Source organism: Porites lutea, chromosome 4 (assembly GCF_958299795.1).
Source record: "Porites lutea chromosome 4, jaPorLute2.1, whole genome shotgun sequence".
Classification (NCBI taxonomy): Eukaryota; Metazoa; Cnidaria; class Anthozoa; order Scleractinia; family Poritidae; genus Porites; species Porites lutea.
The window spans coordinates 49,952,852-50,024,084 of NC_133204.1; the positions used below are offsets into that span (position 1 = coordinate 49,952,852).

General features: G+C 38.1%; 6 protein-coding genes across 7 annotated transcripts; 4 read left to right on the forward strand and 2 right to left on the reverse strand.

The window, feature by feature from the left end:
* Positions 1-4,148: 4,148 nt before the first annotated feature.
* On the forward strand, positions 4,149-11,114 carry LOC140936048 (carbohydrate sulfotransferase 3-like). Its single transcript, XM_073385625.1, has 2 exons — positions 4,149-4,530; positions 9,603-11,114. The coding sequence occupies exon 2, from the start codon at positions 9,620-9,622 to the stop codon at positions 10,688-10,690; it is 1,071 nt and encodes a 356-aa protein (XP_073241726.1). The 5' UTR covers positions 4,149-4,530; positions 9,603-9,619; the 3' UTR covers positions 10,691-11,114.
* A 7,943-nt stretch (positions 11,115-19,057) lies between these two features.
* On the forward strand, positions 19,058-19,996 carry LOC140934829 (carbohydrate sulfotransferase 3-like). Its single transcript, XM_073384388.1, has one exon. It carries the CDS (start codon positions 19,058-19,060, stop codon positions 19,994-19,996), a length of 939 nt encoding a protein of 312 aa, XP_073240489.1.
* A 6,588-nt stretch (positions 19,997-26,584) lies between these two features.
* Positions 26,585-43,491, reverse strand: LOC140933974 (inositol polyphosphate-5-phosphatase A-like). Of its 2 annotated transcripts, XM_073383661.1 has the most exons (19): positions 43,330-43,491; positions 42,915-42,956; positions 42,703-42,806; positions 42,460-42,550; positions 37,307-37,370; positions 37,052-37,083; positions 36,112-36,183; positions 34,507-34,559; positions 33,802-33,865; positions 33,545-33,600; positions 33,232-33,316; positions 31,840-31,935; positions 31,492-31,640; positions 31,122-31,172; positions 30,755-30,815; positions 30,283-30,345; positions 29,240-29,291; positions 28,673-28,713; positions 26,585-28,135 (listed from the first exon to the last, which is right to left on the reverse strand). In XM_073383661.1, exons 1-18 carry the CDS (start codon positions 43,390-43,392, stop codon positions 28,691-28,693), a joined length of 1,221 nt encoding a protein of 406 aa, XP_073239762.1. In that variant the 5' UTR covers positions 43,393-43,491; the 3' UTR covers positions 26,585-28,135; positions 28,673-28,690. The 2 variants fall into 2 exon arrangements, with proteins under 2 accessions (XP_073239762.1, XP_073239761.1); XM_073383660.1 differs by lacking the exon at positions 28,673-28,713 and having other exon boundaries at positions 43,330-43,490.
* A 193-nt stretch (positions 43,492-43,684) lies between these two features.
* LOC140933972 (major facilitator superfamily domain-containing protein 10-like) lies at positions 43,685-54,017 on the forward strand. The gene is made up of 12 exons (XM_073383659.1): positions 43,685-44,325; positions 45,595-45,691; positions 46,189-46,292; positions 48,011-48,169; positions 48,787-48,978; positions 49,312-49,411; positions 51,148-51,259; positions 51,767-51,822; positions 52,377-52,429; positions 52,735-52,825; positions 52,957-53,004; positions 53,395-54,017. Exons 1-12 carry the CDS (start codon positions 44,101-44,103, stop codon positions 53,589-53,591), a joined length of 1,434 nt encoding a protein of 477 aa, XP_073239760.1. The 5' UTR covers positions 43,685-44,100; the 3' UTR covers positions 53,592-54,017.
* Positions 54,018-55,913: 1,896 nt separating this feature from the next.
* On the forward strand, positions 55,914-60,260 carry LOC140933975 (uncharacterized). Its single transcript, XM_073383662.1, has 2 exons — positions 55,914-56,011; positions 58,073-60,260. The coding sequence occupies exon 2, from the start codon at positions 58,078-58,080 to the stop codon at positions 60,115-60,117; it is 2,040 nt and encodes a 679-aa protein (XP_073239763.1). The 5' UTR covers positions 55,914-56,011; positions 58,073-58,077; the 3' UTR covers positions 60,118-60,260.
* A 3,435-nt stretch (positions 60,261-63,695) lies between these two features.
* Positions 63,696-70,726, reverse strand: LOC140934830 (acid-sensing ion channel 3-like). The gene is made up of 6 exons (XM_073384390.1): positions 70,250-70,726; positions 69,568-69,727; positions 68,441-68,500; positions 67,086-67,290; positions 64,266-64,357; positions 63,696-63,805 (listed from the first exon to the last, which is right to left on the reverse strand). The coding sequence occupies exons 1-6, from the start codon at positions 70,724-70,726 to the stop codon at positions 63,696-63,698; spliced, it is 1,104 nt and encodes a 367-aa protein (XP_073240491.1).
* Between the last annotated feature and the right edge of the window lie 507 nt (positions 70,727-71,233).

Sequence of the window (71,233 nt, forward strand, 5' to 3'; positions counted from 1 at the left end):
TATTACTTTAATGTTTATGAGTTCGTGGAAGAATAAATTCACGCTTTTGTAGCAAAACTCGGTAACAGATGTTTCTGTTGGTTTCCGTCCGCCATGTTGGAGCTCATCCGGATGAGCACCAGCATGGCGTCTCCATACAAATCTCTATAAATTTAGTTGAACGAGCTAAAACGTTTCTTCGAATATCTCGTATACGAAATATTCCTTTGACCTGAATCTTGGCGAGGGTCTTTGTATATGTACCTCCTTTCATTTCCCAGATTCTGGACTTTATCTATTGAACGGTTTTGATTTTTATTATAATCTATTTTGAATGGCGTGACACTGAAAACCATGTTTTGTGCGATGTTTTCATCGCACAAAGACATGATATATAGAAATAGTGCTTTGCAAGACATATTCGTAAAATTACTGTTTCTCGAGTATAGGCTCTCCAAGAAGATACCCCTTATATGAGAAAGTGATGAGTGAGTACATTTCAACAAATAGTGGAATTCGTCACCAATTTCGGATCTGTCACAAAGGAGGGCAAAGCCTTAGGGGCACGCAACTAGAATATAGTTCAGAACCACTTAAACATAGAATTGTTTAACGTATTTAAGTATTTAAACGGTAGACATAGGCATATTTTTATCCCCTAAAAATTTTTCAACTGTTCGGATTTCCTAGCTGAAGTCTAGTGATCCGAAAATTATAGGGATCAAAACCGACTTAACTTGTCGAAAATTTCAGCCAGAAATAGGGCTCCCGAAAATTATAGGTGACCTTTTTAGGGTAAATATCCGTTAGTATAATCACTTAAATAATCACTTAATTTGGTAAAGTGTAAAGGTACCTTTTTAACAGTAGTAAATCGTGAATGCTTACCTATAAAATGCCGTTTCAGCGTCACGCAAATTAGTAGCCCTGAGCTCTATAAGTTAGCTGTCTAAAGTTTATTCTGCCTTTGCTAGTGGTACGTAGTCATGTTTATATTTGCTATTATTTTTCAAGCAATTTCTACTATAGCTTCTCTTATAGCGCCAATCGGTTGCATTAGTACGACTGCACGTTTCAAAATTTAATGGTCAAGTTTTTTCTGGTGGGTTGCATTATTCGCCAGTCTCAATTTTATTCTAAAACTCTTTCATTAGGCTGAGATCACCGTTAGAGAACTTCAAAGTTAAAAGGTCCTCTGCCTCTAATTCTGTTGCGTCGGCTCTCGTGTCACTACAACAGGAACTCGCGTAGCCCCCGCCGGTGTTTGACTCCTATAGAGCTCTGACAGGACTCGAGTCTTTGGTGGATTTAGCTCGGGACAAAGCGGATGCAAGGACCAAATATTTTAACACAATTCTCCGCCAGTGCCGTCCTCTCCCCGGCAATCCGCACTTTCAAAGCATTTTTGTATTGGTTAGGGATAAGGAGGACGTTGAAGTAGCAAAAGCGATTCAAAAGTCCCTTCGTTCTTCGGCGTCAGGCCTCATATCTCTCCGCCCGCTCAGTATTGCTCCCGCAGGTCCCCCGATTTCCGGGTGATCGTCCACGTTCCTCGCAGCCTACCTGTTTCAGTTGCCGCCAAAGGGGCCATATTGTTAGATTCTGCCCCAGGAACTGAAATGTTTACATGTTGGAGATTTACCGTTGTCAAAATAAATGTTTACCTGCTTGTCTTCTAGGGTGTTGTTATTTTATTTTGGTTTTTCACTCCCGCTATCAATCTGGTCGGTCTGGGACGGGTTCTCTAAACAATAACCGATACTCTGTCTGTGACGGGTTCCCTGGATCGGCCTGGTTGGTGGCTCCCCTTTTTTTCATTTATCTATTTACCTTCGTGGTAACTTTTTTCATTTTTCGCTCATTCTAGGCGTCATCCTCGCCGTTTGACCTTCGGTTAAAACATGCCCCAAAATCTGTTAAGTCTACTCCTATGTGGTGTAACTGGAAAGGGGAGCCCTCGAACTGGGCCGGCCCACTCCCCTCTCTCGATATGGTGGCCTCTGGGAAGGTCCATGCCTCGCCAAGTCTTCTCTGTTTTCGCAACCCCTCATTTTTTAACTCGGGTTTCATCCATCATAATCTATGTGGTCCAGGATTCTTCATGATTCCCCGGTCCGTTCAACATTCCTTCGTTACCTGATGTTGTCGTCGTTTCGCTGTTCTTGAAGATTCTTTTGATACTCAGTGTCTCAGTATTTTCTAACAATTCAAGTTTATTCACCATTCACGCGTCGAAATCGGGCTCGCCTCTTTTCACTTCTATGTTACGATCATTAACAGAATGATTCGCTGAAAAAGGAAAAAGGCTAAATATCCTGATGAGAAACTCGCTAAAGGATGAAAAACTCTTGGAAAAAACTACTTACACTAGCGTGAATTGTCTCCGGGTCTTCGGTTCCTAAATCTCAATTCTTCTCTAATGTCAACTGCTAGCTCAAAACTGAATTCAAACATAGCGCTCGAATGCAAAAGTACCCTCCAGGGAATTTAGGGGACGCGTTGTTATCGGCAACGGATTTAATTTATAACACCTGGAGTTTTGTGTGGATGCAAAAGAATTTTTCGTCAAATTTGAGGGTTTATTTCAAGGTCAAGCTTATAGCGGATTTGGATCGCCACTAGCTACATTCGCTCTCATGGCATCCCATGTTCTCAATATATAGACGACCGTCATTTTGGTGAACTTCAAATCCGGCGTACCGCTCCTTCTTGTTCGTGGTCTGGTTTTTAGTGTGCTCAAGCAGCCCTTTCTCCCCTTCATCTCTGCTGCACTTCTTTGCATACGCGGAAATTATTTCGCCCATATCTTAGTATTCCCGCGTGTGCCATAGAGGCGCCCCATAGCAATGAAAATTGTTCTACTATTCAGGACTACGTTCACCCAGACGATCAAACTCAACTTACTTATGAAATGACTCCTGGGTTCAAACCTTTCACAGTTCTATAAATTAAGCCGCCTTAAACATTTGCTCGATAGAAAGACACTGATCCTAGTCATTAATGCTTTTGTTTTCACTACTGAGGCTTTGTTCAGTAGTGTGGAGTATCACCTGAACGAAAAACAGACGTAAACTTCAGCTCATTCAGAATTTTGCCTGTAGGATTATTATTCTAGGGCTTCAGAACTTTGATCATATTTCAAAGGGCCTCAGGTCGCTTGGGTGGCTCAATGTGTGCGACAAACTCTTTCTTAACGACGTAGTTATGGTTCATAAATGTAGAAATGATTTAGCAACCCCTTATCTATCCACTTTATTTAATTCAAGATTCAGCGTCAGCAAAAGATCTACAAGAAATGACCCTTGCCTTGATCTACCAAAATGTAGATTGGCTACATGTCAGCGCTCCTTTGCTTTCCGTGGCTCAAACGGTTTTAACACGTTCCCTAGAGACTTCAAATCTATCAAGGATCCAAAGGCATTCAGGTGCAAGGTGTCCGCCCATCTCAATAAGAAGGATAAGGATTAGGCTCTCCAAATATGTAAATACATTGAATTTTTCCCCAATTTCTGTACATAAACATTCACTTTTTCTTATGATGGTTTTTCGCATTTTTTATTTTTAAAACTTTTTACTATTTTATCTACACTTTGTAAAACTATTTTATAGTTATATTTTTATCTCTATTGTAATTAGGGCATGCAATGGATTCCTAAAAAAGCGTATTTATAGCATGAGCAAGCACGTGATTACTGTGACATCAGACGGACCTTAAACTCAACACCATGGCCTTCGCGGCAGAAAACTCGTGTAATTCTCTGGTGTAAATAGCACAAAAAATAGCACTTTGAGGCATCTTTAGAAATATGTCAGACAGGTTATGGAATCCGCAGACAAATGTATTTTACGCTCGCACTATTGATGTGCTATTTTAAACATTTGAGCTTTAAAGTAAACATTGCATGTCAATATTGCTGTCTTTTCATGATTAATTCTCTGGTACGAAATCTATACTCACACTAATAGCTTTCCCGAGGGAAACAATATCAAAACATCGATATATTCTACGCTTTCTTGGCAAATCTTAAACCTCTAATTATGTAAGCTCGAACAGAAAGTAATGTATCATGATGTTTTTGGATCTTTTGGGATTGTACATGTCCCCCAGGATTTCTACATTCTATCAGGAATTTCAAAACTGATTTACAACGAGCTGCTTTGTTGCAATATTGGGTTGCATAACGCAGTGCGTTTATCGTAGTTGCAGCTTAATATCTAAATCCAACGAAGAAATTTTCGTTTTCGCCGACCCCAGCAACGCCGCAGCTACATTTCGTGCCTTATTTCACATTATTTAAAGCGCCTTTTATGTTTTACTCATATAGAATCCTAGGGTTGGCTGTAGCCGGACAAAAGAACTAGATATAGTCACTGTATAGAACTCCATTTCCTCCGTCTCTCGTAGCTGCGACGCAGGCTTACAGAAACCTTGCAGTCTGCTGCAGTCAACTGTGAAATGAAAAGAGGCCGCCAGCCCACCGATTTCTTTCCTCTGGAGCAGGAAAGGTACAATGTATGATGCTGTGGTATCCCTGGAGCATTGATAGTCTTGTGAGTAATGTTTTGCTCTATTTATTTGAAAAAATAACCAGATTACAATGGTTCTAGAATTAAAGCTAATCAGGTTATTTTTGACTGAGCAGGTTTCGGTGAGTCCCCGGTTATTCTTTTGCGCGTCAGTCTTCACAAACATTTTGATTCCAATCACCTTTTTCTCCTCCGTTGTTTGGTAAGTCTTACTTTCCAGAGAAGTCTTGATGCTTCGTGCGTACTGGTGTACTAAACCTTTTAGAGTCTTCCAATACAAACCGTGACCTTGAGTGACTGTGTGTGATAATCACGTCCGTTTCTATCAAACGCGAGTTGTTGCGGGTCACCAATAACTTAATATATAAACGCTACCTGCAAAATGCCTTTGACCGCATATCCAAACGTCTTTCTTGTGAAACAAAGTATTTGAAGTTACAGATTTTATGAATCTGGCCTCTCGACGACCCGTTGGTGTGAACGAGTTACCTTTTGATCAGGAGGATAAAGGGGACAGAGAAGGCATCCCCCATACACACCCTATTCCATAGGTAATTCGTCTCGAGTTATTTTTAGAATCTGGATAAAGTTACCTCGCGCGCTGCGTGGATGTTTCGTGGAGGTTTCGCATGACTAACTGCCGTGCAAAACATGTCGGGCGAAAGGCAATGAAATAATAAAGAGATCGAGAGCACTCCTGAATATTGAAGCGAAATGAGCCGGCGCTCACCTGGGAAAAGGGAATCGCTGGACTCTTTGACAACACGTGAAATCAGTTTAACTCGAAGTTGTCGTAACCTCAGTGCTTTAATAAAATGAGAAATTTCGCCGGTCTATTGAAACCGGTCGTTTGTACAATAAAACAAGGAGGGCCCCAAGTGTTATTTTTGTTGAATAATAAAAGACTAATAAAAGAATAAATATCAAACCAGAAATTGCTCTCTTCAAACTGCAAATTATAAATGTCATAAATGATCCTAGGAGAACTGAGTACTGCTGTACTTTTAGCTCTTTACAAGAGAGGAAGGGCCATTCTTTTTTAATTTCCGTTTCGCTGACACAGCTTTAGCAGAAATCACTCTTTAGTCGTTTTCGTCGACAAAAGGAATAGAAATATCGCTCTCCGCGTCTTCCGCCATTTTTTTCTGCGTGAATTCGTGAAGGACGCGTGGCTCTCAGCGTGGGTCATCCATGCGGAACACATTCCCGCTATGTGATTGGCTGTTGTCTAATCCCTCTTGGGATCTGTGGTCTTAAAAATAACTCGAGACGAATTACCTATGGAATAGGGTGTATATGGGGGATGCTCTAGTACCGTGATGGAACACCTTTATTTCGCCCACATTGTCTGGTAGGTGTTAGTGATTTTTAAGGAAGCATTTTAGAAAACGCTTTCATGGCAACCGTTACGAAAAAGAGAGGTAAACCAAACATTTTTGATCGCTGTCTCACATGTGATACATGTTTAGAGGCTTAAAAATAACATTATGATGAAGTGTTAGAATTTGGCATCAGTTTCCCGTACTTGTTGGCATAAAGAAAGGAAAGTTGGTTGGGAAAAAGTATATGTAAATTAGCAGCGTATGCTATGTATCCAGATCGTTGTTTGGTGGATAATTGTTTGTGCGTCTCCTCTTGTCTCTCAAAGAGGTAACTGAGGAGGCCAGCGCATAAAAATTAATTAAAATAAAAACTTTAAACACGTTGAGCCTAAAAATTGTTTTTTCTTCTCACCTCTTCTCACCGCCGGTGGCCCCCTTATCAATTATTTGCTTAGAAAAACTTGGACGTTTATGTGCTATCGATATGCGACCGCAAACTTGATCCAGTAACCCCAGCCAGGAACAGACATTTACTTTTTTTTCCTAACGTTCATTTAAAAACAAGACTCTGTAAAGGCTTTCACTTGGGCGTAAAACGTTTAACTCTGATTTCCTGATATAGAGTCAAACGTTATGTTCTCTACAAAATTAAATTTCTAATACATCTTTTCAAATATGTCACTCTCCCTTCATTTAACCTTAAAATGGTTTTAATGAACTTATTTCTTAACTAAGAACTTCACCTTTCAAATCCAGGGCAAGATTAGCTACGGCCTCGATTTAAGTGAACGCGCTACGGATCCTGAGGCCCGGGCGTCCAAACGAATCCAGATATTTTTAAGACCACATATTTTCTTTGCACGAATGGCCAGTCCACATGAAAGAGGTGTATCCTCTCACCGCCCAAACTACTGCCTCCATTTGAAACCGTTATTTTCAAATTCACTAAACGTTATTTCCGTATATTTAGGACATTCCTCTACACAATGATAAAGAAATTAACTGCGAAAAACGTGGACGAAGATCCTGCTGGTTGTCAACGTTGGATCTCTAGAAAAGAGTTCTAATCAGCTAAAATATTAAAAACCAAAAAAACGAGAAGTCCAAAGACTATTAGAAATTGATCATAACAACGTGTATTGCTTTTTAATAACAATATTTCGGCTGGCCATATCAGCTTTCTTCAGGTTTTCTTTCCTCTGCACACCCCAACCGACCATGACCAACCGCGTGACGCGAGGGTGCCGCCCTCGTCGACGCCTCGACCTCTCGTAAGAAAGTGAAGTCTCTCACGAAACTGATTCTTTCAGGAGGAGGCAAAAAAGATTGAGTACTTAGATCCTTGTTCGCATTCAAACTGGTAAAACTCGTCCAGAAATACCATCAGGCTCAGCTGAACGCTTTGATCAATAGTTTCGAAGAGAACAGAAAAAAAGAGCCGGGATATGCAATAGATGCGTGCTTCTTTCTACCTACTGCGTTACCGAAAAAGTAACTGAAATTATGCCCAACGTCCTTGTTAAAAGAACTCGAGTCTTCGTAACGGTCATTTTAAAAATATAGAGTACTCGTTGTTTTAAAACAAAACCGTGGTCAATACCGGTAAGCCGTTTCTCAATTTGGCCAACCCCGATATCTCAACGCCTTTTGTTGAAGGCAAAAAATGTAATAACTCGTAACAAATGTAATAAAGGTCACAAGTGTAATAATATTCGCTCACAAATGTAATAAATTTCACAAAAACATAAACATCTATTACAACGTCATCCTGTCAGTTAACATCACCTGTCAATCAAATTGTTTTGCTATCTGCCTTGTCCCCTGTCTCCTTTGTAATAGAGTGAAAATATTTTGTAAGGAAAAAAATGCCAAATGGACTGAAACATGATTGGGTTTTCGTATATCTTAGAACTTAACAGTTTATAGGACAAGGCCGAAAATCTATGTAGTGTAAAATAATGGCTCACTCGCCGTGCTCAATTCAAATTGGCAAATATGATTATGGTCTAAAATCTAAACTGAAAAAAAAGTGTTATATCTCTGAAATTTATTCGTAATTGTTCAATGAATTAATTCTTTGTAGTGTATTTTAATCAGAAAAGCCAAAGATTTTCGCAGGCATTCGGACCAAAGATTGAGGGCTACAAGAAATTTAACTTCATCATACGAATCTAATTTCATGGTCATTACAGGATGTGTTGCTACATACATGCATGTTCCATGGGTAAATACTTGACATCTGCTTTGTATAAAGAAGAAGTCTGCAATCCAAGCGAAGGAGGCACACAGAAGAAAGCGAATTATTTTTTATATTCTTGTTTTCCTCTTTGTTTTAGGTTTCTTCTTCTGTTTGTTTGTTTTTGTTTGGTTGTTTTTTCACTAATATTTTCAATTTGTATTAAAACTCTTCCTATTTGAATTTCAATTGTCGTGAAAAGTACCCGACTAAAAACGTTGTCTTCCAGGTATAATGCAGATTATAGGTATAAGGTTTGTAATTTTTGTCATCTTGACCATTAAAAACAAACGAATAGTTATTTTACTTTCGACTGATACCTTAAAATTCTGTTAGTTCCATAGATGAACAACGGTGAAAATTTTTTTGTAGCAACCGTGACTTAAAGTAAATTTACTCCAAAGTAAGCGAGTTGATGTTTTGATTCACAGCTCCTTTAATATGTTTTCGAACAAAAAAGTTGACTCAGAGGCAAGGCTTTGTAACAAACGGTATATTTTCTTGCTCATTCTAAGCGCACCTAATTTTAAAGGATGAAAAATAGTCAGTGCAGTTCTTTTAAACGGTGAAATTTGCGGACCCCGTGAACTACTCCCCTCTCCTAGCACGCGACCTGAATTCTGGCCCTTTTGACTAAATTGCGCTCATTTCGATATGAAACATATCTTTCCCCTGCACAAGTTAGGCTTCAAGTGTCATTCTAATCCGCTCAATGTTTCCCCTTACTTTGTAAAAAAGGAAAAGGAATGGCTGATACCAAAACAATCGTGCCTACATTTTTGCATTTCATTTTTTGCTTCGTCAAGACTTTTGTTACATTTGTGCCTTCAACAACCCTCCCAAAGTTCTATTATTCCACAATGTCTCTGTAAAATGTTATCTACATCGCTTCTAAAACAGCCGAGAGTTTTAAAAGACGCAGTACAAGCAAAATATTGCCTTATGGCGTTATTCATAGATACACATGTAGGTGTTCCCCCGCGGCCTTAAGGATAGAAAGGGGCACGCTGGGAGCCTCATTTCTAAATTCTCGCAATTCTGAAACTGAGGCGATAACCTGGAGTCGTGCAATGGCCAATTATATAAGTCGAGGGCTAAGACGATTATTTACCATTACAATCTAGTAGTCAAGATTTATTATTTTTAAACTGGTAATTTTCTTAACGTTCTACTTTTTTCTTTCCTGTTCTTGTCCCTAAATGTCTGTCCTGATAACTTAACGTGTTCACTATAAACTGAAAATGCATTTTTTATTTATGAACTTGTGTACTCAAATGTAGATTCCTATCCTTAATTTATGACCTTGCTGTCCAAAAGTGCTGCCTAAAAATCTCTTAATTATTTCGCATGAATTAAGAAGTTTCCACGCACTTTATTTATGGTTAGGCCCCTCCTTACTCCTCCCCTAAACGGTCCAAAACCCTCACCGTCCACTAATTAGGTTATATCTCCATCTTAGCTCAAGAATTTAATCTTTAGTTCCCGAATTGAATGTCATTCCTCGTCATTAACATTGAGGTGTATGTTTTTCTCTGCAGGTAAAACATAATCAGCCATGAGAAGAAACTTAATATTTGTCGTTATTTGTACTCTCATCTCACTGCTTCTATTGTATTTATACAACAAAGTTGGAAGGAAATCATTAACACCACTGTTGACTGACTTCTTTCAAGAGACCAATAGTACAATGGAGTGTGCAACACCGCTGCCACAAAAACCTTTTTCTACAAGGAAAAATCTCATCATAATAAGTCCAGGCCGCGGAGGCTCCTCTTTCCTTGGATCACTTTTTAATGAAAATCCTCATGTCATGTATTCCTTTGAACCTTTTTTTGCCATAACTGGAAAAATTTTCCATGTTGATTTGGTTAAAGGAGACAAAGAACCAAAGAATTACACACAAGCATTCCTCCGGGTAATTGATGGTTTCCTCAAGTGCGACTTCACGAACTTCTCTAAGACTATTATATCGGCACTTTTAAGGGACCGGTGGCATCTTCTCCATAGTAAGGCACTTTCGAACACAAATTTGGCGCGGTTTTCAAGAACCTTGCTTACCAGTTCTTGTGAAAATCACAACTACACTGTTATAAAGATTTTGTCTGCACGAGTACCCAACAAGACAATAGAAACTTTAAGGGGACTTTTCCAAGAACAAAGCCACTATGACGTCAAAGTCGTCCATTTAGTTCGGGATCCAAGAGCAGTGGTGAACTCCAGGGTAAATCTCAAATGGATGAAAGATCATTTGCATCCCAGCTTTAGTGATAATGTGCGAAGAATTTGTAATCCGATACTACAGAATATTCGCTTTGGATTGTTGTCTCCCCCTCCCTGGCTTAAGAACCGCTTTCTGATTATTCGTTATGAGGATCTTGTGGAAAATACGGTGAATATCACACGGGAACTATACAGGTTCGCAGGATTTGATTGGTCAGCGAGCATTGATAAATGGATAAGTAAACAGGCATACAATTCAAAACAAGGAACAGAATACTCTGTTTTCAGGAATGCTACAGCTGCCATTCATGGTTGGAAAAACGCACCAATGCCCTTTATAAAGGCTGTAGAGGATGAATGCAGAGATCTTATGGATTTCCTCGGCTATGAGAAACACACCTATTAGAGCGGGTGCTTAAAATTCAAATTCAAGAAAAATAAAAATGGTGATGATAATGAAAGAAAATAGTACCATGATGAAATACTATTTAAGAGATTTTACTTGAATAGTCACGCCAAAGATTACGTATGGTGACTCACGTTATCTCTACCAAATTTTCATAACTGGCTCTCACACTTAACCGTATTCGATCCGACGAGTCACAACCTAGTTAAGAGTCTAAGCCACAGTCGGCGTTAATTAACAGTAGGTTTTAAAATGTTTACAAACCTCGCTAAGAGGCCTGACATACTCACTAAGTAAGCTGCACTACCAGGTCCAGAAAAAAATAGTAATACTAATAGTAACTGTTATGTAGTGTATTACGTCAAACATCCGGGACTCATTAAAACATGCTCGTTTACCATGCGCTCTCCTTGTTGAGACGCTAATCCATGCATAACACAGTGTTTTGAAGCGGCATTTTCAGCCGAACATCACTCAAGCCCAAACAAATAGGCGCTGAAAATCAAGAAATTCACCCAAGGTATCACACAGATAGGCTGTGAAGACCTCATTACCGACGAATTGTCAAGACCAACAACCTGTTTAAGGACATTGTTCAGTGAGAGATTTAAGAATAGGACTGACTTATCAAGTTAGACTTTGTTTAGTTCTTTTTTTTCTCAGTACAAGTTCAAAGGAACATTTGAAGATTAAAGAACATTTGATTTGTTCTAGGAATCTTTCTTACCGAAAATTTGGTTAGTTTTCACAAGTTAATTACGCGTGTATCCTTTTTCTCAGAAGGAAGATGTTATGTAGTATATTATGACACACATCCGGGACTCATTAAAACATGCTCGTTTACCATGTGCTCGCCTTGTTGAGACGCTAATCCATAACAGTAACAATATATAATGACAATAAACGTCCACGTTAGTAGTATAGAAGGATCTGGTTACGCCATATTTTTGAAAGGGAATGAAATAGACCATATTTGAGTTGCCTCAAGCCTCTGTTTCAAAGCGAGGCTAAGCGCAGAGCCATGGATTAAATTAAAAATGATTCATTATAGCCTGAATTTCATTCGACTACTTCGAGTCGTTATTACTCCCTCAGTAACATCTGAATCGACCGGCCGTTAATGCCGTCCAGTGACGTCACTACTCCTTTGCTTTAATTCATGCAAAAAGTAAAACACGATTTCAAGTGGCAACCAAGAAATACATGTATCGTTTGGAAATGTTCAAATGATACAGAATTGCTTTACCCTTTCAGGGACCGTGCAGGGGGTGGGGCTCGGTAGGCTATACCCCACCCCACCACCAATTTTTTGGATTGTAAAAGAATTTGTTTTTCACTTTAGTTACCCAGATCTGTCACTTACCACACAAACAAGGTTTAGTAATCTGACAATACTGAACACCCACAAACAGAGAACAGACAAACTTTGTCTTGTAGCTGTTGCCAATGAGTTTGTAGCTCTTAATGACAATCGTAAAGGCAACTTTGGCGCATTCAGAGAATCCAACTTAAAAATGTCCGGGTGACACTCAACCTCTGCGTGTGTTGGGTTTAGCTTCAAAGTCTATTCATTTCAATTTTGCTCTAACGAGGGGGGCCTGGTGGTAACTTGTTGTTGTAGGTGAAGATGTAATAATTACAAATTTATATTACTATTGGCAGTTTTAGATGCATTTATAGCCATTTCAGAAGATTTAAGTTTGATACTATTAAAATCAGTATTGTTTAAATTCGAGCTTAAACTTTTTGATTCCTCCTTGTTTCGCGGTACGGCTTTGGACACTACAAGGCAGGGTAAGATCCTCGTTTTTCGTTCCTAATTATTTCGTATATCAAAGCCGGATGAAATTAGTGATACTTTACACAAATCAACATGGTATTGTACTCGTTGAAACATGGATTCCTTGTCTACAAAATATTTAGAGAAAAAAGGGATTAATCTAAGAATTATTTACTAGGAAATCTAACATCCTTTTGTCATCGGAAGAACGCGTAGAAAATTTCCTTCGAATATAGAGATCCAATAAAAATGTTGACTTTCTTATGAAAAAAAGTATTCGTAGTTACAGATTTTATTAATCCGGCCTCTCTACATCTCTGTGGAGCTATCTTTTGATCCTTGGCGTTGACCACCAGGTTTGCAGCCCTGAGGACGAGAACGGCTTAGAAAAAACCTATCAAGTGACTTAATTACAGATAAAGGATAAAATCCTCGCTAAAGGGTTCTGAGAAGAAATGCGACGTGTAACAAAGGATGTCAAAAATGTCAAAAATGTTGCCCTGTATGTCTAAGAATTATTTATTGACGCCTCGTTTTTGATTTTTATATCTTGGCTGATGTGATCCACCCTAATAAAAGCTATTTGTCATTATAATATCTGCTAACTTATTCAAATTCCGTGAATTAGCATTTTCTATTTTGAGATGATAGATACCATGATGGATGATGGAACGTTTTTCATCAACATCAGTTTACTAATGTGGTGACTTGTTCTTACCTAATATCAATTAAGATCAGTGATGGAACATTTGCTAACCAGTCGATATCAGTTTTCTACTATGGTGTGAATTGTTCTTACCTGATATGGAACCTTTTCTATTTGATATCAATTCAACATGTGCCAGTAGAATAGCAAGCGCTATAATTACCACCTATAATTTTAACTTACCCCTTTTATTGGTTATTTGTTGGAGGTCGTGTACGTGTGCGGGAGAAGAGAACGATAACCTGTCTTTAGTCGTTTTTTTTTATCTTTCCCTCCTCTTACACACCTCGCTGTTCGCGCTCGCGCCCCAAATAACGCCTGTTGTGCATCGTTTTCAGGCCATGGCGTTATCGGCAATTCGGCTCCACAAAATAATGAGATTCTTCCGCAAAACTGGCCCAGCCAGTGTGCCCTATACTATTGAAATTTAATGACAGAAGAAGGCTAATAAAAGAATATCAGTAAAACTCTGTCTTATCTGAGGACAAATTATATGTTGTGAGTACGGCTAGGAGCATTATTATCTTGTATGATGCCACATATGACAAAAGTGCTACGTGGATGACATTAAGCTTCAATTATCTTTTTGTTTATATGACCCTGCCTAATGCTATAGAAGGTTTTATTCTGATGTGGTTTTCGTCTTTTTCTAGATAGGTTTTGATTCTCTTCAGCAAAAGGGAGAGTTTTTGGTTAAGGTGTAACGATTGATTAACAGAGAATTATACGTTTCATCAAACCATTTTGCGAGGACAAAGGTGTAACTAAACGTGGCAGATAAGACTGCTCCCATTGACAAATTTAAAGTTAAATAATTTGCTTTGTATACAGTGAGCTATTTCGTAGGTAGTTGATTTTTTAATGTTATTTATATGTACATAAATATTTGAGCTGTGCAATTAGGTTTTATTTATAGTTTATAATCATTACTACATGTCAGTCTAAATGAAATGAAATGTTTTCACTTCACAGGTTCTGCCCTGGTGCCAGGGCAACCCTATCAGCCTTGTAAACACGTCGCGTTAATTACACTAAGGTGAAATATGCGAGTGCTAGGCAGGAAAACCGTTTTGCTTGGATAACCTTCCCCCATTATACACAAACCCTTGGTTCTGAAAGAAAAAATCGTAATATGACAAGGGTGCCGAGTATTTCGATTTTATTAATACATATATAAAACGAATAATTGACCAAGACTTTCTTATCGTGCTTATGTTAAAGTTTATTGTGGTTATGGAAACAACAAAGTTAACTTGTCAGTGTTTGTGAATTCGTCGGTAGCCAATGACAAAGCTTCCTATCAAATCATAGACGTTTTCTCTTTGAAAGTCATTGATAGCGTTTCTGCATAGAACACCCGCTTTTTTATATCTTTGATCTCGTCTGCTGAAAATTTTGTACTTTGAGGAGCTTGGATAATCAACTTCATCCCAGGTTAGTTGCAAATCTAATGTTGAATAAATAGCTAATTTATCAGAACTGAGCAAACTCTAGCAAGACCATCCGTTTTGATGAAAGATAAGAGAAGTTTATAAGAATTCACCTTTATACTAAACTTGCTGCGACATTTCAATTGAGCAGGTCATGAATTAAAAATAGTTACATTTTAAGAAAGCTAAATCAGTTCAGTTTAAAGTGCTGAAACTGGAACAACCCAAAGCTTGACTGATCTGAAATACAAGGGACCTTTTACACTTGGAAGTGAAAATGTAAGTTCGTAATTGTACACAATCTTACATTTATCTGCCATTGTCCCCCTTATGTGAAACGTCGGTGACTTTCAAATTTTGCGACAAGTAAGTCTAACAACTGACATCGCTACCTCAAGCCTGGGTAAATCGTTTCCATTCATTCCGCCGAGGAAAAAATCAGTTCCTCTTACGTTAAAAAAAGAGTTCTATTCTGAAACTTATGAAAGAGCGTAAGAAATAGAAGGGAAAACATTCACTACTTTCGGTTCCAATTTAGTTCTACACTCGTACAATGAAACATAAACTACAGTCCATCTCTGTAAGCCGAGTTTTCCATCTCCGTTTTTAAGATGATCAACTAAGTCGTTTGCAAAATGAATCCGTCACGGGGTTGTCTCCTTCAGGAATGAGATACGGTTTTCACTGTGACCAGGGGCCCGTTTCTCGAAAGTCCCGATAATTAACGGGCCCTTAAAGCTGTTGTTGTTTACATGTAAGATAAAGGTTTCAATAGTTTTGCATTTAACATGATGAAACTATCAGTTAATGAAACAAAATGGAGTAGTTTGCTAGCCAGAACCCGCGCTCTTATTCTTTATATTTCGATTTGAAAATTTAATTTCGGGCCCGAAACGTTACCGGGGCTTTCGAGAAACGGGCCCCAGGACTTTGACGCGCAAGTCATTTATTAGGGGGAGGAGAGGGGATGGCAGGGGAGGGGATCTGAAACTTTGTTTTGTGATAAAAATTTGTGATAAAAAGTCACGACGTTTCGACCCTTCCGAGGTCATTTTCAAGTGCGAGTAAAATTTAAAAAAAATTGCATCAATATATTAGGAACGGTTAAAAATAGTTTAAAAAAGGTAAGAATGCAGCGAACAATAAAATGCGATTTTCGCTAAATTTTTATTACAAAATGTATATTCAAGAAACTTCTCATCAATATTTTGTTTCTATGTCGTTTTTCTTTTTACTAAAGGAAACTATAAGTACAAAATGGAAAATCAAATTTATAATCAATAAATCAATCATGTATTTTGACACGCTACGTTAGAGAGCTTAAAAACTCGTTCAAAATACGAACGTGTATAAACAAAATCTATAATAATTACAGCTATATTATAACATTATTCAATTTTAAAAACAATTCAATAAATATATATACAATATAATATAAGCTAGAACCTACTAAAAACGTGACTGGAAAACTATAAGACACGTTCTAAAAAGCTACAATCATGCACTATAAAACACGTTCTAAAAATCTGCAATCGTGCAATTTACTTTTTTATACTATTACATGAGAAATTTCTGCAATTTGATTGGCTTAGAGCGGCGGTATTTCAGCTTGATTTGAAATACCTACATTTGAAAATTACAAACCTTTTGCGGGTAGTAGTATAAACAAATAATAGCATGATTTGTACGTGATATTTGGCATAAATACCACTCGTGATGTTTCAAATTGTCTCAGATTTCACTCGCCGAACGGCTCGTACGTATAACAATTTCGAAATATCACTCGTGGTTTTTATAGCAAATATCACTAAAAATCATGCTATTACCTATACGAAATCATTAGCATCACCTGAAAGACGTACTTGAGAGGGCAAACTGTTCCATATGTTCAAAATGATGTTATAGCAAACTAACATAACAAACTAGAACCAAAGTGTATACCAATCCTTGTACATTTGAAAGATAAACCATTGCTCTGTATTAGCGTCCTCTAATTCACTGCCGGGTAGAAGTGTTACCACTACTATTTTCACAGATTGAGGGCAATAATATACTCTGAGATAACTTCACAAGATTGATTAGTTAATTTTTCTTTCCACCATTTCTTTTAGCGGACAGTAGTTTGGAGATTGTATCAAAATTAAATTATCCTCTTTTCATCTACTCTTAGTTCCACTCTTCTGTGCCTCTGTTTCATTTTTTCATGTGTCCACGAAACATATCTTTACATTTATGTCTGCATACTTTAAATGTTGGATGTTTTTGATAAGATTTTTTTACTGAGCGCTACTGGGTGCCAGGTCCTGCTAGGTCGAGACTTTTCATGGGCGGTTTCTGGTTTCGGTCAAGTCTTTATAGTGACATGCACTTGCAAAAAGCCTCTAGACCAGAGCGTTATGCACGGTTAAATCTGTTTAGTCCAAATTTTGGACACGACTGATGATTGGCTTCTAATGACCATACACCAATGGGACTTGGAATCTAACAGACGCTACAATTGGTTGACAAAAATGGTATCCAGGGTACTGTGGTCCTTTCCTTATCAAAATCTGATTGGCTTTCCTTTCCTCAGTTTAAGCTTACCGGACTTGGTATACATGCTGCTCAGGAGATCTTTGATATCTTGCTCTTCCCAACTTCCTCTTTTACTTTAAATGGATTTTGTATATTTTCTATTAGTCACGAATCATTTGATCTGCTCGTGTGAGAACATATTGCTTTTCAAAAAACTTTCCCGCTGTACCAGCTTTCTTGTTGCTTGATATGACATCAACAGTTAAGAACAGTTTCGAAACAAGTTGATGGCTTTCATATTGGCGTCCTCCCTCGCTGTGAGATAGCTTTACGAATTTACGAACATTTTTACATCTCAAATTTTTACATGACATTGGTGGGAGGCGAGAGCTCTCACCACTAGCTGCACCACCCTTGCTACGACAATGCTTGTTGCTCGTACTTAGCTTAAGCTAGAGGGGACGGGCCCCAGAGAAGAGATTCTCTCTTCCCTGAAGGGCGTCTCTGAATTGACGACAACCTTCACTCTTTTAGAGAAAATTTAATTCAAGAGGGGTTCACTTTTGGGAAGGATAACCACGGACCTTCTTACAAAAGTGGGCCTCCTGCTCATTTGAGTTGAGTAAGCCCCCAGTTTCTTCAATTACAATATTAAGGTTTATCAACCTTTACACAGAATACCAAACCTGAGTCTTTCTACTTTTTGTTTTCAATATGATATTTTATCTTAATGAAAAGTAAAAGCTGTCTCGCTTTTCATGATATTCCTGTTGTTTTGGAGGTCTTTTTGTGATGTAATTTATATACATTCCTAAAATTGGTTGATTCCACTTGTTTTTTTTCTGTGTCAGTCCACAGTCTGTGTTTTATACTGACCGTGCAGGCGTTATCAATTTTTAATCAACCATACCATAGCATTCCCACAATACTTCGTAAGTGATCCTCTGTGCGAGATGCACCAAAACATTCCAAAAATAATAATAAATAATGATAAATTTCTACCTTTTTGCTTACTTTTCATAGATACTAGACCGTTTTGATTTTCAGATTGTTTCGCTTGTTACTAAGAATCTTTTTATTAAGAGCGCAAGACGCTTGACCAACAACGCGTGACTCACCCACGTGATTTAGCCAGCCTTGCCAAACATGATATCGGATAAAAAGGCGACGCTCTCTTGCAGAACCAGCCCTCTACCTATGAGCGAAAACTACACAGAAAGTAAAGCGAAAACTAAAAGCTAATCATCGGACTGACAAGAAGCTTTCTTCTTGTCGTCCTCCATTGCCCCTTATCTCACCTTCAGTTTACTCTGATACTGGATTTGACAATGTCTATAGCCCTAAAAGAAATAGCAGCTGTGTTTTTAGAGGTCACTGTAAATTCATGAAAATACCAGGAGGTTTCTGAGAACTTCATGTCTCCAGGCTGCGCACAATAAAATAATTATTTATCATAAATAGGTGGAATATGATCGTCCGAGTGAGTGTAGTCCTGAATAGGACTGTTGTTGTCAGTGACTGACGTTTCGACAACGTGCGCACTAGTCATCTTCAGAGTCAAAGTGAGTTGTAACGCGTCAGTTGATGGTATTGAATTCTGGTTATTGACCTGATTGGTCAATTTCGTCGCCATGTCACTGGTCGTCTGTCAGTTAAGCCGTGATCAAAAGAGAGTTTTAGCTTATATATGCACCACGACCCCAGATTATAATCTTTTAAGTTACTAAATTCAATATCTTTACTTGTTATAAACATTCAGATGTATTTTTTCCTTTGCAGTTAAAACAAAAGTTCCTTAATCAGCTATGAAGAGCAGCTTTATATCTCTCCTCATGTGCACTCGTATCTCGCTGCTTCTGGTCTCTTTCTACAACAAGGTTGGAACGAAATCATTAACACCACTGTTGACTATTTTCTTTCAAAGGACCAATAGTACAATGGAACGTGCAACACCGCTGCCACAAAAACCTTTTTCTACAAGGAAAAATCTCATCATAATAAGTCCAGGCCGCGGAGGCTCCTCTTTCCTTGGATCACTTTTTAATGAAAATCCTCATGTCATGTATTCCTTTGAACCTTTTTTTGCCATAACTGAAAAAATTTTCCATGTTGATTTGGTTAAAGGAGACAAAGAACCAAAGAATTACACACAAGCATTCCTCCGGGTAATTGATGGTTTCCTCAAGTGCGACTTCACGAACTTCTCTAAGACTATTATATCGGCACTTTTAAGGTACCGGTGGCATCTTCTCCATAGTAAGGCACTTTCGAACACAAATTTGGCGCGGTTTTCAAGAACCTTGCTTACCAGTTCTTGTGAAAATCACAACTACACTGTTATAAAGATTTTGTCTTCACGAGTACCCAACAAGACAATAGAAACTTTCAAGGAACTTTTCCAAGAACAAAGCCACTATGACGTCAAATTAGTCCATTTAGTTCGAGATCCAAGAGCAGTGGTGAACTCCAGGAGAAATCTCAAATGGATGAAAGATCATTTGCATCCCAGCTTTAGTGATAATGTTCGAAGGATATGTAATCCGATACTACAGAATATTCGCTTTGGATTGTTGTCTCCCCCTCCCTGGCTTAAGAACCGCTTTAAAATTATTCGTTACGAGGATCTCGTGGGAAATACGGTAATTATCGCACGGGAACTGTACAGGTTCGCAGGATTTGATTGGTCAACGAGCATTGATGAATGGATAAGTCAACTAGCAAACAATTCAAAACAAGGAACAGAATACTCTGTTTTCAGGAATGCTACAGCCGCTATTCATGGTTGGAAAAACGCGCCAAAGCCCTTTATAAAGGCCGTAGAGGATGAATGCAGAGATCTAATGGATTTCCTCGGCTATGAGAAATACACCTATTAGAGCGGGATTCGAGAAAAATAAAAAATATATATATCTTAGGATAATTTCAAAGTACTTTTAAAGAAGCTTTATTTGAATGGTCATACCAAAAGATTTTGTATGGTTACTCAAATTAACTCTACCAATTTTTCATAATTTGTTCTCAAACTCATTAATAATTCATTAAGAAAATACAAAGGAAATTAATGTTTAATGAGTGTTTGGAAATCGGATGAAACACTGCTTAGTATTTGCATCCTTAATTTCTCCTTCAAAAATGATTTTGTTTGAGAAGAAATATCAAACATTCGACACAGCGTTTCATCACCAGATGAAACACCTCGAAGTTCGTCAAAAATACTCCGCTGCGCGTCGTATTTTCAACTCTCTTCTCGGTGTTTCATCTGGTGATGAAACACTGCATCTCATGTTTGATATATTACCTCTCACACTCAACCGCATTCGATCCGACGAGTCGTGGAGACTTTACTCATTACAAAACCTAAAGTAAGTGTTAACTAACAGTAGGTTGCAAAATGTTTACAGTAGTACTCCACTTAAGGGACACTTGTACAATACAAGCACCTGTCTATTACGAACAGTTCTGTTGGTTCCAAAGTCCACACAGTCCCGGCTCGGTTTTTATAAAACCAACAACTCTGTAATGAAGATACTTGGCTCTGTCACTTTGGTGACCGCAAAGGAGTGTTGACTGTATTAGTCATTCAACTGATATCATAAGCTTCACTGAGAACTCATAGAGACTGTGTGTATTTTCTATTCTTGAGGAACTAAGCTGCACGAGGTTTGACGTAAAGAGCGTGGCGAAGTTGGGGCTGGGAGCGAGTCACTTGAACACACTCTCCTTGCGGCTCATGCAATTTTCGCCCTAACTTTTTTTTTGTTTCCCAAAAAATGTTTCATCAGATTCCCAAAGAAAAAATTTAAAGTACAGCAAAACATTTGATTAGAAGAGTTGAACTTTTCATGCACGTTAGTAGTATAGTAGGGACCGGTTTTTCGTTTTCTGGAAGGAAATCTCATTAATTTGAAGGAGAATACATTAGCGTCAATGATGTCATGGTCGTTAGTGTTTGTCTTTAACTTGTAAAGAAAAGGTACGGTTATCTGCTGTATTTGTGCATGTGGGTGGTTTGACCGGTTCGACAGGTTGTTGTTTTAAGGTTGGCGAATGTCTTGGTTTTTTATTGGTTGGCTGAAAGCTAAAAAAAGTATTATGATCATTGGTTGATTAATGTTATCGGAGGAATAATGGCTAATTTACCTTCGTATTTATTTACTCACTAACGTATTTACGGTAACGTCATTCTGTATATAAAAGATTTACCAGCTTGTTCAGATGCCTAGCATTTTATTTGATGATGATTCTGGCATATTCCTGGTACAGAAGGACCCGAACATCCAAAACTAAGCTAATAAGCTTCAGACATAGACGAAAAGTCTTGCTTGAAATCAACCCTTTACTACTTAGACAACAATATTGTCGAACCAGCGGATACTATGAAATTTCTAGTAGTTTAAATTAACCAATACGTCACGTAGAAAGCACTTTTTTAAAATGTTGTTTGTGAAAAGATTGCCAGTCTTATTGGTTAAATGTATAAAGTTGGTTTTGTCGCTCCGGACTAAGGAGCCTAAGCCACGAACTAACACTTATCACAAAACCGTTTACAGGTCGTACGTACGCTTGGCGACCTTCTGATTCAGGAATTAGCTTGCGAAGTTCGGACATGCACAGAAAGCTCTTCCTCCCCTCTTCTTTCGCTTTTATTGCCCTTTTTTTTCTTTTGCTGGACATTTAGCAGGCTTTATTTTTCTAGGAAAGTCTTTGAGAAAGCTTTTAGGATCTTAGGATTACATCAAAGGAAAGGTAGGTGGGTAGTGAAATTTTCAGGTCAATGTCACATTTTTTAAAGGAGTTGTTTCACGAAATTCAGCCAAATTAGGTAATTACAAAATGCCCGTTAAATTGAGAGAAACGTAAAAATAACCGCTTAAAACATTAAAGGAAGGTTAAATACAACAGATGCCACGGATGGGCAAAACTGAAGAAGATTGAAACGGATTGAAATTAGGGTTTTTGAAAACTGTTCAGCCTGACAGTTTTTCAAAGTTGATCTCAGCTGTTTGTAACTTCAAAAAAAAAAATGCTCAGGAAACATATTTGTTTGTCTCGAATCTCTGATTTTGTCATTTCCATGTAATTTCTTTGTTTACTTTAAGTTCCATAGCGATTGAGGGTGAGTAATTGGCAAAATTAAACAAAATGAACTGGACTGCCGTGACACAGCTCCTTTAACCTTTTCCCCCGCTGCCTTGACAGAATGGTACTTACGGCTTTTCACAATGCAAGTTGCCCGAGATTCCAGTGACGTAGCAAAGATCGAGCAAAGTTCTATACCGTGAATATTAAAAATATTCGAGATGTTGCTGAGAGCAATATCAATTGGAATTTAGTTTCAACACTTCATATTCCATTGAGAACATGAATCAACAAGAGAGGATAAAGGGGACAGAGAAGGCATCCCCCATACACACCCTATTCAATAGGTAATTCGTCTCGAGTTATTTTTAGAATTGGGATAAAGTTACCTCGCGCGCTGCGTGATGTTTCGTGGAGGTTTCGCATGACTAAACGCCGTGCAAAATATGTTTGGCAAAAGGCAATGAAAGCGTAAAGAGATCGAGAGCATTTCTGAATATTGAAGCGAAATGAGTCGGCGGTCACCTGGGAAAAGGGAATCGCTGGACTCTTTGACAACCCGTGAAATCAGTTTAACTCGAAGCTGTCGTAACCTCAGTGCTTGAATAAAATGAGAAATTTCGCCGGTCTATTGAAACCGGTCGTTTGTACAATAAAGCAAGTAGGACACCAAGTATTATTTTTGTTGAATAATAAAAGACTCATAAAAGAATAAATATCAAACCACAAATTGCTCTCTTCAAACTGTAAATCATAAATGATCCTCAGTGAATATTCAGTGTGTTAAGGATTTCCCTGCTGTACTGTTAGCTCTATACAAGAGAAGAAGGGCGATTCTTTTTTAATTTCCATTTCGCTGACACCGCTTTAGTAGAAATCTCTCTTTAGTCGTTTTCGTCGACCAAACGAATAGCAATATCGCTCTCCGCGTCTTCCATCATTTTTTAAGCGTCAATTCGTGAAGGGCGCGTGGTTCTGAGCGTGGGTCATCCACGCGGAACACATTCGCGCTATGTGATTCGCTGTTGTCTAGTCCCCCTTGGGATCTGTGGTCTTAAAAATAACTCGAGACGAATTACCTATGGAATAGGGCGTGTATGGGGGATGCCTTCTCTGTCCCCTTTATCCTTTCTTGGAATCAACTAATGGATACGTTTCATAGGTTTTAGGCCCTGTCTCCACGTATCCGTATTCGTTTGAAAAAGCAACTTTTTTTCTCCGTTTTCTCGTAGCGCTTTCGCATCGCTTTCGTCTGTCCACACCTATACGATGAATCCATTTGAAAACGATAACTTACCCGACTGCGTATGCTGTGACGCATACGTTTTGGCTATTATTTGGCGCCATCTTTGAATTTCTTTGGTGTGGATTTATACTGTTGTGACGTTCTTCAAAGTCGCAGAAACAGATTAAAATGTCAAAAATCGGGGCAAAATCCAAGTTAAACTAAAGGGAGATCCAACCTTTCGCCTCTTGACAACGATAGCGAAAGCTGGGAGCGAAAGTAACATGATAATGTTCTGCCGCCTCCTGGAATAATCAGCTTGAAAACAAGCAATTAGGCTAGAAATAAGCCCAAGTATAAAGACAACAAAGGGAAGCGCCCATCCGCCATCAAGTTTCTAATATTGCACGGAGTGGCCGCGCGGAGTGGATTGGAACTGATAGTGTGTCCTCAGCGTTTTCGAAAAGTCCCGTTTTCGTCTGTACATACGTACTAGTGGAACGTTCCGTCTTCATTGAACGTTTTTATTGGATACGTATGGACGGAATCCGTATCCGAAAAGAAAAAGTTGCGTTTTCAAATGAAAACGGATGCGTGTGGTCAGGGCTTCGGTCAACCGACTGACAAAACAGCCTTTTGTTCTCGACAACATGTCAAAGGGATTTTGCCTCTAAGCCAGTGAATTTGCCGGACATCGATCACGTGATATTTCGCCAGTACAAGCGTGCGCTTTAAAGAGAAGAAGGCTATTCGACGACGAAGCAAAAACCCAGGCCATTTTATAACCCGTCTCTTCCTGAAAAGAAGGCCGGGCAATAATAATTCTTTCTTCCACGAACTAAATTAAAAAGAATACATCAAAGAACTCGAAGTGACCTCGAGATATCCCGAACTAGTTGGGCTCTTACTTCGTCAAATAACCGATAAGACCGAACACCCACGGACTTTGCATATCCAATCTTGTCCCAAAAAAGGCACCTTTGGGGCATTCCTGATCGTCGCGAATCCTTTACTTCGCGCTCCCCCGAAGTAACGAGCCATCTCGATTACCCCATTTGGGCGACGCCCAAATAATAATTGACGATGCAGTTTATTAGCGCGATTTAATTCAATGCATCTTAATTTACGACGATGTTAATTTAAATCACACTATTTTACATCATTGTTTTACAGCAACTTTATTTCAATAACAAACCTCTTCTATTCATAGTTCCGCTATCAACGCCTCGGTGTCGCCATCTGACAGTTCATCTTTAAGGATTGAGTTCAAAATGTCTTTCCACTGGTCTTTGTATTAATCCGTTTGAGTGAGAGTACACCGACATTGCATACAAATCTCTTCTATTCTCAAAACCCTTCCATTCCGATATTTTTCCAGACCATCTCTCTCTCTCTCCCTCTCTCCTTAGAATGAAATAAGAAAAGCCTTCCTGTAGGTAACCAGTGCGGACGTCCGTCGCGCCTTCTCCTTCTCTTCAGCTTTTTAACAAAATAGTCGCTTGCATCTCAAGAACATTTTTCTGCATGGTAGCTAGCCTTAACCACGATATCGATGCAATAGGTTTAATAAGCAAATCAAACAATCGTAATGTAAATAGCACTTCTGTCCAACTTTGGGGTAGATTTCGTTTTTGCCATCGAGCAACTAGCCTGGTCATCCTTGATTACAAGAATTGCAATGGCAAAGGGATCGTCGCTCTGATCTCCAAGATCATCGTATCATCTATAGCGTTCGTCGCAACTTCGATTTCGTCGGAAATACCAATGGAAAGCATTCTTAGTCATTTTCTAAATCATAATTTGAGTTGACAGATTTCACGACCAACATTGCCGAAAATGTATCCGAAACGATCAGGCATGATTTTTTCTCAATGATACCGTACGGGCCCGTTTATATGGAGGTGGGGTACCCCAGATAGGTGAGGTGACGTGCGGCAAGTCACCCCACCTATCTGTAAACGTGATGAATTAAAAAACAGAGATTGTATGGACAGGCGGGTTAACCCACCTAAGCAGGTTACCTCACCTACCTGGGGTCCCCCACCCCCATGTAAACAGGCCCTAAAAGTGCTAAATGACCCCAAGTCTCAGTACATGACTGAAGTGTCTCCTCTCGTTGCGGTTTATCATCAGTGTATAATGGTTTCAAAAGTCCTACTAGCTAGCGAATAATATTTATCTTAATAAACCTCTAGATACTACACAAAATATAAAACTTCCGTTTTTACGTTGGTTTACCTGCGGAATAAACCTTCCTAAAAGGATTAGTTGAAGGACGAAGGGTTGACTGCGCGGTAGATAGATCATAAAGCCTTGGCCAAAACTTTTCAAGATAAGAATTCCACTGACTGTCTGTGATATCAGTCGTTGTAAGGACATAACTATAATTAGGACCTCCATAATTCAGCTACACTGAGGGTGCATTCTTATTCTGGTATAGGAAATTCCTTCAATTGACTAGACTTGCCCACAAGTCGAGCTTAAAATTTCTCTCGAGCGCGAAGCGCGAGCTAGAAATATTTTAGGTTTTCGGCGGCAAAGCGAGCGAGAGAACGGGCGAACTGGAAATGGGAAGCAAAGGACTTTGAGAAAGTCTATCTATTGACCTGCTAATCCAGTGTCGAAATACGCTCAAGATATTCCAAACATTCTGCTACAAGGAACAGAATGCGTGGCTGAATAAAACGGGATAACGTCACTTTTCTCGCCATGCGTTTGATTTTCAAGACAAAAAAGAACAAGGCGGACGCGGTAGGTATCAATAAGCGACATTAAATTAAGAGAAACGAGTCACTCCGTCGCAGAAAGGCTACCATTAGAGCAGAGAACTGGAATGTTTTTTGGCATATTTCCATACACAAAGAAAGCGACAAGGATATTGAAGTCTCTCCACGCCGGTCATATAATGTTATTCTCCAGAACACAAGGTAAAATATCTCCCATACGTCAATTTCCCTGGGTGTAATTTCCCCCTTTTTACGTGCCGCAGCGATATGTTTGTTGACGCCGTGTTTGTTATCCTGATCAGTAAATCAGCATTCTGAAAACAGAAAAAAGGTGTATTTTGGGGGTAGAGACTAATCCAGACTAATCCAGAATGCATTCCTATTCCAGAATACTGCCAATTGAACGCACCCAAAGTAAGCTACGCTTTAAACGCTTGTCACAAGACGAATTTACGTTTTCCATCAACCCATTCGTTCCGCTTACCTACAATGATAAGGTCTGTTCTCTATATACAAAAAATATATATTTTTAAAAATTAATTAACATCTCTTGTATCTAATATAAACACAAATCACAATGTTTTGAATCTTGACAAACTGCCTCCATAATTTTTAAGGACGAACCCCTTCGCCCTGACAGTACAACACCAAAATCTTATCACCATATGAATATCATTGTTATTACTAAGAGGATCTGAGTACTATCATTACGAAAGCAGTCCCTTGCTCTCCCCAAGTTGAACCAGGTTAAAGCACCTATTGTAGCAGTGTTACTGGTCCATGGCCGGCCGAGGATACTACTACTTTGTAGACTGCACGGTTCTCCCTGTAATCTATATCTCTTTATTATACATTCAAAATATTTCGCCTTTTCTGATTGGCTCAAATGCCCCACCTAATTCATAGGTAGCTGGCCTTGACCCAATTTGGAGGATGCCAGCAAAATACCATCGATTCGATGGTATTTTGCCCACGAAGCATCGTTCCCAGGCGCGGCAGCCTTGCTTTTTATTCCTGAATGAGCTAAAAGACGGCGTTTTCACGGTTATCCTAAGACGAAACAGCGGAATATCGGACTAAAACTGAACGGAAGAAATTCAAGAATAACAAAAAGTGTTGCTCGATGAATGTTACCTACTTTTTGAAGAGTATCTACAAGAAAAAAATCTTTTTTTAGTATTTACCAAATCAGTGAATATCAATTTTCGCGCGTTTTGATTGGCTATTCACTGTTTTGCGATCGGAGCCAAGATGGCGTCTTGTTTCGAGACATTTTCGGAAGATGGAATTTGAGCGATAAATGAAGCAGTCGTACAAAGAAATGCCAGAAAAGCGACGAACTTTTGCTTGTCGATGCTTAATGGTAGGTAGAAAATAATTTTCATGCTGAATTTGCAACAAAAGTCGTAAAAATCACTTGACAAAATCCCCGAAATGTTTGTAAATTGTAAACAAAGTTCCTACTAAGTAATTTACAAAAAGTTATTTTCTTCATTTTTCTCCAATTGATTTAGTACATACTAAAACAACTATCCCCTTAAGGGTCGGTGAACGGCGCTAGATAAACACCTCGACGCTTCGCGTCTTCGTATATAATACTACTATTCCGCTCTCCTTCGGGAGACAGTTGTATAATATTCAGAAACCGTTCCGAGAAATAGGCCAGAGTTTTGAAGAAAGTCTACAAGGAGATAAGCTTGTTAATATTTCGAGTGAATAGTAAAAGAAATAATGAATTCGGGTTTCGTATTATGCGAAGAATTATGCAGATCTTGAAGGCTATTTTCCTCGATTTCTCATCATACTCATTCAATAACTGTTAAATAGCTGATGCATTAAGATCAGACGAGGTAGAGATTGATGACATGATGATATGATGATCAAGGTCTTCAAGGGCTCGCGCAGAGCAACCGACTTCTGTACTTCTTAAACGCTTGTAAGATACTCGACAATTTCAAGGGGTCCACCATTCTGTACAAGACCAGCTGTGAGAAAAAAGGAATATCACCATAAATATTCAAGAAAGCATCATCTTTAGTTTTACACTAAGGTGGTTTGTGTAGTGGATAATCCTGAATACAAACTGCCAGGTACAGGTTAAGACCTTACTCCTTACAGGGGTGTTAAAGAGAGTTAAAACTACTGCTTCAATAAAATTTCGTAAGTGTAGGTTTTCGACGTGAAAGATGAAAATATGTCCAGAACTGGAACATTCACTGCTAATAAAACACTTTACATCAGCTTAAAATAATTTCTGGCAAGGGAATCTATTCTTTCTATCAACCACGGTGTCAATGGAATTTGTTGGAGGTCCCAACTCCTTTCTTCACTGCCTCTCCCGATCCACTCATGTTACATTTTCCCCCAGATTTTACCATGCAAATTTTAATCCAGAATCAGTTGACAATAATTATTCATTAACACAATACAAAGGACTGTTCCTAGTACGTTGAAACGTTCAGTAATGCACATTACAAGGACTAACTCGCCAGAACTGTTTTGCAACAAAAGCCCAAACTAACCTAACACCCAGATTTCTTTCAGCCTTCAGAGTAACATGCACCTAGGACATCAAACAAGTTAGCACGTACGATGTTAAATTACAGGTAAGTTGCAGTGGTTTTATGTTATGTTATGCGGTAGAAACAAAAACAACCTTAAAAGCTATGGCAAGTGCCCGCAGGCTCAGGATTATAAAAAAAAAATCGAGAAGCACTAGCATATACAATACAAAGTACAAACCAACTAGACAATCACTGCACTGAGACTAGAAAAAATTAATTTCATTTAAAATTTATATTAAAAGCGACAATTATTATAATTTTTAAAGGTATGTTACATGTAAGGCTCAAACCCTAGGAATTACAAAAAGCAACCAGAAATTAATTATTATGTGCAATACTCTTGTTAGACATAATGGATAAGAAAGCGTATTTGAGACAGAGCAATAGCAGGGTAAACAGATAGTTATTGACGCAGTCTATGATGTAAATAATGCTCTTAGTTAAGTGAGTGAGAAGGTTAGGTCGCGGCAGACCAATATCATTAAAGGTTGGCCATACTTCTCATCAAATAAAACAATTACAAACCTTGATTTACGGTATCTCCAGAAGAATTCATCTTGAAAAATAAGAATATAGGCTGAGAAGTAAAAAAAAAAAGAAAAGATGTGGAAACAAACTGTGTCAGTTAAATTTATTAATAATTACCCAGCCTGGTTCGTACTCTTTTGAGCTCTTCCATGACCCTTTTAAAGTTTTCAGAGACCTTAGGCTAAGCTGTCACTTTCAAAAATTTTAAAAACTTTCCATGTTTTACGGTATTTTTGGACCTTAAAAGAGTTTAACAGACACAGACTCTGGTGCCCACCAAAATGCGTACCATTTGCGTTGTTTAATTACTCCTCTTTACCTCACATTGCCCTTGTCTTGTCACTTGAAGTAACTAATCTATCAAACAGAACTTTAATGAGGGTGCGACAGAGAACCTGGGAACGAGGTTGTGTTACCGCTCAATTCAAGTAATGTAAACAAAATCAGACTTTTGGTAGCGTACATGTCTTCTGACGGGCTTTAACAAGCCATCGGCAAAATACACTAAGGATGTAAAATTACTCAAATATAGCTGATAGTCACCAGATAGCGATAGGTTTTATAAATTTAGTTCTAATAGCATAACTCCTCGGGTATGCACGCAGTTTATAGCATAAGCAAGCAGAGTTCAGAAGCGAGATTGTAAGCATAGTGCAGATTTCCCATCACGCCACTCCGACGGACAGTCTTCTGGCCTTTCTGTTGTTTGTATTCTGTTATATGATTTGACTGTAGTTTTAAGTATTTGTGTTAATCAGTTATCTCGGGTGTATTTACTTGCGTTTAAGTGTTCTCGCTGTGATAAAGACTGTCAGATCCCAAAACGTGTGCGTGGTGGTTTAGCTGCAACTGATTCAGATTATTTGAAATGTCATGCTTTACTCGCAGCACTTCACTTTCCACTGGAAACTACTAGTTTCTTAAAAGTAAATGCAATTGTTGCGATTCTATAAAGAGACTTTCAAGATGCAACCTGATGTGCACTGCATTGGGATTTTTTCTGTTTGGTCAGCTTGACCCTTATTCTAAATCTTATTTACCTTGTGGTCACCCATGCAGGTTTGTTTTCCTATCATGTCATACACCACTGGAAAGCTTTTCCTCTACAGTTTAAGATAAACACAAATAATGCTGTATGATGCCAATGCAAGACTCGTTATCGTACATCAAAATAATCTGGCAACAACGTGTGTATGTGACTGACAAAACAAACATTCTGAATCTACGCAGGTTACACATTCTGAAGTAATTTTACGTATTATAATAATACTGCTTGCCCCAGGCTAGGTTGATAAGTTGGGGCAAAACTGCAGTAAAGTCATTGATAACAGGAACATCAGCAGTGAAACAAAATGTTGTGCACCAGTGGAACTAAACTGTGTTACGTTGCACCAAAGCCAGTCTTCGGCCATCAAACCTTGCCCCACCTTACCGTCAGTCAAGAACATGCGCACCTCTCGTATGACAATTGGTTTAATGTGACAATAGTTACAACTGTGCACAGAGACCAACCTCCACTATCAGTGCTTTCCAACAATGACTCAAGAAGATTCTGTCACACCATGATGGACATCTAAATTATTGTTGAAAAAGAATGTCTGGAATTAGTACTATGCTCATAATAATGCATGAATACCAAATGAACATAATACAGTGCAGCCGACTCTGGGAAGTCAGTTGTATTTTGCCGCAGGGTACCGTAAGGCTCAACTCGGCATCCCACTGAGTGACTATTTAGGGAAACGCCATAGGAAGTAGAACAATAGTGTCATTGGTAAAACCACTGGTTATACAATAAAAATGTTATGTAAAATGCTAGGTTAAAAAACGGAAAAGAAGGAAAACAAACAACGAATGAGTAAACTGCATTTTTTGGTACCTTGAATCCCCATAAACAGTTGTTTCTTTAACATTTTCACTGAAAGGATAACTGAAAAAAAATACAGCTATAAATATCACATCATTTAGTTGACTGTAACCATTTTTTTAATAATAACATAAATTTCCTCTTTCCTTGATGCACATGTAGGCAAAGGCTGTTTCTCAATGATGAGAAATTTGACATTTAATGTGGTTGGAAAGCTGACTAAGATTGATGGACAGTAAATTATTAAGAATATAAACTGTAAGTTTGAAAATAAAATACGTTGATTATAAGGGCCTACAGTTATCTGACTGATTCATTTAAAATTGCTGAAATACACATGCAGAGAAACACTGCAGTCTTTACCAAACAACACAATTTGTACCTGGGAATAAATGAAATGTTATATTCAAACAATCTGTCCTGGAAGGCATCAAACTCTCTGTTGTATTTTGAAAACTTCTTTCCATTATGATATCGAAAGATACTCTCATCGTGAAACTTGAAAATTCTAGGTTCTAGTGTAAGAAAAACCTGAAAAATTAAGAACACATGCAGTTCACCTTTAAGATGTCATTAATAAACATATCAATCTTAAGCTCTACATGTAAATACGTAGGATGGAAAAGGGTAAAAAGTTTCTCCGTTGTTGTTTTATTTAGAGCCATATACACTGTAATTATCCTGGTTCCATAATTATTGTGGAACAAGTAGCATAAACTGCAGTATATACCTTGTCAGCCTTTTTTCTGTCTCTAAATATTATCTTTGATGTACTACTCTCACCATCTTTTCTGATGTGCTGTTGTGGTAGCCCAGCACAGAGAGACTACAAAATAAAAAAGCACAGGAAAAACATTAAAACACTTCAACCAGCTCTACTGCAAACATGGTAAAAAATAAAGAACTCCTTACAGTTTAAACAAGCAAAATTATTTAAGAATTGAATATCTTCACTGTAGAGACAGTGCAAAATGACTTGTTAAATTATTATGAATGTTTATTTATTTATTTACATGTATTTATTAATTTATACAGGAACATCTGTTATGGCATGGCTAATTTAAACAGAGTCCAATTAAAACAACACACAAAAAATTCAAAGAGAATTAATATACAGAGATAGTAAACTTCTTGATGTTCATTCTGCAAATGTAAGGGTGATAATTAGAGGATTCTCTTCTCATCAGAGAATCCCCTTTTTACTCAGGGATTATCCACGAATATTGTGGGGAATCTGTATGTAAATTTGTCACTCACTCGAAACCGGAAGTTCCATGTAATTAGCCAATTAGGATGGATAGTATTTCAAGCAATCATAACACAGCTTCCACTTAGAAAGCTGTGACACGCATGGCTTGCTTAACTTTTCTCTAAACTTGACCCCCAATCTCATGATTTTTAGGGAAATAACATTCTGAAATAAAATGTTTCTATGGCTGAATAAGAAAGGAAATGTTTACTGCTGCTGAATCGTAATTGAATCTCCTCGGGTTAATGCAGAGAATTGCAAGCTGTACAACTCCGTCAGCAAGAGACTTTGCGACAGTTTAGCAAGACACTTAATATTGCTTTGTTGGACATATGTTCTTCAAATGCAACGAAATGAGTTTAAGTACGGCTTTAACCGTCAAAACCATGCTTGTTTTCCTCCAAAATATCTTTCAGTCCTTCATAAATAAGGCTCAACCAGCTTTAACCACTGTCATACAGCAGAATTTCATGGGCAAAAGTGATAAAGATAATGAAATCAACAATTCTGTTTAACATTAGTTGTCCTGGCGCAATAGATTATGCGTTGACCAAACACATTGAAGGCATGGAGTTCGACTTCCACCATAGCAAACTTTTTTTTACATTTTTTTTATTCGTCTTGTTTTGTTTTTATCTTACAACATATTTTCATTTTTTGACAGACGTGAAATATACTGGTATAGACTAATCGCAAGTTCATTATCAGCTTTCATTTCTACAGTAATTAATCCTCGAGTAGCCATAGGCACCCTTCGATTGGTTTTCCTCTATTTCTCAGAAAATCTCTCTCTGGGCCTTGTGTTTAAAACATAGAACATTTTATATTGTACCGTACAGCTGCAATATAAACAATGTACAGGTGGTACCATACCTCGACCACCCTTTTGTTATCAAGTCTGAAGTTGAAGTCACCAAATAACACATGAGGAGCCATAGGAAGGCAGCTATGGTGTAATCTGACAAAAAAAGATTGATATATGCATAAAAATGAGGGCACCATAACTGTACCTTGCCATTTCTGAGGGCCCTAATGTCACACTATAAAATTCTTTTCATTCCACAGGCCAAGATAATTATTTTAGGTCTGACTTGGGAGCAAATGACTCCTCTTACGAGTACCAGAATACAAGGTTTCATTTGTTAGATGTAATAATTTTTATTTGATGGTAGATGTGTCAACTAACCTATCAAGCACATGATCCAGAGCTCTCTTACGATTTTTAGTGTACTCAGAAGGAGTCTGAAAGGCATTGAAGCAAGAAAGTCAAAACACGAAACTGATATTAAAACTCATATTCATAAATGCTGTGGTTAATATATTTAATTTATTATCAAGTTAGATGTTGTAATTTAAACAAAAGACAAAGAAAGTGCCACGTTTAAATAAATGATATCATTTGATGAGAACTGACATATTACAAAAGCAAAAAATTGTTCCTACCATCTCTACGGACACCAAATTTGAAGCATCATGAAAAAGGTGAATATTCAGTAAATCAAACACACTGCAATGTAAACATTAACACTCACTGAACTCAAGTAACAAAACAGATGGAAATTTATGGGCTTTTTACCATTATAGTGATAAAAATCAAAACTTCAGCCTAAATGCTATTGTCACAATGTCACTATATCCAAACAGACATGGATCACATTACTTTACTCCCAGGTTTTACTTACTCCCACTTCTAGAGATTTCGAACTTTATGCCCTTTTACCCAAAATGTACACCAAGTACAACCTTTAAAGCCTTTCGTGTAAAGACGACAACCCTTTTTTAAAGGCCAATTATGATGACATGGCCAGCCTGTGGTCAGGTCATTTCACCTGCCTCTAGCAATTTGTCAGCACTAGATGTACATTGTAACCGATTTGGACAATGGAAAATGATAAAATAATTTGCATGCTGTAAAGACTCTTGTCACATTATATGAACCAGCAAGAAAAGTGTTATTTATTCAAAATGTGTGCATATTTAAAACTCAGGGCCCGGGCCCACTTCATGTAATAGACATGAATTATAATACTTTGTGTTTATGATACAAATTATCACACCAGTGAAAACACATGCTTGCGAGAATATAAAAAGTTAGTGTATTTCTTAATAATAAAATGTTACAAATGTACTGACAATAGTGTCATTTACCACTTGTTTATTTTCCACCTGGTTCTCATAAAGCCTTTGCGTGACCATTTAAACTAAAAAGGAGACACAAAAAATATTACTAAACAATAAAGCTCAAAGATAAAAAGACAAGGGGACTTGCCTCCCAACCAGTACAATCTCTAGTCAACAGTGTACATGCAAAGGGAGAATCTGGAGCTGTTCATCAGCATGTGAATTTACTCTTTGCGAAAAAACTCATGACAACAGTGTAATGAACTAATGCTTTAATAGTAGCTTACAAAAGTTAATACAAGCTCAATACAAGGTACATAACAAATAATTGCCACTGTTGTATAGATTATAAACCACAGCCCAATGGGCAATTCCAGAAAATATCCATACCCAACCACGGACGGCTTCCATGTTTCAACCCCCCGTTGCCTTCGGAAATTCCAAAATGTGTTACCCCCCCATGCCCTCAGAATTCCATAATCGTGAACCCCCCCCTACCCTTCAGAATTTCCGTTTTTTTGGAACTACATTTTCGACTTGGCAATGCCTATATGGACAAACGAACATGAATTTATGCCTCCTCAAGGCTGTGATCTAGCGGCGTCAGGCGACAAGCTTTACTCTTCAGCGACAAGAAAAACCTACCGCTAGTAGCCAGGCTGGGCAAACTTCTTTTTAGGTCCGAATTTGGCTATAAAAATAAACAACACTAACGGTAATTTTACTCCTCTTTGTTTTCTTGTGCTGTTTTGACGTTTACAAAGCAAAATAGCTCAAATTCAGACTGTTAAAATCTTTCGGCGGTCAAATATACCGTCGAGTCGTGTTGCGTCCTTTTATACGTCATGTAGTGTGCACGAAAAGTGTTCAAATCTGACAGGCGTTCCTTGTAAGCCAGGGACTGGTGCGAGTTTTTTTACTGTTCATCTGACGGGAGCAACAAGAAACTTGCAAGCAGTAAGATACATATTCAGTTTTTTTTCATGTGACAAGAAATTCATCAAGGTTAATGTGAAACCCACATTCTACTGTTCACTTCTATAAGTTAAGAGCGTAAACACGTGTCTGATCTATCGGTGCTTGTCTTCTACTTCCGCGGTCAAACGTTCGTGGTTTATTTACGAACTACAAAAGTCCACAACAATAGCGTTTTCAAGGAACTCATTCTACACTTTCTACTCCAGAAATGCCACCCGTGGAATTCCCCCATGCCTTCGGATTTCCAATTGTAAATACCCCCCATGCCCTCAGAATTCCATAATCGTGAACCCCCCCTCCCCTTCGGAAATCCTAAAAGCCGTCCGTGGTATGGTATGGATATTTTCTGGAATCGCCCAATCAAAAAGTTTAACAATGGTAAAAGGGATAACTGGATAATAAGCAGGTGGAAGAACCTGCCTAAATTTGTGTGGTTTTTCATTAATACTACTCAAGGCTGTAGTTCATAAACAATTGAAGGGAGTCCAGTGGTCCGATACAGTGAAATTCTGGATGCCCAGCATGTAGGATTTCTATCACCCAGGGGCAAAAGAAAGGCCCCAGGGGCCAGTGGGTACTGCAACAGCACAGCCCTGACATGTAAAAATTGCTGGCTGCCAGCTAATATCGACTGGGCTCAAACCACATACATACCTTTGGAAAAAAGTCCAGAGGAAATTTTTCCTTTTCTAAAAAGGGGACATCTGTTAGACTTCCTATGCTAATCTGTAAAGTACATATAAAGTTTATTAAAATGTTCCTTACACAGGTATTAGACAAGGAAAAAATCCAAAAACAGAAATCAAGCTTGTTATTTCTCAGTTACTGGTTGTTCCCCCAATTATACATCTCTCTCACCGGGTTAGCTCAATGGGATAAGCCTAGGTCTGCTACTTAAGCGGGAGGCCGTAGGTTCAAGCCCCAGCTGGACCAACACTCAAGGTCTTTAAATAACTGAGGAGAAAGTGTTGCCTTTGTAATAACATCTGCAAACGGTTAGAATTTCTAGTCTTCTTGGATAAGGACGATAAACCGTAGGCCCCGTCTCACAAACCCTTACACATGTAATAAATCTGCGGGACGTTAAAGAACCCACTCACTCTTCATAAAGAGTAGGGCACGTAGTGCCCGGTGTACTGTAGTGGTCTATCTCACTTTCACACTCATGTATGGGGGCATCATTACTCATTCCTTCATTACTTGTAAGCTGCACCTTGAGCAGTCTGGCAAAGTCCCCCAACCAGTGTTGTAAATGATCCCTGAAAAGCCCTGAGGGGAGTGGATAATGAGATATGTACAATTTACTATTTATATCTTTCTTCATTAACACTCACATGCCTGTCTCTGTAGCTCAGCACACAGAGCCTGAATACCCAACCACCAACAACATTATTTATGCATACACTGTACATATACACTACAGGGATATCAACCTCAATCAATGGTAACAACCAAATTATCACAGGAAAAAAGCGATTTTTTTCAGTCTTTGGCTTAAGAAAGAGAAAAAAGAAAAACTGCGGGGCTACGTTTTGTGCTGTCCTACAGCACATTTTACACAATAAAAAACCCAGCTGGCTGATTCTGTACTTACTTCTTCAGCAATGATCCTCTTGAATGTACAATCTTGTATGCATTGTTAAAAAAAAAAACAGAAATAAAAAAGTGATTTTCGTGAGTACTTTACTGACACAAACACTAATTAAGCTGCAACATAAAGGAAACTGTGTCTACGTTGTACTTAAAAACTCACTGACAAGCTGAAAAACAGACAGAGATACTTCGTAGTCATGCACTAGTAACAACTCAGTTTGAATGAAAAAAGGTGCCATCAGTAACCAAGCAGTACCTTCAAAATCCCAAAGTGAAACATCATCTAAAGACTTGCTGATCAGATAAATACAACCAAGTGCCTGTTTATAAAGAAATATAAGTACAATCAAACAAATCTGATAAGTACCCATCACAAGCTTATTGTCATTTTTGATTGGCTTTATAATCCCCTGACTCATTCTTCATAACTAGCTGGTGCTGACAAAATTTGAAAGATTTGAGGATGTACATGTACTCATATTCCATCAATACAATGGTATACTGCCGCAATATACTGTAGCATCCCAATCTCATTTCCAAACAGATGTACATTGTACTCACACAGATGCATGTTCACTTGCCAAATACACTTCCCCCCTCCCAAACCAAGTTAAATCAAATCAAGCAGAGTAAAGGAAACAACTGTTCCATTGCTGTTATTTTTATGTGGTGTTGCTGGAAGTATTGTTTTGACAGACTATCTTTAACCATCTTTAATGCAGTCTAGCATCTGCTTTTTAAGGGGTTTCTTTCAAATTCGTTTGTTGGGAGTTTTAGATACTCCAGGTAAATATAAAATACACTGTATCAACAGTTCTTCAAATAGAAACCATGCAAGGAAAGAAAGATCATTAGCACTGCTTGTTTTTTTTTACCAGCAGTATCTTGACTATAAGAAGGTACTTTATGAAGTTGTCACTTAATCAGTTCTGTATTTATGAAAGTGGGAAATTTGCATGTACTTGATAGGGTTGTTTACAGACAGTTATATTTTCCTTAAGCTGAAAATTTCCCAAGCCAAACTGGGCAAATAATCTAAATATTCCACTCACCCAACAGGTTTTCACACTTGCATTAATGAGTGGGTGAGCCCCTGGCAACCTCCCTACAATGGCCTATACATAGAGTCACCGCCCAAAAGGGGTAAGTTTTCAGGCTTCAGGTATATGAAAGGGTAGGGAGTTCACCAGCTGAAGTATAAGAGATGGTAGTACAGGGAAATCTGTCATTTGGTCTGTAAAAAGGAGAAAAAGGGCTAACAGATGTATTTTATGGCTGATAAAAAGTCAAGAAAATGTGTGTTTTAAAATATTTGGAGGCCATGAATAATCTAAAGATGCTGAATAGGCACAACTGCGAGAACAAAACAAAGTCTCAACAGTAACCTGAACCTGGCTGGAGAAACAATAGGGACTTTAGCAGTGATGAAGGGAAGCTTCATTTACTGCTCCATGGACACTAAATTCAGGTTGTTCATCATAGTTTCCAACCTGATGTGTTTAACGCGGACTTTCAACTTCAAGTTGACCGATTTTTGCTTGACTAATTGAAATGCGCATCTTGAAATGAACACAAGGTGATCAATGTAAGTTAATTTATTTTACACCCAGAAAACAGACGTGGTTTTGTTTCCACTGATTTAAGAATGAAACTTTTGAAAGAGTTAAATATCTGTGAGCTGTCAGCAGGTGGTTCTTTAATATGAGGCTACACGGACATGAATTCTGGCTGTTCAAAGATCATAAGCTATACATTTTATTGAAAATAAACCTTATCAATTTTGTACATCTTATAATAATGTGTGTATGAAATAAATCCATAGATGAATGGTGCAGGAGCAGCAAAAGTTACAGCAGAACAAGGGCCAACACAAAAATAAGGTGAACCTAAATGTCATTACATCTCGTCATAACTAGTGCATCTGTAAAAGCTCATAATTTCACAGTAAATGTAACTAAATATTCTATTTTACAACCGAGCAAACTTATTTCAGTATACAGGGATTTCATTTTTTCTCACAGTCGTCAGCGGGGCAAGTAAGCCTGATGGCATACTTGCCCGATTACAATTTGAGTTGCCCGGACAAAAGTGCAGAATTGTGAAAAAATTAAAGAAATTGTGTGCAACTTGAACAGTTCTGATAAGCATGTTATTTCCGTTATAATAACTAAGAAAGGGTTTTAACTATACTCTTATGTACAACAGGCTAAACACAGTTTATTTACGTTTTAAGGGTTGCCACGGTCAGTCCGTCTGCCATGAACATGAAGTCAAGATGGTGCACTTATGTTTTACAGCATAAAAGGCAGCGGCTCCTGCATCACCTTTTTTCCGTTGAAGGCAGTGAAACGTCTCATAAAAATGCCACATCTTAATGTGTATCAGGCACCGGCTTCTACTTCACCTTTATTTTTGCCAAAGGCAACAAAACGCCTTTTTAAAAAATGCTGCATCTTAATAAATGCTGTCTTGTTTTTGACGAATGGCCCCTGAATGCAGTAATTCACAAAAAAACTGAGCCTGTCATCGTTTCGTAGAAAATACTGCGCCATGAAAGATGACGCCCAAACTTACGATTTCATAGCAGACGAAAGCTGCTTGTTATTCTCCATTATTCTAAAAGTTTTAAGATGATGAGAAGTAATCAGAACACAGGGAAAATGTACTGGGAATGTGGATCCCTGATTATATAAACATATACTTCTGAAATATTTATCAGTAATTCGCATGTGTATTTTGTTCACGACTTCACTTTTCTGTCTTGCATGGCCATGTGGAGATACGAAACTTCTCTTCGACTTTTGAAAAACTATTTCAAGAGTGAGCGCAATGGGAATTGCGTTGCGTGCTATTAGAATTGAGTAACGTGGGAATCATTGAAGCAGCAATTTTTGGCATAAACTGATGACACCTCCAGTGAGAAACCAACTAGAAATTTTGCTTAGCATTACCCCAAAGACTGAGGAAAACGGGCATTAGATTTGGTGTTATTAAAGTTTCTTTCAAGAAGCTTTCTTTTAGCTTGCCATCATTTTCGGCAGTGTAATGATAGTGCACCTGATCATGACGTTTCAAGAATTTTGGCCATGACACAATTAATGTACTTACAATTTTTAGGCCATCGCATGTTACGAGAATCATGTCCTGTGCTACAGGAATCGTGTGAAGAGGGTGGTAACTTACTTTTGAGCGGTACAGTAAGTCGCAGCCACTTTGTTGTAGTAACAATTGTGGAAGGGGAAAACATTAATTTAAAGGCCCTGTCAAACATCTCACCATAAAACTACTTCCAATTCACTGTTCTTCATTTTTTTTATTTAGGGTATCTGCTGTGACTTGGACGTGTGAAAAAGACAAAGCCCTTTGTAAGCAAATTCTACCAATGGGGCCATTTAGATTTCAACCAAGGACAAAAGAGAGTGGAAAAGCATGGTCGCAGGTTAATTACTGAGAATTTAAAGCAGATTAAGCCACTTAACATGAATGTTGACCAAAGAGCTGTCCGAGATTGATACAAGATACAGATGTTCCTACATTAAGTCCCACGTCCTGTAATAGATACAAGAGCAGGAACAGGGTTCTGGTATAGCACCTCCCGAATTGACCCCAGTTGAAGCAACTTTGGAGTAAATCATCAAGAAAGAAAAAGAGTTTGAGAAGCAGTACGGCAGTGAAGACTCAAACAAAAAAGGAAAGACTGAGAAAAACCAGAAAACAGGCAAAGAGATGCATCAGGAATCCCTCAAAACTTTTGCCCACACGAAAAGAAAGCTTTTGAATGGCAAAGAAGACACTGACACACCCAAGGGTAGAAACAACTGGTGATTCGGTACAGGTACGCTTATGTATCTTGAAGACAAATCAGAAAAAGAGATGGAGGTGAAGAAAGAGGGGTTACAGATGAAGAGGAAATTGCAAGAGGACCAACTAATGGAACAGAGAAGTATGAGACAACAACAGGCCCACATGATTGAGGCTGTCAGCACTATGCAGCAATCCATTCAGAGACAGCTTCAACAGCAAGGTGAGCTGCAGCAACAACAGCAGTAATGAAAAAATCAGTTGATAATGATGATGTTGCCAACTGAAACTGGCTTAACTGTACAATCAATAAATCCTCTGCAGATTTGAAGTGGAGCTCCCGTCACATGAATTACTTCTGCATAGTTCTGAAGGCTGGCTTGAGAGAGACATGGTTGGTTAAAATTCTTTAAACGGTGGTGGTGAGTTTGATAAATAAAATACATCACTTGGTAAGATTTCATACAAAGTTGCAGAACTGGTCTTGCAAATCTAGACAGCATATCGAGATATCAACAAGGATATGTAAATCCCTTAAGAAAAATGCACAGAGCTTCAATTCCATCAACTACAACACAGTTATAGCATCTAATTTGATCCGGCACCTGCAACACTTCAGCAAAAAGGTAAACATCTTTCTTGTAGAATCTAAACTCTGACTTGCATTCATCGTCAGTTAAAAGATCAAGATCAAATTGATCACAGTGCCATATAGAGAAGGTCAAGGTTGCTTGACTTGTTCAAATAATACAACAGCAAACATTCTTCATCATTGATCAAATTTTCACTGTGAGCAAAAAGCAACATATCTCTGACTTCTCTAAAAGAAGGCATACTGTATAAAGCAGTCACTGGTCAGGAATCTCAGTTTTAGAATCAACAGTTGCACAGATCAATAGTAAAAGACTAAATCCCTTTCGCCCACATCGCCGAGAAAAATTTTGCGCTATCATGAATTCCTGTGTGACCGACTCTTTCTTAAAAATATAGGACTTAAAGGCTTTTTTAAGAAAAATGCATCCAGACTAAAAATTACAACAATGTGTGAACAGTAATAAAAGCATGAAGCATTAAGGATAAATATTTTGAGCAAGTTACATTTTGTGGGACTGTTGAAAATAACGTGCAGAACAGTGGTTGCTATGGATTAAGGGTTTCTTTTTACACAGGAACTAATTTGTTGTTAAAATAAATTCAGACAATGTAAATACGTTTACATCATAAAACTCTTGAATAACTTAAAGAAATAATCTATTTGACTATTTACAAACCAGCATACTGGTCCTTTTAAAGTATTTTTAACAACTAAACAACATTTATAACGCTAAATAATCATGAATAATAATAATAATAAAACTTATTGCTAAGAATGTAGCCCAAAAATACAACTTTGTAATAAATATACATGTATAAGCTTAAATTCGCCACAATATTTTCAATCCACTGACAGCGGTAGCATTTCCATTTTCTTTGAAGGAGATACAAACTTTAATATGTTAAGAAAGTTTCCATAATGGATATTTAACAATAATAAGGGATTAAACTATGCAGGGAGCAGGAGAAACAAAGGAAAGCAATTTGACTTTTAATTAAATATAACCTACACACCGTGTAACGTTCTTGTACGTGATAATCTTGATCAAACCACGCACGAGCTCTGTCAAATTTTTCCTTCACTTGAGACTGACCAAGGAAGATTCTTAAAATGAGGCAAAACATTTGGATTCAGAGTTCGATCGAAGGAATTCTAACCAAAGACATTAAAATTTTCTAACAGCAGACCTGGAAAATTTGAGTTCAATAATGACTTAAATTAATCGAAAAATATAAGCTTAAAAAATTGACTTGTACCTCACGAACTCCTTCACGTTTTGCAATGATTCTTCGCCAGATTCTTTACCTCCACTTTCTTGAAAGTGCAAAGCCACGAACTTAGGCTTCAATCTTGTTATTGTCTGATAACCAAAACCCCACATCCATTAACAATAAAGAAAGTTTAAAATTTGCTAAAGATAACTCAAAAGCCAGCGCCGTGTAACCTCACAGAACAAAACGTAACTTACCGACAAGGTTTCGCGAATCCAGCGCTCCTCCAAACCACCACGCTGTAACAAAATGGAAAATTACAAGGTATAAAAAAGTATAATTGCCGACATGGGAATAAATAAAAGTAGCCTCCTTTTGTAAACAACACGCAAAAGCAAAACAATCGAGCTCACGTCGCTCGTTTTTGACTTTCGTAGAGTTGAGCCTTTAGCTTAAATGTTTATATATTATTACTATAAAACAATTTGATTGAAGGAAAATGACAACATATCAACTTTTGCAATGTGATCTATTAACGATAGATTACACTTGCTTGAAACCGGTAAAATTTTCAACAAGATACGTACGTATTCAATCCCCGTAACAACATCACGGTGTCGTATTTTGCGTAACTTTGGAGAAAAAAACATTAGAGTTTTTTAGGTTACTCACATTTTCAAAAACTGAACCGACGTTCGCTGTTATTAGTAGCACTGGAACTAAGTGCTCTCCCATTTTCACCTGTCCATTGAGGCGAATTCAGCAATCCTCCGCATATTTACGCTCCGTCGTTTCGCAATAAGTCTTTACTTAGCGCCTTTCCGTTTCCTTTTCGCGCCAGTTAGGGCTTCTGGGATACTTTTACTTGCCGGTACGACCGTGTTCAGCGTGTTTCCGAAGGTTTTCCGACCACAGTAGAGAAACTTATCTCACAAAACACGAATTAAAATTATCCTTTCTGCGTCCAAGTATTTGTTTTGGGGTAGAAATTATCAGTGGTTGTGTATACGATAGATGGAAGGGGCAAAGAGAGCAGGAAGTTGTTTTTTCACTGCGCGGTGGATTTATTTCGGAATCTGATCGGAATATTTCGGAAATTTACATGGATTGGAGGAACGCCTGACGGATTTTGGACTTTTAAAATGCAGGAAATTAAAGCTTGAAGGATGAGTTTACATTTTGCCACGTCGTTCCCCAACAAGCTGTAAAAGATACAATATTGGCGAATTCATCATATTTTTATCGACTAACCAAAAGCAGCTGATATTGTAAGTTTATTATTCTTGACGTCAAACTCACGTACTTCTCTAAATAGAATTTTATGCTTGAAGGACAATATCATAAATTAGTTTGCTGGAGGCAGACAACCAAGTGCTTTGTAATGCTAACTCGCGGCTTATAGAACAGCAAGTCAAGGAGCTTGCTGGACACGAACACTACACTATGGCTGACTTGGAGGTCACCAAAAGAGGTTCAAAGACAACTAATAAAGACTTTCAAGCCCATGCGAAAGAAGATGAACCTTCTAAGGATACATTGAATTCCAGAGGCTTCCCATCTGATCGGACTGTGTGGATAGTTTTCTTTTCATTGCTTGTTGACTTGCTTGCTTTTACTGTAATTTTGCCACTGTTTCCTTCATTACTGGAGTTTTACGCCAGCACGGAGGTAAGCTGCAACAGCTCGTTAGTCAATATCAAGTTTGAAGCTGAAATGTCATGCCCATCGCTTAAATTTTCAATCATTCTGTAGGCAGTGAATTATCAACATGTATAACATGTACTGGTGCATTTGAAAGGCACTTAAAGCCCGCACCAAACCGCCATGATAGTTGATGACCGATTGTTGATGTTACTTTGTAGCTATAATGATCCACTGACACTATTAGATATGATCAACTATCACTGACTGTCATCATTAATCAACAGTCACATACTTTGAACATGTTCAAATTTTTTATGATAGTCAATGATAGTTTTTCCCATTTGGTACCCCTGAAATGTAGTTGATGATAGTTTTTCTGTCAGCTGTTTCTTGACTGACTTGATGGGCTCAGACAGACATTGAGCAGCATTGTCAAGTATAATGAGACGTCTCAAATTATTTAAAAAGACCAGGGTCCCATTATCTTCTTCTATCACATTAACCTTATACTTTAAACAAATTATGGCTCTTAAATAAAGAGGAATGCTCAGGGTTTACACCACACACTACTGAAGTGACCCTAAAATATTACTGACAAATTTTTTTTACACTTTCATATGCCCAGAGATTGGAAAGTAGGGCTTGTAGAGGCAAACACACAATTTCTGGTTCCAACTACCATGAACTATCAGGTGCTATCATGACCGTTTGGCCGCAGGCCATGATGGTATAGTGGATGATGGTTGAAACTATCACCTGAACTACCATGAACTATAAACACTGTTTGGCCCCCGCAGCTTTAAAAAGTATTGCATTAAATGCAAGCAAGTTTAAGCTGATAGTGTTCAAGAATGGAAGGTTATGACAGGTTTTTCCTCATTAAAAAAAATATGCTACATTTTTCCATCTACACTTCCAAGGAAAGTGTTTCTCTTTAAATGATTTTTATTATTCTGTATCTAGTTTTCTGCAGTTTTTTAACCAAATTAAAAATATATAATAACAATAACTTGCAACAGTAATAATTGTATGCTAATTATAAAAGCAAAATCAACCTTGGACTTAATATATTTAGGATATATACATCTCTCATGTCAACAAGTCGAAATTAAAGTTAAGGTACAAGTTTTTAACTAGGTTGATTCTCAGTTTTCTTTGTCTTTTTCTTTTTGAAAGACAAAGACAAAGAAATTAATAGTGTTGAAAAATATAATGGTAACGTAGTTCCTGGACTGATTCAGAGGCTACACATCAAACATACCCAGCTAACATTACAAAAATTATTTTCTGCAGGATTCACTATACTATTCAATTATTCATCAAGTGAACACCTTCAGGGATTTTCTGGGAATGCCTGATAATGGTCGCTTCAATACCATTCTGTTTGGAGGTAATTATGATAATTTAATATTGTATGTAGAAAACATGCCATACAACTGGAATAGCTGGTGCCATACCTGGTATTGGAGTTCTTTAGACATCTTGGCATTTTCTGCACAATGATTCTTGTGAAAACTATAACTACATTATATTTATTATTATTCCTGGTTCTGAATGTGTTAACTAAGCCATCAAAAAAAGCCATACCAAACAGATCACAAACTGGATTCATGGACTGGTTCCTGAGTGAATGCTTTCAGTATGTGAGACTAAAACATTTAAACAAGATATAAAAATTTAAAAATTATTTAATGTTGTATGCTTTATATTTATTGTTTCAATATCAAATATATGTTGTCCAAAATCAGTCTTAATATTCATATTCTTTTAGAGATTGACCATTAGTTCTGTGTGTTTCCAACCATTTCACCCTCCCCCCCCCACAGTATCCAGTGGATGAATTATATTCTTACTATGTCCATCAACTTCTTTTATGACATTTTGCAGGGTTTCTAGGGTCCTTGTTCTCTCTTCTCCAGTTTTTGTGTTGTCCTTTATTTGGTGCTGTGTCTGATGTATATGGAAGAAGATTACCAATGATATTTTGCATGGTAAGGCCTTCAATATATTAAAGTGCTTAATGAAATTAAATATATTAAAATCTTATTTTGAAGGTCCCCAACATTGAGGAAGTTATTGGAAACCTCAGGGTGTTCCAGTTTACCCCAGTCATGAGTTGAGAAACACCAGGATGATTTTTCATCCAGTCTCATTGTCTGCTAGTTCCCAGACCACCAGTACTGTTCATCAGTTCTGTTACATTGTATGTTGATCGCAAATGGCCATGCTCAAAACATTGGGTTGTCCTTGCATGAAATACAAAATAATGTGTGTATGTTAATTATGATCCTCTGCCATTAACAATCCTCAGTTGAAATATAAAAGCTTGAGAACAAAAATGATAATAAGAAGAACATGCTTACAGCGGCATTCACGTCTCGCTTGCTTGGAGATTAGATTGAGAAAAGAGAAGGCAATTAATTCTACAAGAAACAATGATGATTTCCTTGCTAAAGGTTTTTTACTTCCTACTTTATCGATGTTGATACTTCTTATTTGTTTCTGAATTGATTTAGTACGTGTGCTAGCGACGACCAAAAATACCTCTGCAGTAGCAGGCTATACGCGTGTATAAATACACAAAAATTCAAGGGCCTGATGATTTCAGAGAAATTATATCATTGCCAGATATCGAAAAAGTGATTTACATGGCAAGTCATTTCAATCATTGCCGAAAATGAATCGCGTGCTCATCACAAGACTCATTTGCATACAGTGAAAATTTACAAGACATGACCATCACAATTTTGCTAATTAAGATTCTTATTGTTTTCAACCACTCAGTAGTGTTCACTTACTCCAAAGTAATCAACGCTTTCAAGCGATAGAATTCGTGGACCGACACATTTCGGAAAAGCCCTAAATTTAATCTTTCCTAAGCTTTCTTCGCGAAACATGCCCGGCTTCGATCACGCAATGATTCTCCGTCCCAGTTTCCATGGTCTCCAAGGAACGCCTGGCACAGTGACCTGCCTTTTGTGTCCTAAAATACGACTAAAAATTCCGGGGTGGTTACTTCCAGAAAAATTGGGAGGGGTGTGCGGCACGCTTCCTGAAACCCTTACCCTATCTCAGACCAAAATCTGTGATTTTCCCTACCCGCTACTTCAGACCTGATTAAAACTTTGGTACCCTTTTTCCTGGAGCCTGGCACGTGACCGGAGCACGTGACAAGCTGTTATGGCACCTACACGGTAGTTGACATAAACATAAAAAAGGGAAATGGTCTTATCGCCAAATGATGAAGAAGTAGCTAATTCCTCTTAAAAAACATACCCAATTCAAGACTAGAGTGTACAAACCATACCGTATTTCAGACCAAAATGATCGTAATTGATACCCTATTTCAGACCAAAATGGCTAAAACAACATACCCTTTGGCGCGGCGCATACCTATGTAGCCTATATAAGGGACTACCCCCTTGGGGTGAAAAACGCATTGCAGATTATGAGTCTCGCTGCTTACGCAAGCGAGACTAATAATAATATACCAACAAATACCAAATGGCTAAGTTATGAATTAGATGAAGGAATTTGATGGTCATTTTAAGTAATTAAATAAAGTGAAATAGTATTTTCACCCACAGATTGATTCATTTTACCTAATTTTTTTTACTGGCATTAATTGTGAGAGATTTTAAGAATGTCCCTGCTAGATCCCTCTTTAACAGATGTTTATATGCTAATAATTTGCATTGCATCTGTTTAGTCAGGAGTTCTGGTTTCTTATATTGTATGGGCATGTTCCTGGAACTTCACCATCTTTGTCATTGCTAGAATCATTGGTGGTTTGTTCAAAGGTAATGTTACCATCTCAACAGCCATTGTTACAGATGCCACGTCCGTGAAGAACCGAGGAAAAGGAATGGTATGGCCTTGGAACTATAATAATAATATTGCTATTTTAATTTATTCTATTCACATTATAATTTATAATAATTATTATGGTCATTGTTGGGAAATGGTGGAAAAGGTGGAATCACAAATGTACCTGCACGTAGGTTGTCCTAAATATGTAGGTTCTTTTTTCAGGGGTAGATAGGTACTATATTAGGAACGTACTTTTGATATGGAAACTCAACCATGCTTGCATACAGAGATACTAGTAGACTATGAGTAGTCCCCATTTTTCGTCAGGGATAGTAGGCAGCAAGCAAGACACGCTCGCGAGCGTGAAAATCAACCCACACGAGAAAGGTGAGACGCGACAGTGAGAGAGAAAAATGAGACACTGCCACGTCTCACCTTTCTCGTGTGGGTTGATTTTCACTCGCGCTTGTGTTTCGCTCACTCTACTATCCTTGAGGAAAAATAGGGACTACTAGTAGTCTATGATACTTAAGTTGCTAAGGTAATTACTTTAGTTTAAGAATAATACACAAAGTGAGAATCAGAGGCCTCCATCATACATTTATGTAATATTGTAATTTTCACGAGTTAGTTATCTGCAGCTGATCACTGTTGTTCCAATGTCTTTTCCAATAGGCCCTTGTTGGCATAGCATACTCATTTGGTTTTATCATTGGACCTGTGATTGGTGCTGTGTTTGCAAGGAGATCAACACTTAATAGTGGAAATCCCTATCTACTACCAGCTTTGTTTGCCATTACTTTGACAGCAGCAGATATTCTGTTTGTGTATTTTTACCTCAAGGAGACACTGCCTAAAGAAAAAAGGGTAACTATATAAGTTTTTATTCATGTCTTTGTCTTATTTTGTAGCTATCATATAAGCTATCATTGTCATGTATGGTCATCATGAAAAGTACTTAAGCCTTTTAGTATCAAAAATGAAATTTTTTAATCTTTCCCTCCAGTTTCTTATACATGTATCTTTCAAGCAAGTCAGATACATCAACATGGGGCCGCTTTAGAGTTACCATAAGATTGTTTTGACAAAGCCAACTGTTAAGTGTTCTTGAAAACAAGGTGTTACAAAATATTTATTGAGAAATAGTTTAGATTGATGAATTATGGTGTGCGATGATTCATATTATATTCCCCGCTGCAGGCACAGTCCTTAGTATCACAATTCAAAACAGCCAGTCAACTTCTCAATCCTGTTTCACTTCTCAAATTTGATGCTGTAGAAATCCGATCTAGCAAAGAAGGTAAGTGATCACACGGGGCAGGCCAGGGGTCTGGTGAAAGGTTTGAATTTTTAATACCTCTTCTATTATTTTCTCAGATGACGTTTGGATTTCTCAAGTGTCCTAACTTGTCTTTCAAAAATTTCTCAAATAAATTTTTGATTTCTAAATGCAACCCAATGTGTCTGTCGATTTCTCAACTGACGTTTGGTTTGTGACTGTATTTTAATGGGATATTTTTGTCTCAGAGAACGTTCTGCTTTTTAAGACGATAGATTATAAATGAGGTTAGATATAAGATTATCAAAACTTTTAACCGAGAAAACCACCTCTGAAATTGGATTCTATTCAAGCAATTAGATAGCTATTTCAATAAAAGTGAATATTTCAACTGTTCACTTTTATACCGATAAATAACAAATTCATGTCAAATTTTATTTCAGGCGGGAATTCGTAGCTGAATAGACCTTTTGACCGTTTTTTTTTTCAACTTTTGACACGGACAAGTTGGGGAAAATCCGTCGACATCATTGAAAAGAGCGCCTAAAATTAGTAAAATTGCCGAGTTTGAAAGTGATTTGTTGAAAACTAATGTGAAGATACAGCTCCTTTACAGACGATTGTATGGTTGCAGGGGGTACAAACGTTTACCCCACCCCACCATACAAACGTCCGTAAATTTTCGCAACTTTAATTGCTGAGCTGTATCTTCGCTCGCTTAAGACGTATTACTTTCAAAATTGGCAACTTTGCTGTAAATTTTAGGGCGCTCTTTTCAGTGGTGTTGACGGATTTTCCCGAACTCACTGGTCCATGTATAAAAAAAATTGAAAACACCGTGAAAAGGTCTGGAGTGTCGGCCTGGAGTCGAGACTGCTGAATATATAAAAAAAACTGATCTGATGAACTAATGTTTTGCGCTTGACAGATTTATTCCAAGAATCAACCTTCTTGCCAACGTAACTAAATTATAAAGAGAAAAAAAAAATCAATGTATCTAGTCCATCTTCTCTTTTTTTTCCTTTCACCACTGCCATTACCGTTTTAGGCTGAGTTTGGGTCGGTCGTTCGCAGTTTATTTAATTTCATTAAATATCATGTTCACGTAAGATCGATCGATTTCCTTCCTCTTTTTTTGAAAACGGCGAAAAATGGGTCGGTCGGACACGATTGAAAACAGAGGAAAAATTCATTGGGAAATCTCCATATAGATAGTAGCGCCGGACCATAATGACTACAAGAATGACACCGAGTACACAAGAACAACTCGAGCCAGTTAGTGTTCTAGGGCAGCTTCCAGTCCAGTTTCCTGTTGCTGACCATCGCATAGTAATATGACTAATATGACCATAGGACACTAAACGGTTTAAAAGCTATTGCTTGTAGTCTAATGAAAAGTCCCTAATATCAGCAGCTACCGTGACACACGGGACGCGGGCTAAACGTGAAATCTCCCTCGGAGAAAGGTTCTGGTGATCCAAAAAACGGACTCGTTTTTTCCAATCAAAGACCGATTCCAAATTTAAATCCGATATTGCTGAATTATAAGAGTTTCCTGTACATGTGACTGCTGTGATAGGGCTGCTATGGTAAAAAAAAAAAAGAATGCTGTCATTATCAGGCCAGAAGCTACGTCATTTTATTCTCCGTCACTGTCGCCATCTTGTCGTTTGTGGTTATTCATCGGTTTCCTTTAATAGAGTATACCTGCCTCAGGTGTCAGCTAAATATGATACACGTGTCTTGATTATTTTTAGATCTGAACACTGTCCGTGGCCTTGGTCTGGTTTATTTTCTGTTTTTGTTCTTCTTCTCTGGACTTGAGTTCACGCTGACGTTTTTGACACACAGGAACTTCAAGTATTCTAGGTAAAGGGTTGTCTACAGCCACTTCACTAAGTAGTAGGCCACCGCACCTTAATGTAATAGTTAATCTGTTGATATTGTTTAGTTAGTGCACACTTTGTGTAGACTAGTTGTTGGAGCTTGCGACGATTAGCGACAATTCCAGCCACAAAATCGTACTAACCTCGTTTTCCTGGCACCAGCTTTAAGTTACAGTACATTTCTGTTCAGCCACTGAGCCAGTTTATTATTAATTCGATCGCTAATTAATTAATTAATTTATCTGTGCTCGGACTGCATATTTTTCAGTAGGCAAAATTATATAGTTTCCGATTTTGTGAACAAATAATTTAAAACTGGCATAACTCAAAAGTCAGGTGCGAAGATAAAGTCGTGCTGCTGTAATTTTAGATGCACAGTACGTAGCCGGCTTTCAAAAGCTGTGCCGGAAGGGGACGGCGGCTGCCCGCTCCGAGGCTAAACTAAACTGAGCACGTGTTTGCATGACTTAATTCAAGTCTTGTTTTTTAGCATGCAGCAAGGAATGATGTTCTTCTTCATAGGAATCACAATGGCGCTTGTGCAAGGTATTTGGTGTCCTTCAGCAATGCCTGTTATTGTACATGGTGTGAGAAGTGTTTTTCTCAAAGCTTACATTCAGGCTGGACGTTTCCTCATATTCATTTTTGCCGTGCGTTTGTTCCGTTTAGTATAACAGATGACTCAAGTACAAAGATGGTTTGAACTTGCTTTAAAACTGGCCTGAAAAAAAAAGAGATCCTGAAGATCTCAGTTTCATCATTCATGAAATATCGGGCTCACAAGAGACAAACTGCACATGCGCACTCTCAACTATCCACTTTGACCTTTAAACTTTGACCTTAGCTTTGTCTTCAGCACACTGAGTATAAAAAGTTGGTGTAATCTGAAATTTGTTTTTATTCAAAAATAAAATACATACCATAAGTAACAACGATTTGATGGTGTACTTACATGTAAACCTCAAGGCATAATAACATATTAAATAACCAGTAAGGTTAATTGAAAATTCTCCCCAGCGCCGGCCGGCTGCCGGGCCCTTGTAGCAGAGTATCTTCCGGGTGAAGTTGTTATTTTCAAAGTTCATTTGATTATTTTTCAGGTGGTTATGTTCGGAGACAGCCTCCAGGGTCTGAAAAGAAAACAGCTCTTAAGGTGCAATTCTTAGTAACTAACTTCCCTAATTACACTCGCCGTGAAAAGGAATTTACTGGTAGAAACCTGCACAAACATATCATTGCCAAACGTTTAACCTTGTTGTGCTTTAGCGCTTTACCTCCATTATTGTTTAACAGGTAATAATTTCAGGAGGTAGGATTTTGTCGTCTGAGTCAAAATTTTAAAGCGGGTCAGTCAGATATAAGAGAATGATGTGTTGTTATTGTTGTTGTTGTGCTTTTGCAAGTTGTGGTCCGGTTCATTACTTATATTTTGTGTGTTTTCTGTTTGTTCGCCGACAGGGCATGGCAGCCATTATGCCTGCAATGATTATTGTTGGTTTGGCTAAGACAATCCCAACTCTTTACACTGGACTTGCTCTCTTTTCATTTGGTAAGTTGTTGGCTCCTGTGCCTCCACTTTGCTACTTCATTTAAAAGCGTTCACGAACGCTCGCACTGATTCATCCGTTAGTCAGGAATATACAATGCACTCTGTATCACGTTGTTTTTTTTCCTTTACAGGTTCTGCCACAGTAGTACCTTGTTTGACAACTATGATTTCTCATCACGGTAAGACCGGCTGGTAACAAGCTAACACTGATTAGAGCCCGGCTCCCTTTGAAAATCTTCTTTCAAAATATGAGTATTTTGTTAAATACAGTTTATGGTCGTTTTTTTTACACGACTATAACCATGTAATCATAGGAGTTCATTTAACAGCCCCCAATGAAGCGAATTTTGTAGTGTTTGATGGGACATTAATGAAGGGAATGGTTAGCATCCTCTTGCCAGTGAACAATGTTTGAAATAATTCTTTCGCCTTCTTTCACATTGAATATTACGGTATTTGTCCTTTTTTAAAAGTCACACGGAGTGGATAATCCTCCCCGGAACAAACAAGGAGATAACGTTTTCCAGCGGAATTAATTATTTATGATCTCTAACTTTGATTTCCCTCAGGCAATGACGACCAAAAGGGGAAAGTCATGGGTATATTCAGGTCTCTGGGCGCCTTGGCCAGGGCAGTTGGTCCTGTAGTAAGCTGTTCTGTTTACTGGAGTGTGGGTTCGTTTTGGTGCTACTTCGTTGGAGCCCTCCTGTTTATGATCCCCATGCGGCTCCTCGTGAAATTGCCCGCTTTACGTTTTTGTAATTAGAATTTGAAAGCCCAAGTTCGAGCAGAAAATGCCGTATCAGTATTATTATTATTTTATTATTACTATTGTTATTGTCCTCATTATTATTATCATTATCATTCTTCTTCTGATTATTATTATTATTTTTTTAATATTATTATTATTATTATTACTGTCAAGTATTTCTCAATAGTTTTCATTTGTATGGACGGCATACGGAACAGTAGGAAAGTACTGCTTAAAGGTTGCAACCTGGATATGCAAAAAGTATTTAAAAACTTAAAGATTATTTTACACACGAATAAATCGTTGCTTTTGAATATTTTTATTTGAAGTTGTCAAGAACGAAAACACGTTAGCTAGCGCTCAGGTAATTCACGTAAGATAATGACTGCATCTTATTTAAGCATCATGATTTACACTATCAATAAAAAAGTACGAAACTAAGGTTTTTTGTTAGTTGACCTAAATTCCACATATATTTGTCTGCCCTTTACAATATTAATTTAGCCCGTGAAAGTGGGAGGAAAATTTGGGTAAGGCAGCACCGGCCTCCCTTGCAAATGTTTTACCAGCTCTGAAGAGTAGGAAAATGATTAACCATGCATGACGTAGATGACGTAAGAAAGTTAAAGAGAGAAACTGTTGAGTAAGTCGATAAAAGAAAGGTCAGCCAAAATTGCATAATCACAGTTTGGGAGAGGTTAAGTCGAATGTACAAAAAAAGAATGATGGAATGGATTAGGGGAATGGACGGATTGCGGAACAGGTTCATTGTGGTGACTGGCGCTGCTGCAGCATCGTTTCCATGAATCTGACATGAAGAATGCAGTCCGTTTTCCTGTTCCCCTCTGTTTATGTGGCTGGCGACGACCCAAACAAACAAACAAACGAGAAACGAAACTTCGAGGGGTGTGTCGCAGCAGGTTAGATTAGGGACTATTTTACGGGTCGGCAAAACAAGAAAACCACGGAAAACCAAAGGTGACGGTTAACGGTGATTTAATGCCAAATTCCAAAGACCAAAGATTGACCGTAAACTGAAATAACAATACAAAATCTCTATCAATTTGGCGAAAGGGCGATACTAAGACAAATAACGCGTAATCAACAAACTAAGCTCGAAAACGGTAATAAAGCGATTCTATAACGATTAGGTCGATAACAAGACGGTAAAATCTAATTAAAGGCTACATAAACTGAAATTAGACAATAATTCCATAAATCTGATCTTAATCCTTGTACTATAAAACAAAAGTGTGGGCGTTGCTCTAACAGGCGTTCAAATCCGCTTTTCGCTCATGAAACAATTATAAATCAATTAAACTTAAATCTGTATACTTGTACAGTAACATTCGTGTACTTTTGCCCACAGACTAAAGAACGAAACTAAACAAAGAAATAACAAAAGAAATCACTTACATATCGGTCCCGCTTGTACCAAAGGTTAAGACAAACCACAAAACGATGTTACGACGCGAATCCTACTTGACTTTTCCTGACCAAAAGGACGCTAACGCGCGCTTTTATACCCGCGTGGGGACGCCGAAATATCTCATTACAAAACCAATAGAAAATCACGAAATCAATGAAAAGGTATTGTTCTTATGTCTTGTCCTTAACAGTTTATTTAGGAAAACTGAAGAACGTTATATCTTCCGGGCAAATGCGGACTCCACACGCTAATGTCTCACTCAGTATCCCAATGATTAAGGTGAGAGTCGCTACAACACCCGCCGAAGGCAATAAGGAATAAGAGATGATCGAGATCGCAAATGAGAGGTTGCTTTGACTACTTGCGATAGGAGAAAGCAAGCACTTTTGCAATAAAAGCTTTTGTTTGTCTTTCAACTTAGATGCCACATAAAGGTCTCAGGCGTGCTTGACGCCTGTAACGTGTAATACTAAAGCTTGAAAATAACAACGAATTACCAAAGTAGTGACGTAATTCATAAGAATGTTGTTGATAAGGTTTTTCGATTGAAAATTTTAGGACATTTTTGTCATGGTGGCCCCTAAATGTTCTAGTCGTAAAAAGAATTTGATAAACGGTATTGCATTAAAATCAATTTCATTATTTTATTTTATTTATTTTCCAAGTACTTGCTCTCCATCTATACGATGATTCGTGACTTGTACTCCGGCAGCTTATCCGATGCTGTTCAATACGTTGTTGTGTTACTGGTGTTCAAGAATGATGCTCTTTATTTTCATATATTTGAGTTGTACGGCTGCACTCAAGACATTCATACTAATCCTTTCTTCATGAATTACGTCACGTCACCACGCATGATTGACCAATCATAACTAAACTCACCATGCATAATCTTGCTCTTCCGGAGAGATCAGATAACGAAGCTTTCTAGTTTATCGTCGCCGAACGTTGCGTATAATTATCAAGTCAATGTAATGTTTGTGGATTTATAGTGCACATGTTGTAGGTAAGTCAAGCTCCAGTGCCTCTTTTAAAAGCAAAAGTTTTACGTGCAAGTTAAAAAGGCTTTATCAACGTTAAAAGTGCATGATAATCGCTTGTATCCTTATCGACTATTATTTTGAGCGAGTTAATCCGCTCGGCATGCAAACAAGTGACTGAACGCTATATAAATTTTCACCCCTTTCATTTTGTCTGGTATCATTCCTTTTAGAAATTGATCAACCTAATTCAACAGAAGATGTTTTAAGCTCCCCTGCAGCCGCGAAGGCTTGGTTAGATTTGAAGTTAATAGCTAATACCGTGGAATTGGCTAACTGCTCTCCCCCGGGTCCGGTTGGGGGGGGGGGGGGGGGTACTCGACTAATATTTGGGTATAGATGAACCACTGAAAGTTTAAAACCCTGATGCTGTTTAGGACAAAAATATCCTAATTTACGTATCTTATTTAGGACAACACGCTCAATAAGTATTACCCTGTTCGGCATCCGTCTTGTTTTAAAGCCACTTATTGCCAATTGCATCAAAGCAAATTCACGTAAAAGTCATTGCTCCTTTTTCCCACACGAAATTATAAACCCTGTCTGTTTAGGACAGACTGGCACGAAATTATATATTACCCTGTTTAGGACAGACTGACGCGAAATTGTATACTCCTGTTTAAGACAGACTGACGCGGAATTATATACCCCTGTTCGCGAAATTATATACCCCTGTTTAGGACAGAGAGGTCAAAGACCCTATCCTGTCCAGCGGCATATCCCCGTATACCAGGCCATATAAGGGACTCACTTACCAATGCCGCGAGATTTACATTCTGTTGTGAGCGGAACTTTTTTCTGTTTAGCTCAAGCTTCAAAGACTAAAATAACAACAACAATTAACAATAAATAATGAGGCTGAGTATCTTATGAAGAATCATGGAGATCGAGGAGGGCGTTAACACCCTTCGAGATCTCCATAATTCTCCATATGATACGGAAGCCGAATTCAATAACTGGTTTTTTATTCATTCAAAATAATTCCTAGTTTAAAAACAAACCTAAAACATGCTTACCTCGATCGATGTTAAGTTCATCTTCAATAGTGCAAGTTTAGGGTTGTACAGCTCCGCAAATATTCTCCAAATAGCAGATGTTGTCTTCTTGCTGTTCTTGTCATGTTTAAGCTATTATTTCGCCTAGTTCTTACTCTTGAAACGAGTGAAATGTCCGCTGTTTTTGTTTTCACAACCAATACAACTCAACCTCGTCCCCTTGTCTTCTCGGTTAACGGTGCATTAACCTGCAAGAAAGCTGCACTTTTGACGTCATCGGCTCATTTATCGCAAGATTCTTCCAAATTTGGTCATCTGTAGCTGGTTATGGTGAATTATGCGTGTGCTTTTAGCCAATCAGAACCGGGGAAATATTTTGAATGAATAATAAAAAGCTTTATTTGCAGGACTAAACAAGTGCTTACAGTACTGCAAAAGCTGTTTATATTAATTTTTTAAGAATAAGAACTAAAATTTAATCACTGGCCAATTAAACTACTTTGGCCAGTGATTAAATTTTAAGATTTAATAAAGATCATTCCGAGGAATCACGCCATCTGGTCAAGAGTGACCATTTTTATCATCACGCGTGCGTGACATAAAGCTTCCGTGGTCTCACATCAGATGGCACTGAATAGACACCGCCACCGGACTGCGATCATGCCTTCCTTTCCTAATTTCTTTCACTCCCTCTTCCATATGAAAACCAACTGATCGCAGCTATGCATCGTCACTGAAGACACCATTAAAGTGATTAAAGATCTTCAGTCAAAGATGGAAGAATAACAGGTGAATCGAACCATTCGTAAAGGAGCAGTAGAAGGAGGGCCACAAACCACAAGACGTGACTAGACAATATATTTCGGGTCACTTACAGTCCGTTTATAATAATAAATGTTATTTAACCAGGGTTATCTCTTCAGCATAAAATGCTGATATCATTTTCGCCTCCTGCTTTCTTCTGACGCTATCCAGAATCCCCTCGGTTTTTTTTACGAGTTTTTACATGTATTTTTCTGTTATCGACTGCAGGGCCGATGGCTACCATTGAGGATTCCATTGAACTGTCTTCGGAAATCAACTTCGTGGAAGCCGCGCAGAGTGAACTTCAGTTCTTGAAGCTTGTAGATCGTCACCAATCCCTCTTACAAGGTCCTGCTTTTAAAAACGCTTTGAGAAGATATGAGTTGTTTTGGTTACCGCTTTTTTCGAACTCCGATATCGACGGCAAGGAACTCCAAGCACCTCTTGATATAGAATGGATCTGGCAAGCACATATTCTTGATCCTAAGGTTTATGAAATAGATTGCAGAAGTATTGTGTCTAAAGAAGTCGATCACAGGATAATCAACAATCAGGAGAGAAACAAGGCGTTGGAAAAAGCAAGAGTTATATGGGATACAGTCTATCCCAACGAAACCTTCGAGGCAGACCTCCATAATCCTCCCAGTTCTTTTCCAAAATACAAATCCAAAATGAAGTGCAATTTCCAAGAAGCTTGTGCCCGCCTCAGAAACCTGTATCACAACGTTTCACTTCCTCATTATCAGGATCCATGGTTTCTTATATCTTCTTTAAAACGCTACAAACAGCATCTGGTGTTAACTCGCGATAATCCAAACAGTAACCTCCTTACATGCTGTGATTTTGATCTCCTTTGGAAAACGCATCTGCTGCATCCATCGATCTATAAAGTAGACGTAAACGCTATTCTTGGGCGTGTTCTGGAGCATCCAGAAACTAAAATTAACGCGTTGGACATATCTAAGTATCTGACACTTGAAAAGGAGACGAAGGCGATATGGGGAAAAAACAATTTAGTCTTTAAAAGGCCTGGAACTATGTTTCGAGGTGAAGCTCCATTTCCTCTGCCAAAAGAACCAGCAGACGCGTACCGACAATTTGCGGTCTTTGAATTTGAAATGGAGCTCGTCAAATTTGAGACCGAAAACTTTGAAAACGACAAAACATTTTCTTTCTCCCTTCAGCTTAACAACAAGGAGGTGATTTGGAAAAAGAGGCTAAAAGGAGGAAGCCACAGCCTTGGGAGCGATGGAGAGCCTCTTTCAAAATTTCTAATCAACACAGACGAGAAAAACAGCATCACTCTTTCGTTTTATCAAAGAAAGTTGTTATCCAAGACTCCAAAACTTAGTCATTCGATCGATCTCACAGATTGTTTTGAAACCGCTCTCAGTGCACAGACCATAATGCACGTTTTTCGAATTCCTATTCCGATTTTTGGCCCTGCTAACAGAAAAGTTTATGTGACTATTAGGACCTGTGAATCGCCAAAGCCAATCAGCTATAGGTTTACCTTGAGTCCAGAGCCAGAATTCGCAAAGTTTAAGCACCCAGCAGATGTTCTTTCAGCTCCAAAAACGATACTTAAGAGAGAAATCCTCACTTTGCAAAGGGTACCTTGTGAATTATCTGTATACCATTTGTATAGCTACTGTGGAAAACCTGCTTTTACGTGTCGTGTGCTGAATGCCGAACCAGCTGACGTTTTGGTGTTGGAAGTTGTGAACAGTGAAGGTAATACCGTTGCTTCAGCTCAACTTGTAAACAATACTTTATTTCCTAGTCATTTGGAGCCTTTGGAGGACTCGTCTAGGTGCGTCACGACAAATATGTCTGGCAGCGAAACCGCTCTGCTTATTCGAGGGCAGTCAGATTGGGGGATATGTGTTGGAATTAAAACTACTCATCGAATGTCACTGGACGACGAAGAAAATATCGCAAAGATCAAGTTCTTTAGACTAGGGGACAAGCAAGCCTGGTGCGATGTAAAGAAGACAGAGAATTCGCTACTGATCCAAATAAATCCAAATGAAGACAAGGATATAGCAATGAATCCTAATGAGGGACAGATTATTCTTCCTATAGACGTTGATGACGTTCCAGAATGTATAGCAACAGGCCTTAGCTTGATGTTACTACCGTCTCTCTGCTATCTTGTAAGTTCGGTGAGTGAAAGTCAAAGTTTTGTAAGGCAGGGTGCAGAATCCGACGTCACGACTTTGGTAATTCGTTGTTCAAGTCTTACACGTTACAGTTCATCAAGCCCACCTTAAACCTTTATGTCGCATCTAAGTTGAAAGACAAACAAAAGCTTTTATTGCAAAAGATTAAGGCGGAGTCCATTAGGAATTTGAGTAATTTTAATTTTCAGTGGACAAAAGCCTTGTACTAAAATAATTTCAAGCATACTGCATTCTTTTTTTCTACACTTTTCGAGGGCTATGAATGTAAAAAGTCATATGAAATAACTCTAAAGAAAAGTTTTTTATAGGAGCCCGAGAAAACAAACTACAAAAGCTTCAAATTTCACAAAGTGAAATCTTACGTATGACGATTTTACCTGTGTTTTCTTAATTTCTGAAATTTGAAATCTATTTTCTCCGGCTCCCATAAGAAATTTTCTTTGGTGTTATTACAGATAACTAATTACATCTGTAGCCCTTGAAAAATATAAAAAAATGCGATATCACTTAAAATATTCTGGTACAAGGTTTCTGTCCGCTGAAATTAAAATTACTCAATCTCCTTATGGATTAAGTCTTAATGCTTTTACTGATATAACACGAAAAATTATACAAAAGATTTTACGTGAGAAGCTCATCACATTTTCCCTACTTATTGGCCTTCTTAGACTGCTACACTCAATTTTAGTCTCACTGAAGGAGAACTGAACCTTTTACAAAGAATTCAGCGCCATTTGCAAACATTTTTTCGTGGGCTTATGCAAAATGCGTGATTGATTGTTTTGTCATGATAACTGATGGACTGAAAAAATTGGCTTCTTCGGTATGAACGTTGAGTCACATCGGGCATTGGAGGCAAGAATTAACTAGCATTGCCTTTGTGTAACAGTGTAGCAGGAAACCTTTTACGGACCATTTCCGAATTGCCGTGAGCAGAGGCCTCGACTTGAGGCTTGGGTTGACTTTATACTATAAAGTTAAGGGTGAAGGTACACACGAGCCAAAGGCCCAAACGTCTGGAGCTTATCCCGGTTTCGTTGGCATGAAGCATGCCTAGAAGTATTGCTAGTCCCCCTGGACGGGACGATCGTCGTGATTTAGGAAATTATAGACCCATTTCAATGTTGGCAATAATTAGTAAAGTTTTCGAGAAAGAAATTTTTAACCTACTATATCGATATCTAAAGGACAATTCTATTCTCTTTGAACTTCAGTCAGGATTTCGCCCTCTTCACTCGACTGTCTCGGATCAGCTTTAATACAAATGTGCGATAACTGGTTTGAAAATATGGACAACGGAAAATTGACAGGGGTAGTTTTTCTTGATATTCGTAAGGCCATTTAATTGATCATTCGACTTTGCTAGAGAAAGTTGAGTTTTATGAAGACTCTGAGAGGGAACTGATGTGGTTTAAGTCCTATCTGCCCGACAAAATCGTTTCGTAAATGGACATTTATCTTCTCAAAGAAACGTACTCTGTTGAGTTCCTCAAGGGTTTATTCTTGGCCCCCTGCTATTCCTCATTTATATAAATGACTTACCAAATTGCTTAGAATGTACTACCCCCTGTTTGTATGCGGACGATACCCAATCTTTGCCTTAAGTGCTGATGCAAATGTTCTTGCCAATAATATCAGTTCTCATATAGACAACCTTAGTTTGTGATTGGCTCACAGTTAGTAGGCTCCATTTCCACTCTTTAAAAGCAAAGTGAATGCTCATTGGGTCGACATTCTATATCCATTGACAATAATATTGTTTCGCATGTAACCTCTAATAAATGTTTGGGAAATTTATTGGATGAAAAGCTTACTCTTAGGACTCACATTGAGTATATATGTAACAAGACGTTATGGGAGCGATCACTTCGGCGTTGTTGTTTTGGATTAATGGTGAATTTGGGGGGGGGGGGGGGGGGGAGGGGAGGAATAGTAAGAAATGATATTTTTCCGGATACCCTTCCATACAAATACCCTTACTTTTCTCTTTTTGTGTAACAGAGGTCATTTACTTATACACCGGAAGTCTGGTAGGTGCATGACCACGTAGCTGTAACCCAATTCCATTACAATTTCTGTCATAAATAAATTGCGCACGACGAGATCTCAATTCCACTTCCTTTATTTCCTCTACAACAACACTTTCCTCATGTACAGTTAACTCCACACCTTCAGCAACGTAACTAACTAACATCAGTACAGTCCCTTACCAAACTCTACTGAAAATGCTCGCTCTCCACACCGAGAAAAATTCACTTACAACATTCTTTCTTTTCTTTTTCTTCTTTTTTGTCTATTATGTAGTGCGGTTTTTAAAGTGTATTGAAAAGCATATTTAGCACTATTTCGGCCGCTGGATTTAGAGGAAAAAAAGGCTTGAGAAATCATTGTTTCACACAGCAATAGGAAAATCAGCTCATCATCACTAAGAAAAACAATGCCGCATAACCAGAAATTGACCGAAATAGTGGTCGCGGATCGGTGAGTGAGTTCAATAAAAATGCGAGGATGGTTTCAAAATCCTTAAACAAGGTAATACCTTGAAGCCATTTTGATGTTATTTTCAGTGATGCCTCAAAAATGTTCTTTTAAATCGCCCATAGTTTTCAAAACAGATTTTGAAAGAAGAGATAACGCTCTTTAACGTACCTCAGTTTCACTGCAGTCTTATACCACCAGTCGACGATTTTGGGCTTTGAAATGTTCAAAATATTGAAAATATTGCATTTTCATTCAAACTGAGTAAATCACCTTATAAAATGTATGTAATTATGTACTTTTCTGAATAAGTTATTTGTTGTTCGCATTACAATTGATTTGATTTTTGAAACGATTTTTTCGTGACACGCCGTCTCGGGCCTGTAAAACCCGGTCCGAGAGCCGCGAAACCAATAACCCCCCCGTACGTCTAAATTAATTATCGGGTCGAAGTAAAAATTACATTTATGTTAACAGCTTACCTAGTGCTACTTTGTGAATTTTTTGAGAATTTTCGATTTTTCACTTTGTAGACCTCTGGTTGATATTTACTGACAGCTGCTCTTAAGGCTTAATTAGGGCAAAAAGTTATTACATTTAGGACTTTATCACATTTAGAGGCGTTTATTACATTTAGGCCTTCGACAATCTAAACATTTCCAGCCTTAGCTATAAAAACCGCTACTATGCAAGGGAGGATGTTCAAATCAGACGTTATTTACTTACCAGACGAAAAAGTGTTAGGTTTGTCGAAAGAAGAGGCAGGACATCAGTATTTAGGGCTTAAGGACATCAAGTGAGGCAGAGAGAGATCGTGATAGATTGACAGAAGAACGAGAAGCTTTATTACAATGCACAATACTGATGGGTCGTAATAGACAAGAAAGGACGGTGGACGTGGTAGAGGATCTTATTTAAAACGTATAGTTTGTTACTGTTCGTTTTAAGAAACACTATCAAAGTACATGTTCGCTGTCATAATTTCACAGATTAGGGAAAGTGAGGTCGACAAATACAACATAACCCGTTAAACATAGTTACGGCAGCTGGTGGAAGATAAACCATTAGGCAATTTACATGGCGCGGAAAGACACTTAATGGGTTGCGGGGATACAAATCCCGGCAATGTCCTTTCTCTCGAGGATGTGTTTCAGGTTGCTCAGGCAGAATATCCTTGTCCGTTTATTGTCCTACATTTTCCATAGTAAAGAGAACATTCTCCGTAAGATAAAATCAACGAATTCCAGAATGGTCAGGATGCTCATGCCGAGAAAGAGACTAAAATTTCCACCAAGAGTTGCTAAAAAGAAAATACATGATTGGTTATTTGCTTGTTTCTAGATATAAGCAAACTCGAAAACTGACCAGCCATGAACTGCAATTCGTAATTTGGAAACCTATTTTCTCATTAGTGCCATGCAGTGATTGAACATTTGAATTTAAAGTACGTAACAAGTGTAATAGCTCCCAGTTTGAAGGATAAATGTCGAAGTGACTAAAGCGTGAAAATGTAAATGCCTTAATATATTAACTACATTGACAAAGGTAATTGACCTCGAAAAACGCAGAATTAAAAGCTCTTTTCTTTAACAAAAACAGTTCGCTTAGATCTTTAGGAACTATTCATTGTATTCTGTACACAGTGTTAAATGCTAAGAGGTATTAACAAAAGCTATACGGATAATGAAACTAATAATAAATAAATAACTTATCTGTTATTCACCTTATATGAGATCTTTTTCTAAACGACTTAAACTTACATATCAACGACCATGCCTCAAACCGTGGAGTTTGTTCAATCTCATCGTAACTTAGATCTTGAAAATACACATCCAAGAAAACTATGTTTTCACTGTAACAGAAAAATATAAAAACGGCGGTTAAGCTGATTCCCTAACAGGCCGTCCACGGAACACTTTTTCAAGTGCGGGGGCTGACTTAACTTTAAGTAGCAGACTGAAGGGACTCTCCACTTAGTCTTTGAGGGCGTGCGGGTTATACCTTCATGAAAGTGACGCTAGGGGTATTACTAATATATAGATTTGCCAGGGCTAAAAGCGAACCTCTCGTTAATATACTTATGATTTACTCAAACAAAAAAATAAAATCATGTAATGCTAAATGGCGACGGCAACGAGAGCGGCAAAAAAATTAAATAGGTCTAATTAGGAAAAAAAAAACTTTGCACGTGCAGCACACTTTTTTGTGCATTTCTTTGTCGTTGGTTTGCATGACTACAACGTGAAACATCTTATTTACATATCTTACGTAGGAAATGTCGTAAATGCTCCACGAATGTTTTTTCACTTTTGTTCTGGCTCGCTTTTTTTTTCAGTTTCAGTTTCACTTTGTGAATTTTTTGAGAATTTTCGATTTTTCACTTTTGTAGACCTCTGGTTGATATTTACCGACAGCTGCTCTTAAGGCTTAATTAGGGCAAAAAGTTATTACATTTAGGACTTTATCACATTTAGAGGCGTTTATTACATTCAGGCCTTCGACAATCTAAACATTTCCAGCCTTAGCTATAAAAACCGCTACTATGCAAGGGAGGATGTTCAAATCAGACATTATTTACTTACCAGACGAAAAAGTGTTAGGTTTGTCGAAAGAAGGGGCAGGACATCAGTATTTAGGGCTTAAGGACATCAAGTGAGGCAGAGAGAGATCGTGATAGATTGACAGAAGAACGTGAAGCTTTATTACAATGCACAATGCTGATGGGTCGTAATAGACAAGAAAGGACGGTGGACGTGGTAGAGGATCTTATTTAAAACGTATAGTTTGTTACTGTTCGTTTTAAGAAACACTATCAAAGTACATGTTTACAAAAATATAAAAACGGCGGTTAAGCTGATTCCCTAACAGGCCGTCCACGGAACACTTTTTCAAGTGCGGGGGCTGACTTAACTTTAAGTAGCAGACTAAAGGGACTCTCCACTTAGTCTTTGAGGGCGTGCGGGTTATACCTTCATGAAAGTGACGCTAGGGGTATTACTAATATATAGATTTGCCAGGGCTAAAAGCGAACCTCTCGTTAATATACTTATGATTTACTCAAACAAAAAAATAAAATCGTGTAATGCTAAATGGCGACGGCAACGAGAGCGGCAAAAAAATTAAATAGGTCTAATTAGGAAAAAAAAAACTTTGCACGTGCAGCACACTTTTTTGTGCATTTCTTTGTCGTTGGTTTGCATGACTACAACGTGAAACATCTTAATTACACATCTTACGTAGGAAATGTCGTAAATGCTCCACGAATGTTTTTTCACTTTCGTTCTTGCTCGCTTTTTTTTTCAGTGTCGCTCATTTTCACCTGGCTGGCCGCTAGCATTTCTCATTTTCTCACCACCAATTTTCATGTTCTCTACCAACGCAATTCGGCTCCTTTGTTTTTGTCTAACGCTTTAGCTCTTTCTCTGTTATCCACATCAGCAAAGACATTACAATTGAGTCCGAATCGACTTTGTTGTTTTTTTATTTTCTCTCTCTAAAAAGTCCGGGTGGCCATGCGATTTCGCGCCAAAAAACCTCGTGCTGCATTTGGGTTGGCATACCTGTCGATTAAAATATTTTAAATTGGTAAGCCTGTGGTGCGGACAGAGCGCGTACGGTCACGTGATTACCAAATTTCCTCGGTGGCATAGATAAACCTATTTTCTTACCCACGGTGCTCCGCTATGCGCGCTTTGCGCGCGCGAAAGCTCCAGTGTAATAATCGTCACAACCTTTGTATATTTCATTATTATGACGACGTTTCCAAAATTCGAGTTTGTTAGGCTGCAATGAAGCTCCTTCTTTGCACATACACGTTATGAGTCTTAAGTTCTAATAGGACAGATGACTTCGCCTGCTTATCAGGCTTGACAGAGATGGTCCATGTCCTAAACTGTGTTGCAGACGAATATTGCTCGTCATCTTCTACTAGCCAGGAAGACAGATACGTATTTTTTTGCTAAAAAATTTCCAACCATTCTGCATTCTTGTTATGCACCTTTCTCGTTCCCTAGATGTCCTTTTAGACGCACTCAGTTCCAGTTTCTCCAATGGGTCTTGGATACTCTCGGGCGCGAGAAATTCAGTAGATAGTAGGTATTGATAGCATTTTGTCTGGGGTCACACCCAGTTTTTTACCTCAACTAATTCTCTTGCACACTTGCACATCTGCAGTGATTGGCTATTCCCTTTCCAAATTGCACACGGAGATAATTGCAATATTCCAGTCAATCAATCCAGTCCAGTCGGTGTGCTCGCATTAGTGTCTTCGCGTTTGAGGTAACATCAATCTTCCTTTACTAATACTTACACTTGGGTATGGTTTGTTCTCTACCCTTCTATAGTCCCTCTTCCTTCATGCACTTTGCCGGCCGACTGTATTTAGCTGATTTAACCGCTGTGAGTGGCTCACTGGAAAGCCTGCATCTCTTTCTATTGACTAAAGAAAGTAAATACTGATTTTTCTCCTCATGTGGAGAATAGTCATCTTATTCACCCGCGCAATTGATAACCGCTCCAGTGCTAAAACCTAAAAAAAAAACCTCAACATGCTTTTCACTTATAACATTGCACAAACTTACTTAAGGTATTTTTCTTTTTTGGACTCGGACTTGTTTAAGAAATGTTTGTAGAGTTTAACTGTCCTAGCAGCGGAATTAAGTTTGTTGATCAAACCATTCTTCTGCAAGGTTGCATATGACAAAGATGTTTCATATTCTGTGTCGGTGCACGGCTGCTGGCAGCTCTCTTCACAATTTTTCTTCTCCGCGGATGCACCAAACGTCTCTGTATATAAGTAACATTTCAAATTAAAAATATGGATTATTTGGGGATTCTTAATTAATTCATGAAACATTGACTGTGTGTTAATCACAATACTAGTCGACTGACTTTTGTGCAATTATTTTTGCATGCATAGAGAGAACGAAGGGACAGTTATTTCTCAGGGTAATGAAATCCTTAGTCGGCCTCGTACCACGGGTGGGCCCTAGGGAAGAATCTCGTCTTTAACGACTCTTACATATTTCAAAACTTCATTAAAAAATACCTCATCGAGAGAGCTATAAATTAAACTCGCCTAACCCTGATATGACAGCTGACATTATATCATAATTAAGTATGAGGAGCCGAATTTTCTACAAGCTATTTAGCTTCTATTGGGCTTCCTCGCCACTCTATCTATTACAAAAGTGCAGTCTTAGTAATAATATATATATTTTTTTCATTTTCTTTCTGTAATATTTATTTTATGTAGCAAATGTAAATAAATAAATAAATAAATAAATAAATAAATAAAAAAATAGCCGTTATCCACTGAATCAATTTTTTCCCTGTTGACCAAAATCTTTTTATTATTATTATTATTATTATTATTATTATTATTATTATTGTTATTTTTAACCTTGCTGCTTATCATTTCAAGTTGACTCGTAATCTCCAGTTTTATGAAGCTGATAAACTTTTTAAATTTTGTAGTTGTATTATAACAGTGAAGCCTCAGGTTCCCAAGGTGCATCATTTCAGGTAGTACTTTAATGGGGTTTCTAAAAACAGTCAATTTTCTAAGTCATTGTTTTTACGTTGGGGTAGACAGAATGTGATCGAGACGCGATCTTACATAGCAGTATCAAAAACCAAAAACATTATTAGATAGAAATATTTTGGGGTCTGCACATATACAGTATAAGTGGCCAATTTTCAATGAACGGTGAATGAAACATCTTTGTTTTACTCAACTAGGGAGAGTTTTTTGGAATAGAGCACCATATTGTTAAGCACTGATTGGATGAGTGTAACCGTTTGTGTTCTTGAATCAGAATTTCTATTGCTCTAAATTTGATTGGATTCTTTCGTCTTCCGTCGTTGAATTTGATACTTAACGGGAACACTTTTGTGACTAACTATAATTTGTTATCATGCACAAGTAGGCACTCACCGTAGACGGGAAATATACAAAGTAGTGTGTCGTTGGGGGCACAGACTAAAGTATCTTCATCTGTAAAGAATATTTTAATCATGCTGTTAAGTATATATTATTTATTTTGCTAGAAGAGCGTCATATTTTTAAGCATATATATAATATTTTTATGGATACCAGATGCCGGGTGATCTGGTACCGAGGATAGGGGTGTATCGCTTGCAGTTCCAGTTAAACTGCAGCCGAAAACATGAAGCTGACGTGATACCAACAGTCCGTTCAAAATAATTACACTGTCAGTTTTCTCAGGATTTTAAAAAGCGAACGTCCGAATCAGTCTGAGGAAGGCTAAAACACAGAGCGTTTTTAAAATTATTTTTGCTCTGATTTGATTTATTTTCCTCTTATTTCCAAACTCAAAACGCTTTAAAACGAGTTGGGGTTCGATTGTGATGAATCCCTCTCTAATACAGTGTGAAAAAGGCCGTTATCCGTGTGGAATGGCTCTGCCGCTAGACGTCTTTGTTATATATGATTTAGACTTGACGGTGCTCAACTTTCAATAGCATTTCTAGCATGATTTTGATCTTACTGGTCAATAAAGAAGTCGACACATTCATTAAGTCAGTCGCGGCAGTTTGTGAACGACACAGTCAGGGAGCTCCCAGCATAAAAGCTGTTGTTTTTAGCTTTGATGTTTTTCGGTTTTCATACTCAAAATATGCACTTTATTTGAGTGTCAATGTATTTAGCACGAATTAAAGTATCAATTGAGGACACTATTTTTACGTCTCTGTCAGCATACGGGACCGTCATTTTACGCGGTCATCCAAGCAAAGCGAAGGTCTAGTCGCTTGCAGGGCAAAGGAAGTACCTTCGTTTCTTAGTTCTTTTAAGACCGCAGGCATTGGTCCGGCCCCGGGAAACGACCCCACGACCTTGCGCTCTGTAGTCAAGCACTCTACCGACTGAACTAATCCTGCCGCGGTTAACTGTGGTGTGAGAGGAAAATCCGTCTTAATATGAAAACGGGACGACTGTCATTTTAGATGAATAATGCGTCTGACTCAATGCATCTGATTATTCGTCTGTTTAGAAGGATTTTGAAGATGAACTCTCCCTCTGAAACGGCTCTTAATTCTTACCTTTATATTGTAAGAGGCGGCAACTGCATATTTTTATAAATAGCTTGTTCAAACATTCCAGCATACAGGCGGGCTGAGAATACTTGTAACTGCTATTTCTTAGCATGTGCAGATTTCTGTCGGAGCAGTTTGTTGCATACGGCTTTGGCAGGTTTATTATCTGTATGAGATATTAAGATATAATCTGTATGAGATATACAAATAACGTGATTTGATTGATTCAATGATCGCACCTAATGCGGATAATAGCTTTTGCCCTCTCTAATACAATAAAGGGTTCGTTTTAACGATAATTTTTAATTTAGGTTTAGGTTTAGGGTTAGGGCTTTCTTAATTTTTATTAAGTGGTTGTTTTTGGTGTTTTTGTGTTTACGGGCGAAATGATTCGAATACGCTACGTGTGGACGCGTTTTTTCTTTCTTTTTTTTTCTTTTTTTTTTTTTGAGGACAAAGAAAAAATCTCCATCCTCAAAATTATCTGGATACGTGTGGACGAGGCCTAGTCGCAATTTCAGCGAAAATAGAAAATTAATTAACTTCGAGCAACGCTTGCTGCATTGAAAACTTTAAGAGAAATGTTGATCTCTTTGGTTTTACACTTTAATTGCACAATCTGCAATTTGTGTCTCAAAAACATCTGGAGATATGCTTAGATTTATAGAGCTTCGTGTTGGTAACAAACCTTTTTCCTTTTTATGTTGCAGAGTGTACGGACCCCTGGTTGAACGGCAAAGCCAAACTGCTCCATAACAGGAAGCATTTGTTGATCATGTACCAAAACTGTCAGCCCAACGAATGGACTTATCGGATTATCCAGGTAACTGTCTCTCTCTATGTTAAGTAACAGCTTCAAGCCATTTAGTTGACCCTCCGTAGTGGCGTTTCTTACTTTAAAATGGCCTTGTCCGGAGTTAAATGTGAAGCATTGACCAAACGCTAGGTTGGAAAATGTTTTGAAGTCCTTCGGTCCACAGGCTTCACCGTTTATGTTGCAGGATTTGAATGGAGGGCTAGGAAGAATCATATCTTCAATGCGATGACTAAAGAGGACTTGATAATCAAGGTGTGATTCATTATCTCGAAGACGCGTGGTCAACTCAGGGTTACTCTCTAAGGTTGACTTGTTACTCCAAATATGTCTTCCATGGCTTGTTTGCATTATTTTGTAAATATGAAGCTTTCGCTTAACATCTTCATTGCTCCAGGTTGTAAACGTCTTCCGTGCGGTGTTTTCAAACCTTCGCAAATTGAAGTGGTTATAATTACAAAGTGTTACGGCTGGAAAAGAAACGTTCTCTAACTTAGACGGTATCTTCGTCGTTATTTTCGTGGAGAATTTATAATTTCCAAATTCAACCATGGAAACATAAACTTGATAGACACAAAAGCCAAAACATAAAAATATAGCCAATGTCCATAACCATCTTCTGACAGCGTTTCTACCGAGGAGAAATCGGGCACCGTGTAAAGTAGTGTTATCAGCCATAAACGAAAGAACTGTCTCAGTTTGTCGGCTCTCATCAGATTCCTCCTCAGGTTTGACAACATTTACTTCCCTAGAATTTTCTTCGATGTGAAAACTTCGAATTCTGTTACCTCGATGTTTGAGCCATGTTTTCGTTTGCAAGATTAATTGTAATCTGCTTCTAATCTCTAAAACCATTCA

Bases quoted from the DNA above. Each gene is read 5' to 3' on its own strand.
- LOC140936048 (XM_073385625.1), top strand. From the start codon at position 9,620: ATGAGAAGAAACTTAATATTTGTCGTTATTTGTACTCTCATCTCACTG.
- LOC140934829 (XM_073384388.1), top strand. From the start codon at position 19,058: ATGGAACGTGCAACACCGCTGCCACAAAAACCTTTTTCTACAAGGAAA.
- LOC140933974 (XM_073383660.1), bottom strand. From the start codon at position 43,392: ATGGGAGAGCACTTAGTTCCAGTGCTACTAATAACAGCGAACGTCGGT. The intron at 36,184-37,051 runs GTAAGTACAGAA...TGTACTTTACAG, and splicing joins AGAGGATCATTGCTGAAGAA to ATTAGCATAGGAAGTCTAAC. The intron at 33,866-34,506 runs GTAAATGACACT...TTTACATTGCAG, and splicing joins AGGTGGAAAATAAACAAGTG to TGTGTTTGATTTACTGAATA.
- LOC140933972 (XM_073383659.1), top strand. From the start codon at position 44,101: ATGGCTGACTTGGAGGTCACCAAAAGAGGTTCAAAGACAACTAATAAA. The intron at 46,293-48,010 runs GTAAGGCCTTCA...GCATCTGTTTAG, and splicing joins TACCAATGATATTTTGCATG to TCAGGAGTTCTGGTTTCTTA. The intron at 52,430-52,734 runs GTGCAATTCTTA...GTTCGCCGACAG, and splicing joins AAAAGAAAACAGCTCTTAAG to GGCATGGCAGCCATTATGCC.
- LOC140933975 (XM_073383662.1), top strand. From the start codon at position 58,078: ATGGCTACCATTGAGGATTCCATTGAACTGTCTTCGGAAATCAACTTC.
- LOC140934830 (XM_073384390.1), bottom strand. From the start codon at position 70,726: ATGCAAACAAGCCATGGAAGACATATTTGGAGTAACAAGTCAACCTTA. The intron at 64,358-67,085 runs GTAAGTTTGTGC...TTTCTGTTACAG, and splicing joins AAAAAAGAAAAATACCTTAA to TGAAAACATAGTTTTCTTGG. The intron at 63,806-64,265 runs GTAAGTTTAAGT...TTTTCTTTTTAG, and splicing joins TGAGGCATGGTCGTTGATAT to CAACTCTTGGTGGAAATTTT.